The sequence below is a fragment of the Hoplias malabaricus genome, chromosome Y, assembly GCF_029633855.1.
Source record: "Hoplias malabaricus isolate fHopMal1 chromosome Y, fHopMal1.hap1, whole genome shotgun sequence".
NCBI classification, from domain to species: domain Eukaryota; kingdom Metazoa; phylum Chordata; class Actinopteri; order Characiformes; family Erythrinidae; genus Hoplias; species Hoplias malabaricus.
The window spans coordinates 68,933,027-68,993,974 of NC_089820.1; the positions used below are offsets into that span (position 1 = coordinate 68,933,027).

Here is a 60,948-nt window from a genome sequence, read left to right on the forward strand (position 1 = left end):
GTTTTGGAGGTGCACTGACCAAAACATTGTGACCATCAGAATCTGGCCCAAGTCAAAATGGCTCAGGTCCTTACACTTGCTAATTTTGCTTATTCCTACACATTAACAACAAGAACTGACTGTTAACTTGCTGCCTAATATATCCCACCCCTTTTGCCATTGGTGTCACTGCAATGAGATAATCAATGTTCTACTATTCTTCATCTGTCAGTGCTTTTAATTTTGTGGCTGATTGACTGATGTAAATGCTTTCACATTGTATCTGTGGATTAGTGTGTCCCTAAGATATATCCCAAGGCTCTGTATTAGTTTAACACAGCTCTGAGTATGACAGACATTAAAGTCTCCAATGAACAAGAGAATAAAATAATGTCAGTATTATAATGTGTCATCCCCACAACAGACTGAAAATAACACACACACACACACACACACACACACACACAGACAAAGGAACAAAGGCTGGCTCCTATTAAATGATCAAAGAAAACAAAGCTCAAAACCACAGTGGAGCTGCGGTGGAAAAACGAGACAGAGGAATACGCTCTGGAAGTGAACAAAAACACAGCCATTTTGTTTAGCACGGATACTCCAAAATAAAAGTATTACATGACTTCATGGCTTGGCAGATAATGAATAATGCTGGCAGTGAGAAGAAGAAGGTTTAAAATTTCAGAAAATGTCTTAGTTTTGACAGAAACAGCTGAATCATCATGGTCTTACAAATAGCAGGCTACACATCTCCATCAAGACACACACACACACACACACACACACATAGAGCTATTGTTCTTAGTTTTGTTAAAACATGTCTCAGTAAAGTGTGTGTGTGAAAAACTAATGTGTGTGTGAGTGTGTGAGAGTGAATTTGACTGCACTGCATTCACTCTGCTGATTGTGAGAAAAGAAACATGTTAATTATGTTAGTGACAGTCTAATAGCACACAGATGAAGGATTTGACACTCCGTGTTTGTGTGTGTGTGTGTGTGTGTGTGTGTGTGTGTAAACGGTATGTATATCTGCAGTGAAACATTAGGCCTATAAGACGTCAACAGATAAGTACCACAAAGCTTTGAGCCTCTCTGAAATGCACACCCTGTGTTATGGGTGTTATTTCAGTTATTTGAAGTGATTGCCTTGTTTTTGAGCTAAAATTACAGTGAATTCAAACATTATCACAATATCAGACGTCGTAACCTTAAGCTGTACCTCAACTTATGAAGCGTCAACCATTACCTTAAGCTATCAATCATTATTTTCCTTCCCTACTTTCACAGAAATTAACTTAAAAGGCTTATTCCAATGAAACAACATCTATGGTAACACCTTACAGTACGTCCAGACACTGATAAACCTAAATAAACATCAGTAAAGCTTTATCAAAAAATGCTCTGGTCGATTTCTCCCCAGAAAGGGTTACGACAACTAACACAAAACCTTGTTTGAATAAATTATCGGTGTTTATTAAAGGCCATTAAAGCCTTATGCAGGTGTTATGTAGACTTGTGAGTGCACACGCACAGTACAATGTTATGAATTTTAAAGTCTATCTGGAGACATTTGCCTGCTGAAGTTTGTAACACATTGTGTGATAACAGTGGCCTTATATGACTACTTCTTGTCTGCTGTATGAGATAAAGCTGCTGAAAAACAAACCCTGAGAGAATATTCTTGTGACATTCAAAGCTGTGGTGGATCACAAAGTGAGATTTCTGTGAGTTTCACAGTGGGGCATGGCACATTACGTGATGAAAGACCAGAGATGTTACCTCAGTATCAGCCAAATAGTAGGCAACGTCAGCAAAGTCATCACGACTATCGTAGAGTGTAGACAATCCATGAGTAAAATTAGTTTAGCTTTAGTTTACTAGCTATAATTACACAAGCATAATTGCAGTCTGCTCTGCTTTCTCACCTCTATCTTGGTGCGGTAGAGAATGAGGCGACGGAGTCGTGCCAGTCTGGAGATGTGTGTGAAGGCCTGAGGCTGCAGTCTGTCACAGGAGGAGAGGTCCAGTTCCTGGAGATGAGGACATGTCTCGCACACAACCTCCACACAAGCCTCGTTTAGGTAGTGACAGCATGATAGCTCCAAACACACCAGACTCGTTCCACAAGCCCGGATGAAGCTGAGTGAGAGGAAATACATACACATACACACACACACACACACACACACACACACACACACACACAAATGAAAATGAGGTGTCTAAGCTACATAAAACATTAATTAATTGTCCGTAACCACTTCTTCGGTTCACACACTCACACGTACGGACACTTTTGAGTCACCAGTCCACTCCCAACATGTGTTTTTGGACCATGGGAGGAAACGGGAGCACCCGGAGGAAACCGACACAGACACAAGAAGAACACACCAAACACCAAACGTGGTCAGCTCGGTGTTATGTGATTCCCAGCTCCAACATACGACTTACGAGGTAAATTGAACGCAGGGCGTCTTTACTACATGACATGACCAAATGTAAACAGGCTCTTTAAGCTCTGACCTGCAGAACCCAGCAGCAGTGATGGCTCCCCTGTTGCCAGTCCAGCTCATGCTAAGTCTCTGCAGAAGTGTGCATCGTGGCTGGAGGTGGGAGAGCGCAGCGTCGCTGAGACGGCTCCAGAACGGCTGCAGACTCAGTTGCACATACTGCAGCGGGTCACAACAATGCAGCTGCAGCAGCTTACTGCACTGAGCCAAACGACACAGGTCTGGAACGGCCAGGTGGCTCACTATCAGCTGGATCAACTACAGTAGGGAGGTTGGGGAAAGGGCAAAGGAGAGAGAGAGAATAGAATAGAAACATTATTGCTCACTTTTGTCTAAGGTTGCGCTGAATAATAATTATTAATAGAAAGATATACAGACGGGATATGGCTGATAAAGTCAGTTCTTCATGCAAAACGAAGCCTTCCATTCACAAATGCTTATAACAAGTGTTTAGAGAGTGTAGAGAAATCTATCAAGGCATGTGAAAGAACAATATTCCACAGCTGAGCGGATTGTGTTGTGTGTGGGTGTTCTTTAAAATAATTGTGCTATCAGTATATACAGCACGAGCGCACGCACACACACACACACACCACACACACACACACACACACACACACACTCTGAATGACAGTGGTTTGGCTGCTAGCATAACACATCACACAGGTATTTCTAAATTACTCTCCCACAAAATGACAGACTCTATCTCAAAATTACTATAAACAATCGCTGAAGCAGAGACTTTCTTGTCTCATGTCAAAAATATCTAGGCATTTCACATTTCTCTGGTAAAGCAAAGATGTTCATAAATAATGGACATGCTTCTCTGTCTCTCCAATGGATTCTCAGATGATTCCTTTGTACTAAAACTTCATTTTAATATGGCCTTCTGACGTGAAGTAACTGCTCACCTGAGCATAAACTGGTTCATTCTGGAACAAAGCTATTTGATTCTTCAAGTTGTACGGACCATAATTAATAATAAAAACAAATAATTAATTATCACTATCAAATTTAAATATTGTTAAATATTGTTTGGTATTTTGTGCTTGTAGAAAAGACTGATCACTCCTTTAATATACAGACAATCCGGTTTATAACAGTACATTCTGACTTTTGCAGCTCTAAGAAGGTTGTAGGTACCTCGTACGGTAGTTTATCAAAGTACCCATTGCCATGGCTTTGTTTGTGGTCGCTGGCATTCATTCTGCAGCAGAGTGCGCCGCTGCCGGTCTCAGTCAGGTCGTCTTCACCGTCACTCAGGTCGTTGATGTGGATTGTGGGCATGCTGTAGAGGGCAAGAATGGGTCTTTGTCGCATGCCCTTCAGGACCACAGCGTCCAGCTCTGTGTAGTACTCCAGTAAAGAGCTGTTCACCTCCACACGAAGCAGGTTGGTGGGGAAGCTCAGAGGACGAATGGAGGGGGAGAACTGACGGGCCTGAGGACTCAGAACTTTGGTGGGCTCACCAGACCATAACACTTCCCACCTACACACACAAATACAGACACGAAGACCTTTTATACAAAGTCGTGACATGGGGTCAAACACATCCTTTATGTGTTATGGAAATGGAAGTGTATGGACCAACAGAAATGGCGAGAATGTTTGGAAAATGGAGGTTTAGTTTAAGAAGTAATGATATTCAAGTGGGACAGCAGGTAGTGTCCGCAGTCACATAGCTCCAGGGTCCTAGAGGGTGTTAGTTTGAGTGTTCTCCCTGTGTCTGCGTGGGTTTCCTCCGGGTGACTGTCTGTGAGAAGTGTGGTGTGTTCTCCCTGTGTCTGCATGGGTTTCCTCCGGGTGACTGTCTGTGAGGAGTGTGGTGTGTTCTCCCTGTGTCTGTGTAGGTTTCCTCTGGGTGACTGTCTGTGAGGAGTGTGGTGTGTTCTCCCTGTGTCTGCGTGGGTGTCCTCCGGGTGACTGTCTGTGAGGAGTGTGGTGTGTTCTCCCTGTGTCTGCGTGGGTGTCCTCCGGGTGACTGTCTGTGAGGAGTGTGGTGTGTTCTCCCTGTGTTTGCATGGGTTTCCTAAGGGTGCTCTGGTTTCCTCCCACTCTCCAAAAACACACGCTGGAGGGTGATTGCCGATTCAAAAGTGTCCATAGGTTAGAATGTGTGAGTGTGTGTCGCCCTGTGAAGGATTGGCACCCCCTTCAGGCTGTGTTCATGCCTTGTGTCCAGTGATTCAGTTAGATTAATCAATTATACAAATTTTTGTTAGTTGCAGCTATGGTTAGGTATAAAAATTCATTACATACATTCATTCATTCATTGTCTGTAACCCTTATCCAGTTCAAGGTTGCAGTGGGTCTGGAGCCTACCCGGAATGGAGCCAGTCCTTCATAAGGCGATTATGCAACTACATATAAATGATTCTGTAAATCAAATGTATATTGAAAACAACAACAATGTGGAAATCCCCTTTGCCTCATGAATCTGAGAGGTCAGTTACCTGAATCTACCTAAGTTTAAGGGTTGGAAGGCATGTAAAGCCCAGATTTAAACAACAGTTACTCTAGGTTCATGTAGCGTAGATCTGAGACCTGTATCTTTTACCTGACATCAGTAGGTGGGTTCTGAGTGAAGGGGTTGAGGGAGCAGGCAAGGATCTGGACAATGGCTCCAGGGTGGTAGGTCTCAAGCACTTCCACAGCAGTAGGGAACACCTGCTCCTCAAAGGCCAGCTCCAGGAAGTCCCGGCTGTGGAAGGAAGGTGGGGTACGACGGAACGGCGTTCTGGCACTCACGCACTTGTCCCACCAGTGTCCGTACGTTCGAAAGACCGCTGTCTGTGTGAAGTCCCCAGAGCTCGGGTACACATTAGGGACCCCCGCCAGGTTCCACATGGTGTAGGACATGCTATTCTCACTGCCGTAGTGAGAACTGAAGTCCAAGACCTCCTTGGCATACTGTTCCACCTCCACAGACACCGGCACACTAGAACGGTGCCCCAAATCCACCAGAGCCCTTCGGCCACCAAGAGGCTCGCCTCTGGAACCACTCCTGCATCGCCGCCGCAGACAGATATAGTAAAACATGCTCAGAACAGTTAGCATAGGGAACATAGGGGACCGGGTCAGTTCCCGGGCAGCGCCCCCTACAGATTACACTGCTCAGGCTACAGGGCCAGCTGCATGCACTACCTGTGAGGTTAAAAAGAGAAAGAGAGAGAGCACTCAGACTTAGATCAGCAAAACACTGCAGATGCTCAGTGATTCAGTTGATGCAGTTTGCCAAAGTTAAATATATACACTATAAACAGTCTCTTGAAATACAATTTTAAAACTGTATTGCTGATACATCCCTCATTCTCTTCTAAGCTTCTCTCATTTTCGTTCCTCTGTTAATATGTTAATAAGAAAGTTTGGTCTGTGTTGCATTAATTCTGGGTGTATTTGCGAGTGGTGTTGAATGTAGGCAGAAACTCACAAATTCAAAAGCTCATGAGAAAAATCTGCCATCAACTGCAGTTCATTTTCAAAACATACAGCAAAAATCATGCGTGTGAATTTTCAACAAGCTGCCCACTTTTGGTTAAAAACTAGAAACTGACCTTCCACTAACTGAGCTGTATGTGATTCTTGGAGAAGGGCAACCGACCACTTAACAGTTAAAACAGATGTCCCTGTGCTGCTATGGGTCTTAGAAATGTAACTGACAAAACACAGAAAGGAAACTGAAGGAAGTTCCTGCTCATACAGGTTTTAATGTCTTTAAAACAGTCTTTTATTACTTTGAACTGTGTTACTGTATCTGGACTGACGTGTATATATCTGCATCAACAAAACAAAACAGAAACAAGCAAGAAAAACAGATCATTTAGGAGCAAAACATTTCTGTTATTTGTATAAACCCTTAAAATTACTCTTTATTTATTGATCTTATATGACATTTCTCAGGAATTGCTAAACGATAAGGTATATATACTGAAATGAGAACGTAAATAGTCTTGCTATGAGAAAAAGGAACTTGATTCTTTACAGTGGTTGTGATAAGAACCAGGTATTTCATCTGAAATGACAAATGACAAAGACATAATTCAGACAGCCACAGTGTCTTAAATCAACCACCTAAGTAACCAATCCTGCCAACTCGTGAGATGGGGGCTTTAAGCTGCAAGTGGTGCAGGGGTCGGTGGCAACAAAGCTAGAGACTAGTTGTATGTTCATAAGATCCATGTATAATCTAAGAAGGTGAAGGCATAGAGTAATATCAAAGTCACTTTTAAGGCATTAGTTTATTTATTTTTCTCTGAAATACCTTAAAAATATGTAACTCTGATGAAAGAGATGTTATAGGGGGTTTAATCAATGGCCAGAGGGATATTTTAAGTACCTCCTTACAAATAAAGCTGGTTCATTTAGCTTTAAAGCCTCATCTTTAAATGACAATAGTTCTAACATTACATTATATATTAAATGCAAATACAAACGCTGCTATAGCTTGTTAAGCAGATTAGAAAAGACAAGGATTAGACACAGAAGAGACACAGACGTTAGGAGTAAAATAAGGCGCAGAACAAAACGTTCGCATAAAATTAAAAGACTGCATACTGGCATTAATGAATACAGGAAGCGTAAAACGCTGAAATGTCAGTGTATGGATCAGTCGTTGACCTGCCTCTGTGTCTCTGAAGCGAACAGGCAGCAAACTATGATTAAAACAGGTTCTGACAACGGTTAGAGATACATTTACAGCTACTAACACAAACAAATAACAACTTACACAGTGTCAGAGGGCGAGTTTGTGTTAGAGAACTGTCCAGCGGCCATTGGAGAGGCTGTACGTGTGTGTATTTTTGTGTATGGGTGAGTTAGTGTCTGTGCGTGTTTACTCTGCACAGCAACATCCGGCAAAGCGGCCTCAAAGGATTATGGGTAATGCAGTTTTTACGCAAAACGTGTGACTACAACAAGAAACGGCCCTTAACCTGTACAATTTCTTTGTACTTTTTTATGCTTTAATAATATCAGGCCCGTGACATACTCGCCTTGGAGTTTTGAATGATTCAGAGATTTAGAAATAAAAAAAATAGACAAATTATGTCAATGTAGTTTTGGTATAGGAGTTATATGGAAGAATAATAAACGCTGGTATGTTTGGTCTGTCCATCGATTAAAGTAATTAACTAATTAATAACACCGTTATGTCGCAATTTTAATTGCAATTAATCACATTTTTCCTTTTTGTTAAGAGTAAAGCATTTAATAATATATACTAAAATGTAATACAAAACAATAAATGTGAAGAAAAGGAAGCATAGTATCATTTGATTTAAAAATGTAATCATGTTATATTTTTGGGAGGGAGATAAATAAATGAAAACATGTGCACGGTGTTATGCATGACAAACTGCATAAACACACATAAACATAAACACGCTCTTAAAACTTGTTTAAGAGTGGGCCAACATCATATTAAACCCTATGGATTAAGAATGGGACGTCACTCGAGTTCATATGAATGCGAAGGCAGATGAGCAAATACTTTTAGCAATATAGTGTATATAAACTAAGTTCAAATGAAATGTTGAGACTCTGTACTAAAACTGCGATGACATGCAAATCATCTAGAACCTATAGTTTAAGTGAAAATGGTACAAAGTCAACAATTAAATGTTCAAACTGAGAATGTTTTTTTATTATTTTTTTTTAAATGTATTTGCCTATTTTGAATTTGATGCGAGCAACACATTTCCAAAAAAGTTGTGACAGGAATATGTTCACTACTGTGTTGCAACACCTCTTCTTTTAACAACACCCTGTAAATGAAAGTGAAATGCTCTCCATTATAATCTTTTTTCTTTGTATAATGTGCGATAATGCAGTTGTATACCATGCAGAATGGAGACTGCGAGTGTGTGAGTGAATGTGTGAATGAATGTGTGTCGCCCTGTGAAGGACTGGCTCCCCCTTCAGAGAGTGTTCCCACTCCGGACCCACCTCCACCCTGAACCCGATAAGCGTTTACAGACAATGAATGAATGAACGCATGAATGAATATGCACTTCTGTTGAAACCTTATAAAAATAACTGATTTTAGACTGGAGTTTTTGAGAGTTTTGTGTCTGTTTGATTGTCTAGCTTGATTTATCGATATGGCTTTACTTATAGCTCTGTACAAGATACACCATAATATGATAAGTAACATTAAATATGAGGAGGCTTTTTTTGCCTAGTGTATTCAACATACTGGGGATGTTTGGTTTCAACAAACATTTAAACATGCACATAACCAGTCCAAATACCTCTTCAACTGGCCAAAAGCTTAATGTGTGGAGCGCCACAAGCCAGGATGGGTGATATCATTATTTGATGTGCTGAATAAAACATTTGTCCACTGGAATTAACTGACAATGTGATAATTGTGACATTTATTTTCCCATAAATGGCCGTTCCCACCTGACCAGGCTCTCCGTGGGTGCCTGTTCATCCCGGGCTCACTCTAGGCCACAGAGCTTTGAAGAGGCAAGGCAATTTTTTGGCTGGCATTTTCAGCGGTGAATGACTTGTCCAGACACTTTGTTTCTCTGATGAATTGAGGGCTCTTTGTCGTATAAAGAGCAGCTGGTCTCTCCAGGGCCAGAGTGACCGTCCAGGGGCCAAGCGCTCGTTAGCAAACAAACTGAGAAGAGAATGGAATAATTGTCTTTCAGTTTCTTTCAGTAAATTCATTTCTCTCTTTCACACCAACACACTCCAAAAATAAAAATAAAAATATTAAAATGCAGCTATTCTCACAACAATTTTATATTCATTATAATTAGTAATTTAGCCTATGGTCAGTGTATCCAATGCCAAGTGATGGGAGTAAAGCCTTCTAGTGTTAGAATTTGACTAGAATCACTATATTGGCCACTGTGCACACACACACACACACACACACACACACGAGAATTTGTTTTCTGCGTTTAACCCAATCCGTGCAGTGAAACACACATTTACACACAGGAACACTAGGGGGCAGTAAGCATACAGTGCTCCAGGGCACTTCAGTCATGACCTGCCAGCTCTGGGCATTGAACTGGCAACCTTCCAGTAACACGCCCAGTTCCCTAACCACCAGGCCATGGTTCCCCCAGCTGTGGAACAGGGAAACTGTGTTCTCTGGAGCGACTGACGATGTATCTAGTACCTTTGGGTTGAGTTCCTGAACTAATCATCCAACATCAGCAGCTGTCGCAGTTATATCCTCTTAGCAACATTCTTGTGTCTAGTCAAAAGAAAAGTAGAGAATGCAAAGGGTCAGTGAACTTTTAATTTATTTATTACATTTCAGAAAATTTGGCCACATTTATTATCTTCTTGAAGTTCCTGAGCTTAATCTCAGTTTAACCCATCAGCACACCGTGGAAAATAAAGAGAAATTTCATGAAGATCATACCTATCATTAATTAGATATAAAATGTCATTAATTATTATTCATAATTCATCAGGAGCTATCTCACTGATATTTGATTGTTTCACTTATCTTTCCATTGACTTGGTTTGGAAAAGTCGCCTAAAGAGCACGTTAAATATTTGGTGTTGATTACTGAAGTTCTTCGCCTTTTGTCTAAATGACAGAATCTGCAAATATAATTAGAGTGGCTGTGATAGCAGTGTGTGTGTGTATGTGTGTGTGTGTGTGTGTGTGTGTGTGTGTGTGTGTGTGTGTGTGTGTGTGTATGTGTGTGTGTGTCTTGTTTCTGTCCTCTGGCTCGACTCTTTCTCTAATTGGCTTCAGGAGCTCATAACCTTGATCTTTCCCCTAGATACATTTATCTTCTTCATAAAATTCATGCAAATGTTCCTCAGCTTGGCACTGAAATAAAACACATGCTAAAATCACATTATTTAATTCCATTGTGTTTCTGATTAGAGAGAGTAATTAATTACAGATTGGGAGGGGGTGGAGATACACAGAGGATTCACTGACCCTGAGGCTTTTTCACTGAACTCTTTACTTTTCAGTTTATTGTTGAATAAAAATCATAAGAAAATACTTTCATTCAGTCATTCATTATGTGTAACCCTTATCCTTATCCAGGTATCCAGGGTGGCGGTGGGTCCAGAGCCTACCTGGAATCATTGGGCGCAAGGCAGGAATACACCCTGGAGGGGGCGCCAGTCTTTCACAGGGCAACACACACACTCACACACTCACACCTACGGACACTTTTGAGTCACCAATAAACCTACCAATGTGTGGGGTTTTTGTTTTTGGACCGTGGGAGGAACCCGTAGCACCCGCAGGCAACCCACGCAGACACAGGGAGAACACACCACATTCCTCAGACAGTCACCCGGAGGAAACCCATGCAGACACAGGGAGAACACACCACACTCCTCAGACAGTCACCCGGAGGAAACCCATGCAGACACAGGGAGAACACACCACACTCCTCAGACAGTCACCCGGAGGAAACCCATGCAGACACAGGGAGAACACACCACACTCCACAGACAGTCACCCAGAGGAAACCCACGCAGACACAGGGAGAACACTCCACACTCCTCACAGACAGTCACAAAATACTTTCAATTATTAAATTCAAAACAAAATTCTGAAGTGTAGATCTGTATACTGCACCTGAATAATGTCAAATGAAATTCCTTGGACAATGAAAATTGTTTAGAATATAGCTATAAAAATAGTAATATCTTGATCAAAAGTGAGTAGACACCCTTAATAATGAATGAATTCAACAAAGAAATATTTTATAAACAGATGCTCTATATGTTTCACCTGAAAACCATATATAAAAAAATTAGTAAGTCACAATACCTTTGTCAGACATGAGCTAGAGGATTATAACATCTGGACCGTGGGGAGATGGAGGATGATTCTGGATCTAGAAATAAACATCCAACCTTAAACACAGAGGATGCAATCAAATAAGTCTCACATGCTTGTGATGTTCCACATTTTGAGACAGTAGGTATACTGACACCTATCGACCTGGAGGTTAAATGTGTTAAACCTGTTGTATTCATGCCTGCCCAATGTGGGAGACCTGCTCTATGGAGTATGAACTTGTTCATTGAGAGACTATGAAGCAGTTAGATTCTTCGTTGCATTGAGTCACGCTTTACAGAAAACAATGCAGAAATCATAAATCATTTTCTCCATGAATATTGCTTGCTACAGTTTCCTGGAAGAAATGACGGATTGCACCTTTAATGAAGAGGTAATCACATCATATTATTATTCTGTTTGAAGGATTGTGCTGCTGAACTCAAACAGGCGGCATTTCAGAGAGACAGATCGTCTCACGTCTCCACGGTGATAGATTTTCTCAGTGAGATGCTGATAGATTTAACTCTCACTCCACAATCAGCTCCCATTAACCTTCAGCTCATTCTCTTCTGAAAATATCACAGCAATTCAGCACAAGATAGATTTGCTCGGGTCAGACAGACAGACACACACACACACACACACACACACAAACTCTAAACATACACACACAGTCACTTCCATGCAACACACTTAAAAAAACACACACACACACATTTCAAATACTTCTCTTCTTTCTCTATCCTTTCTCTCCTCTACCTCTATTTTAATCCATCTCTCTATTGCACCCCTTCTTTTATTTATTGCATTGATTTCACTGTTTCCTTCTTTTTTATTCTTTTTTTCTCTCCTTTCTTCTTCTCATCATCATCGTCATCCTCATTCATTCATTCATTCATTGTCTGTAACCCATAACCAGTTCAGGGCTGCGGTGGGTCCGGAACGTACCCGGAATCACTAAAAGATTAGTGATTAGTGGGAACACACTCTGAAGGGCGACACACACTCACACTTATGGACACCTTTGAGTCGCCAATCCACCTACCAACGTGTGTTTTTTTCAATGGCAAATAGCTTCTGATTAAAGTGAACTGAAGTTCAAACACATAGAGAAAGTCCTAACAGCTGTGTAAAAGTGTCTGTAACAGCACATCAGTACATGACTCTTCTGTGTAAAGCCTTACTGTATTTTTATTGTATTTTAAACAACAAAGTATCCACCAGATTCATGTGGCTGTGTCTGGCTCTGAGTAGTTCATGATTGTGGTGTTTTTAACCCAAACCAACTGCCCCTCTTCCCCACCCTCCCACACACTCAGAGCACAGTGGGTTTGAGAGAAGTACCCGGGAGGGAGTGGTGGTGTTTGTGGAAACAAATGAATAATCAAGCCACAAATCCACTAAAGGAGGAAAAAGAGAGACAGATGGCAGAGTGCAGATACACACACACACACACACACACTCACACAAGGCCAAGGACGAGGTAGGCATTGTTTACCCTATCAGGGTTGAGCCTGAGCCCCAGCAGAGACAAGTTTTTTTTGCGCTTTTGTTTTCTGGATTTTTTTTTTAATTTCACTGAAACCAATGGAGTGTGACGCCAGCGTGTTTACACCTGGCATGAGTGTCTCAACCATGAAGCACTGAAAAGAATAGAAAAGAGGACTAAAAAACAGAGGGCGAGATGGAGGGAGAGAGGGATAGACGAAGAAGAAAAAACCCATCCAGGGGTGAATAATCCGGCCCTAATGCAACAGAGGTTAGAGAAGATTTGGCACTATCCCTGCTGTCTTGGGGAATTTGGGGAAGAGAGAGAGAGAGAGAGAGAGAGAGAGAGAGAGAGAGAGAGAGAGAGAGCAAAGGAGCGATAAAGAAAGAAAGAGTGAGAGCGGGAGCCGGAAAAATAAAGAAAGAAAAGTCCCTGTCGGCCTCGTAGGGATTGCTAATGATTGTTTTAAAAGCCCCACAATCACAGCATTAGGCCTTAAGCTGAGGAGATAGCATCCAGAGGTGAGCTGGACTCAGGGGACAGATAATAGCCCTTTGGGGAAAGAGCAATGGAAAGAAGGAATATCACACTCCTTCAGCCACACACTCCTTTCATCCTGCTCCTCAGAGCGTTACCTTCTCAAATCCAGACTCAGAACACAGCCAGAGGCATGAGACACAATATTACTATGTGTCTGCTCGTCCAGCATCGCTCCTGAAAGCGAGGATATTGGTTCTGAGGTTTCCTCTTTGTTGTAGTAACTCTCTGCTCTTCTGGGAAATCTTTATGTAGAAATTATTAATTACATTATGGAGGGGTCACAGTCTCTGCCAAGTGGACATAGGGCCAGTGAATGAGGCCAAAATTCATTCACACACACCAGTCATTTGTTTAGACTCAAACTTCTAACCAGAATTACTGCTTTAGGTTAATATTAGTCCTTCTCTCTCTGTCTCTCTCTCTCTCTCTCACACACACACTTCCTGTCTCTCTCGGTCTCTCGTGCACACATCTCTCTTTCACTATGTCTTCCTTCGCCAACTCATTCATTCATTCATTATCTATAACCGCTTATCCAATTCAGGGTCGCGGTGGGTCCAGAGCCTACCTGTGATCATTGGGCGCAAGGCGGGAATACACCCTGGAGGGGGCGCCAGTCCTTCACAGGGCAACACAGACACACACACATTCACGGACACTTTTGAGTCGCCAATCCACCTGCATCGTGTGTTTTTGGACTGTGGGAGGAAACCGGAGCACCCGGAGGAAACCCACGCGGACACAGGGAGAACACACCAACTCCTCACAGACAGTCACCCGGAGCGGGAATTGAACCCACAACCTCCAGGTCCCTGGAGCTGTGTGACTGCGACACTACCTGCTGCGCCACCGTGCCACCCTTCTTTGCCAACTCTTTCTTTCTATTTCTTTCTTTCAATATTTCTCTCTCTCTCTCTCTCTCTCTCTCTCTCTCTCTGTGTGTGTGTGTGTGTGTGTGTGTGTGTGTGTGTGTGTGTGTATTTTTCTGTTTGTGGTGATGAATAATGAGTGATTTAACATGTTATAGAGAAACATAAGCCAGAATATTAAGCCAGAAAAATAATGAATAAAAAAATAAAAAATAAAAAAAAGGTCAATATGAACAGACTTGGTCCCAGAAAGTTTTATCCATGGGTTAAATGTTGTCCCATTTATGGACACTCTACAGGGTCAGTGATGGGGCCAGAATACATTTAACATTGGGCCAACCTTACAACACAATATCTCTCTAAATCATACAAGCAGTTTTGAGACATGAGCCCACATTGGTCCCGTTCAGGCAGACGACCAGGGTCTCACTCACAGCCCATGACCCAAACCATTCAAAGCCTGTGTCCATCTTAAACCCAAAGAGTACTGGCTCGGGCACGGAAACAGATGTACTCTAAAATACTGTCCCAGTGTTATTATTACAGTTAATATTACAGTAAAACACACTGCTGATGTATGAGACATTGTTTAACAATTGTTTTTGAGAAAGACTTTTACGCTGTCTATTCCGAATGAATCTATTTTTATGGGTGGAGGTCACTGCGATTGGAGAGGGGATTTAATGCTGGACTCGTGCTACGTTTAAGAAATCTGAATCCACCAGTGTCTCTATAATCAACCACTTCACACCAAAGTTTTTGTGCTTAACTGATTCCAAAAACACAGTGTGTGTGTGTGTGTGTGTGTGTGTGTTGACTCTGTGTAATTTGTTTGCTCTAATTTGTTTTGGGGTGTCGAGGGAGATCCCTTTTTAATTTTCTTTCCCTCTGTTTACACTGTTAGCAGAGCGCTGTGTGTAAAATGAGAGAGAGAGAGAGAGAGAGAGAGAGAGAGAGAGAGAGTAAAAAGGTAAAAAGATTGAAATAAAGAAAAAAATGAAAGAAAGGAAGAGTTGGCAGAGGAAGGCATAGCAAAAGAGAGATGTGTGAATGACAGATCGGGAGACAGGAAGTGAGAGAGAGAGAGAGAGAGAGAGAGAGAGAGAGAGAGAGAGAGAGAGACGGACAGACAGAGAGATGAAAAGCAGTTTTAATGCAGATTGTTTCAGCTTTTTTTCAGCCCAAAGGCCTCCATCAGAACCTGCACCTGCTACACCCCCTCGAGGATTCTCTCTCTCTCATTATTTTTCTGTCTCTTCTTTCTTGCCCTCTCTGATTCTATCACGCCATTTCTCATTTTATTTTGTCTTTCAATTTATCCTCACCCAGTTTCCTAAGTGTTTCACCTTCATGCAGAATTCAGCTTTAGCTGTGTCTATTACAGAATAAACCAGAACTGTGCAGTCAGTGTTCTCCTATCAGAACACAGAAGCTCTGATATCACTGCAGACCAGCAGCAGAGCACCACTGAAGTGCTGCTTTTGTGTGTTCTGATGAGGTATCAGACTCATGAAGGGGGGTTTCTTAACCCCCTCCACAAGTTACATATGGCTCTTTTCCACTGTATGGTCCTCTACACGGCTCTACTCGCTTGGTACCTTGTTAGTTTTACCACCTTTAAGATGTAGAACACTTTTTACGTTGTTTCAAAGATCAGTATTAATTTAAACACACACACACATATTCAAATTGTCACAGCTAATGTAATTAATTCAGTCTTATCCAGAATATCTATTGCACACATAAATGACAGTAAATACATCTCAGAATTCTCAGTCATGAGAGGTTTCACACACACACACACATCCCAGCCATCCATCCATGTTCCAGGCCTAAAATGGACTGAAGATATGCCACAATTGTAATAAATAAAAATAGGAATTATCACATAATCACACAAACAATAAATAAGCACATAAATAAATAAATAAATAAATAAATAAATAAATAAATAAATAAATAAATAAATAAATAAATAAATAAGTATGTATGTACATAAAAAGAGAAACAAACAAATTTTTTCAATAGCTTTGAATTCAAGTAAATTTAACCCACAGACAGAGGTAAAATCAATGATTATAAAGCTTCTCAAACCACCTCTTGTCCAACTAAGGCAAACAGTACACACACACACACACACACACACACACACACACACACACACACACACACACACACACACACACACACACACACACACACAGGGTTAAGGCTGGAAATCATGGAGATCTGACACTGCAGAGAGAAATTGGACTGACTTTAAAGGTGCACTAGGCGATATTACCAGCGCAGCATAGACTGCTGCTTTTCAAACAGGTTTTCTCAGGCACAGAATGCACTATTTTTAACTATGTTCTTCATATTTTAAAGTTAATTTGTTCTAATTAGAAAACAAATAAAACCAACTAGTGCAAAAACAAGTGGCCTGCGCTATGGCAAGTCCAGCTGAAATGATAAGAAAGGTCACAGTGGCCTCTGGTGGTGGAGATTAAGCACTGCGACTCTATAATAGAGTACAGGTAGTGAAAGGTTAAACATGTTTACATGATGGAATTTAAAGCTCAAATATAATAAATGTCAATGTAAAGCCTGTCATTGTTAAAGGAACAGTCGGTTCTCCCCTGATTATTTTGTACATCCTGAAACAGAGACTCTAGTAGTAAAGCTATTTTGAACATGTTGGTGGCTCATACCATGACCTGGTTCATTCAGGGATTGTAAAGCAATTTGATTCTTCATCAGATGTGAGTGTAACTTTCTTAAACACTGTTTGCTACTTTCTGGGAGTTAAAATGACTGCTCCTTTAACATGTGATAAATGCAACAATGTCATTGTCGTATTATCATCCGTTATTTTGGATGAAGCCCGGCTTCACACAAACTGTTTGTTATTAGAATAGAGCCTGGGTCACCAATCTTATCCACAAAGGGCCAGTGTGATTCTACTTGTTTAATCAAGCTGTCCCCTCTCTAAACGGCCAAACAGCGTGTGCTTCTTTTTGGTTTTTGGTTCTTTTGGTGACCCCTGTAATAGAGTATAATACTTTTTAAAGGGACACTGTCAATGTCCATGAGAAAGCTACAGATACACCAATCAACCATAACATTATAAATCCCTCTTTGTTTCTACACTCACTGTCCATTCTCTCAGCTCCACTGACCACGCAGAAGCACAATGTTGTTCAATTATTACAGAGTGAAGTCCACTTGTTGCTCTGCAAACTATATTTGCCCCCTTTCCCCCTGTTCTTCAGCGCTCAGGACCCCCACAGAGCAGGTGTGATGTGGTGGTGGATCATTCTCAGCGCTGCAGTGACCCTGACGTGGTGGTGTTGTGCTGGTGTGAGTGGATCAGACACAGCAGTGCTGCTGGAGTTTTTAAACACTTCAGTGCCACTGCTGGACTGAGAACAGCCCACCGACCAAAAACATGATGTCACTGATGAAGGACTAGAGGACGGCTGACACACACTGTGCAGCGACAGATGAGCTACTGTCTCTGACTTTACATCTACAAGGTGGACCCACGAGGGAGGAGTGTCTCACAGAGTGGACAGAGAGTGGACACAGGGTTTAAAAACTCCTGCAGCACTGCTGTGTCTGATCCACTCTACACCAGCACAACACACACTAACACACCACCACCACGTCAGTGTCACTGCAGCACTGAGAATGACCCACCACCACATCACACCTGCTCTGTGGGGGTCCTGAGTACTGAGGAACAGGGGGAAAAGGGGGTAATAAAGTATGCAGAGCAACAGATGGACTTAAGCCTGTAACTGCAGAACTACAAAGTGCTTCTGTGTGGTCAGTGGAGCTGAGAGAATGAACAGTGAGTGTAGAAACAAGTAGGTGGTCATAATGTTATGGCCGATCGGTGTAAATCAATGACACCACCTGACAAAATGCTACCAGTGTGTCAGCTTTATAATCAAATTCGAAGGGACAGAATAATCTCCTGATTATTATCCTGCATTTCAGAAGAAATATTAAATGAGCAGGTTTTCACAAACTTTAAATCATACAGTGTATAGTGTACAGTCTGAAACAATGCCAGAGCTTTAATAAAATTCCTCTTAGACACACACACACACACACACACACACACACACACACACACACAGTCACACAGGTTTAAAACTGAGGGCTCCTCAGTACAAGTCCATAAGGTCATTATATCCCATAATGCGCTGAATCAGTCCAAGTGCTGCTACAAAAGCCAAGTTTTTCCATCAGAAATATGCACAAGTCTAAAACGTAATCTCATTACATGTCCAACCTATTCTTCAAGCCTTTTCTCTGTGTCAGAGGTGTCCAGCTCAATGTCTGAGTCGGAGAGCGAACGTCCAGAGCGGTCGCTGTCCGGCGAGTGTGTGTGTGAGCTGCTGTTTTCCACTGTGTCTGTGTGTGAGATCAGACTGAGGTCCTGAAGGTTCGTAGGAGTCTCAAAGCTGCTCTCACTCTCTCTGTCTCCGTCTGAAAAGAGATCGTCTGCATCCACAAACCACTCGGGCCAGAACCTCCTCCGGATCCGCTCGCAGTACATTGCCAGGTTTATCAGCTCACCTAAGCACAGGGTACACACAGTGGGAACCAGTGAGGATTTTTTATTTTGTGGACACATGCTCTCAACATTTCTATTGAAATGAAATGATGTCTGTAGCCCTTATCCAGTTCAGAGTCACGATCGGTCCGGTGCCTACCCAGAATCACCCGACACAGGGAGAACATACCACACTCCTCACAGACAGTCACCCGGTGGAAACCCACGCAGACACAGGGAGAACACACCACACTCCTCACAGACAGTCACCCGGAGGAAACCCACGCAGACACAGGGAGAACACACCACACTCCTCACAGACAGTCACCCGGAGGAAACCCACGCAGACACAGGGAGAACACACCACACTCCTCACAGACAGTCACCCGGAGGAAACCCACGCAGACACAGGGAGAACACACCACACTCCTCACAGACAGTCACCCGGAGGAAACCCACGCAGACACAGGGAGAACACACCACACTCCTCAGAGACAGTCACCCGGAGGAAACCCATGCAGACACCGGGAGAACACACCATACTCCTCACAGACAGTCACCCGGAGGAAACCCATGCAGACACAGGGAGAACACACCACACTCCTCACAGACAGTCACCCGGAGGAAACCCATGCAGACACAGGGAGAACACACCACACTCCTCACAGACAGTCACCCGGAGGAAACCCATGCAGACACAGGGAGAACATACCACACTCCTCACAGACAGTCACCCGGAGGAAACCCATGCAGACACAGGGAGAACACACCACACTCCTCACAGACAGTCACCCGGAGGAAACCCATGTAGACACAGGGAGAACACACCACACTCCTCACAGGCAGTCACCCGGTGGAAACCCACGCTGACACATGGAGAACACACCACACTCCTCACAGACAGTCACCCGGTGGAAACCCATGCAGAAACAGGGAGAACACACCACACTCCTCACAGACAGTCACCCAGAGGAAACCCACGCAGACACAGGGAGAACACACCACACTCCTCACAGACAGTCACCCGGAGGAAACCCACGCAGACACAGGGAGAACACACCACACTCCTCACAGACAGTCACCCGGAGCGGGACTCGAACCCACAACCTCCAGGACCCTGGAGCTGTGACAGAGACACTACCTGCTGCTCCACTGTGACGCCCTGTGCTCTGTGTTGTTACCTTTAATCAGCTGTTCTGGTTTGGAGCCAGGAAGTGTCCACATGGCCTGTGCTAGGTGTCCAAACACTGTAGCATCCACACTGGTTACTTTAGAGCCCATGATGTATTTCTTATCACCTAAAAAAAACAACACACACACACACACATACAAAGAGATTCAAGCTATTCAAGCTAGAACAAGCAAGAGTGTCACTTCATTTTAAAGGCTGTCTATATGTCACATAAACCTGCACTAAATAATGCATTCAAAATGTATATGTATCATTGCATACTTAAAATAACTATATATATATATATATATTATTTATGAATAGCTTCTGACAGTATTTGTAGATAAAGAGTCCTTTTAAACTGTCAGTTCTTCAAGATACTACTGGGATCATATGGAAAGTGTTCAAGATGGATGGAAGTATATTAAATGAATGTGAAATTTATATGAGATTGTATTGATCCTGGAAGAAATTGCAGATAAAGTCTCAGAAATAACTCAAGGATGATGCTAAACCAAGACAGTAAAAACAAAAATCACTTAAATATCACATTTTACAATTGTTTTCTTTTATCTATGTGTTTATATGAAACAAAAGCATCATTATATGATTCAGTCCGTCCTCTATTTGGAGTTTGACTGGCCATGAGGGCAATGCTGTGGAGAAAGGTGTTCAGAACTTGTGTGCTGCCAAAATAGTGATCTTTTTAAATTGTGATGCCCTCCTCACCCAGGAGCGTGGCGAGTGTGCGCATATCTCGCTCCATCAGTGTGTAAAGCTCATCCCTGGAGAAGCGTCCGATTCCATGGCAGAACATCTCCCTCTTGACCAGACCTCCATTCACTTGCCCAAGAGTCCACTTCAGCACCTCACTCAGGGGACCAGGCACGTCCAGGAACTTCTGGGTCTGCTCTGCATTGTCCACCCACTGGCAGTACCCTATTGTCCTGGTAAATATAGAAATACACACATAAATACCATACACCATTAATGTCCAGAGGCTAATTGGAACATATAGGCATGGATACGCTTTAAATAACATATTGGTCAATAGTCATAGCTGTCCATTACATATTTAATATAGAAATATAAAAAAAATCACACTTTTTACAGCAATGGCAGGGACATGTTTCTGTTACAAAGTTATTGATATTTCCCTAATGTGACTGGACAGTTCCTCTCTGGTGCAAGTTCTGGCATCCTCCGTATGGTAATCAGGGTGATAGAGGAGTGCTGTTGCCTTTGGTTATTGCTCCTCACACACAGTCACCAGGAGTAGGGCTTGACCCTACAACTCCAGGACCCTGAAGCTCTGTCACAGTGACACTACCTGCAGTGCCACAGTGCTGCCCAAAGCTTACAGGAGGGTCCCTACTATGGGCTATGCAGGGCAGACCCTACTTAGCTTCAAAGTTCAACCAAGAACAGGGAGAATATTAAATATTTAAGGTTAATATCAGCATATTTCTTTAAATTTACAGTTTCAAATGTATTCTTTCTTTCTTCAAATATTTGTATAATTTCTGCTATAGCCACACACACACACACACACACACACACACACACACACACACACACACACACACAGAGGGCAACAGGCCTGGACACAGAGCTTCCTGACTATAAATAATTAGATCAATATTCGTAAGTGAGTCCAACCCTAGAGATTTCCGGCAGAGGAGAGAGGGAGAGATAGAAAGAGAAAGAAGAGAATACATGAATGAGGCTAGAGTGAAAAAAATGGCCAAATGTATGGGGAGGCATTCTCTGACAACATCTCTTCTGAAATGAAGGGTATTAATCAAGAGTTTGTTCCTCTTTGCTGCAGTAACAGTCTTGACTCTTCTGGGCAGACACTAGGAACATTACTGTAAGGAGCTGATCACGAGTAAATAAACTCGTAAGATGATCCGGAATTGTCTTAGAAATATTGGATGGAACTCCATTATTCCAGAAAGCACAATTCCATGGCTCCAAATCCCAGTGTTGGGGGGATTTTTATATATTATTTATATTATAATAATTATAAAAGTTTTAACAATGTCACACCAAACTCCTCATGGAGCGGGACTCAAACCCACAACCCCAGGACCCTGGAGCTGTGAGACACTGCAGCGCCACTGTGCCGCACCCCGATATAGATATTACTCCAGACCGTGTGTATTCCCTTTATGAGATTACATGACTCATAAAAATGCTGATTCCTTTAGTTTTCCCACTAGTCATTGACTCACCAGTATAAATGCTCCTCCACCATTTTGGTGATGGCACGAGCTACAGCCTGCTCTGGACCACTCAGGCTTTTATTGAGACTCACTCCCAGCTTCTCCTCCAGAAAATCGATGATGAACTCAGTCCCGGACACACACTCATGATTATACTCAATCCAAGGCATCTTCCCCTGAGGTGAGAGGCTTCCATCAAAGTAATTCTGCAGGAGAGAGAGAAAGAGAGAGAGAGAGAGAGAGAGAGAGAGAGAGAGAGAGAGAGAGAGAGAGAGAGAGAGAAAGAGAGAAAGAGAGAAAGAGAGAGAGAGAGAGAGAGAGAGAGAGAGAGAGAAAGAGAAAGAGAGAAAGAGAGAGAGAGAGAGAGAGAGAGAGAGGGAGAGAAAGAGAGAGAGAGAGAGAGAGAGAGAGAGAGAGAGAGAGAGAGAAGAGAGAGAGAGAGAGAGAGAGAGAGAAGATAAACAGATTTTAACTCACAGATTGTCCTAGCTGTACACACCTGGACAAAGGGTGTTATTATAAGGTTATACCTTAACAAAAAAACTTTATTAAACTAAAGGTCCACTGTAACGACCTGATTTGATGTGTACCGTATTTCACGTTTGAGAAAACTCCACACAGAAGTATAGATTATTATCTGAATTATGTATAAATACACATTCATATCAGAGTATTACAACCACCTCCTTGTTTCTACACTCACTCTCAATTCTCTCAGCTCCACTGTCCATGCAGGAGATCTTTATAGTTAAACAATTACAGACTTTAGTCGATCTTTTGCTCTGCATACTTTGTTTGCCCCCTTTCACCCTCTCTTTCAGGGCTCAGGACCCCCACAGAGCAGATATGATGTTGGTGGTGGATCATTGCTGCAGTGACACTGATGTGGTGGTCGAGATAGAAGCGTTCAAACTGCAGGCGAATGGTTGAAGGATGGGTGGAGATAAAGGTGGGGATTAACTGTGTATTCACAGAGCCGCACTGAATGAACGTGAAGTCATTTTAAGGCATCAGGAGATACCTAAATGTGTAAGTTTGATTAATAGAGGTGGGTTTTAGGAGCTTAATCCATGACCAGGCTGGGCAAGTATTTAAAATAATAAAATGTGTTACCTTAATTAATTAATTACCTAGTTAATTCATTATAAATGCTAATATGTTGATAAAATGAAACACTTAAAACAACCCAGTATTTTTTTTAATTAAAACAACAGACATTTATATCTGTACCTGATAGGGCAAGTCCACCATGCGAAGATATGTTTCCATCTTTAGACAAAAAGGAGACAGGCTGGGAACACCGTTCTTGGGTCGAGAGAATTGGTGCAGGATGATGGCATCTTTAGAGTCTAACTGCTGCTCTTTCCTATAAAAACACAGAGAGAGAGAGAGAGAGAGAGAGAGAGAGAGAGAGAGAGAGAGAGAGAGAGAGAGAGAGAGAGAGAGAGAGAGAGAAAGAGAGAGAGAGAGACTGGTTTGAAGCGAGTTAAAGCAATGTTTTAATGTTGTCAACATTATCAAGGCCAAAGAAAAGCCTAGAGGGGTAGTAAGCCATTCAGCCGTGGGCTGTTGAGCTGTAAACTGTGTTCTATACTTCTGTGAGAATTTATCATCCATCACAGTAAACCATCCAGTAAATCTACATCAGCTGATTAACCAGAATCAGCACCTAACCTCATTTATTCATTCGTTCATTTTTTGTCACCAGTTCATTCTGTTCAGGGGCACAACGGATCTGGAACCCACCCAGAATCACTTGACACAAAGCAAGAACACCCTGGATGGGGCACCAATCCATCCCCAAGCATCACACACTCCGTCATTAATCCATCACCGTGAATTGCTGGATGAGAAGGTGTCCACAAAGATTTGGACAAGCTAAACCACAGATTCAGTGACTAATTCATTATACTGGATTGTGTGTGTGGGCTGAATAAGAAAAGTGTGTGTGTGTGTGTGTGTTTGCTGAAGAAATCTGGGGGATTTGCCCTATAGCAGATTGTGTGTGTGTGTGTGTGATGGCACTGTGCTAAAATTAGCTGCTAGTGTGGTGCAACCCTGCTTTACTCCTCCACGGAAGTGGGGATCGGATGTCTTTGACTTTGATACTGTGTTCCATTCCTTCTGAAAAATCTAAGCTTTCCTATGGACATATAAATACTGTGTTAGCATCTGTACACCTCCATCAGCAACTTAAAGTATGTGAATTCACTCATCGCAAAGGTATCTATAAATTTTAAATCTATGACCCCTCCACATATAAACCATATTGAAATAAAGAACAGAATGTAATATTAATGGAGGCCGGGTCACACAAGAGTGTGGTGAATCACTGTCTGTGAGGAACTGTGTTCTCCCTGTGTCTACATGGGTTTTCTCCCAGAAAACAAAACAGCCCGTGTGATGAACTAAAACTGGAGAAACAAGGTGCACATGTGAATGAAGCCAGTTTAATGTGGTTTTCAGTAAAAGCAGAGGAATGTAATGGATGGAAAGAGTTCTGAATGTGGCTGGGATCTGATTATCTCAGATAGTGGAGTGCAGTAGGACACCATTAATATTTAATCATCTCAGCTCTGACATTTACTGGTGTGTCTGGAGCCTACCCAGAATCATTGGGCACAAGGCAGGAACATCCCCTGGAGGGGGCGCCAGTCCTTCACAGGGGTTAGGCTAACCCTACCAACATGTGTTTTTTCGACCGTGGGTGGAAACCGGAGCACCTGGAGGAAACCCACGCAGACACAGGGAGAACACACCACACTCCTCACAGTCACCCACCCAGAGGAAACCCATGCGGACACAGGGAGAACACACCACACTCCTCACAGACAGTCACCCGGAGGAAGCCCACACAGACACAGGGAGAACACACCACACTCCTCACAGACAGTCACCCGGAGGAAACCCACGCAGACACAGAGAGAACACACCACACTCCTCACAGACAGTCACCCGGAGGAAGCCCACACAGACACAGGGAGAACACACCACACTCCTCACAGACAGTCACCCGGAGCGAGACCTTTGGAGCAAGACTGTTGTTGTTGTTGTTGTTGTCTATATGCTGTTGCTATGCTGATGTGGGGCTAAATCTGTCCTCGAGATAACACCAGTCTCACGTGAAGGGCCAATAAAGGGCGTCGCGTGAGTGCGCGCCTGGTTATGCGTGAGAACATTTGTGCGTGTGCGCGCGCGGTGAAGAACATCACGTTCCTTGCGCCAAACCTCCGTGCATAATCTGGCACGTGCTTCATGTCACTGTTTTTCTTTTACCGCATTTCCACCAAAACGCTATTAAATAAATGTGTTGTGTACACTTTTCTGTCTCGCGAGGTTCTGAGCGCGAGAAGAACAGACGTAAACAAGCTGGGCTCGTTTCTGTTTCCTCAGCAGGAAGATATTGGAGAAGGGGCTCGAGCCCACAGCTCCTGCTCACACGTGACCCGAGAAACGTGACTTCCTCCAATCATGAGGCTCATATTTATAGAAATATGAGCAATTCCCTTCGGCACGAGCCCAACAAACACCCCCACCACACACAAACACACACACACACACGGATGGGGGGGGGGGGGGGGGTACAAATGGTAAAGCTGCAGCACGTTCACACTAATGCAAACCTATATAATCCTGTAAAATCCTAGATAACTCTACAATCCAGTGTACGCTACGTCTATGTAAACACTAACCCCATATATGACCCCATAGCATCCACTGAAGAGCTTCCTCATGCAGTATTATGACAGTACCAGTGAACTCAGCAGCTAAATACTACCCAGACACAACTACAACTACATGCAATAATAAAATAAAAACCAGTACCAACCAATGAAACACAAAATATTACTACTCCGCACAGCCCCATACAAAGACAATTGAATACAAAGCAGTACGACTCATACAACCCAATTCAATCCAGTACCACCCCATACAGACCAATGCAGACCATTACCAACCCATACAGACCAATGCAGACTATTACTATCTCATACAGATCATTACAAACCAGTACCACCTCATACAACCGAAAACAGACCAATACAAACCAGTACCACCTCATACAACCGAAAACAGACCAATACAAACCAGTACCACCTCATACAACCCCAAACAGACCAATACAAACCAGTACCACCTCATACAACCCCAAACAGACCAATACAAACCAGTACCACCTCATACAACCGAAAACAGACCAATACAAACCAGTACCACCCCATACAGACCAATACATTACCATCCCATACAGACCAATGCAGGCCATTACCCTCCCATACAGACCAGTAATAGCCCATACCATCCACAACAAATCAATGCAGTGCAACACACGCCACCCACCATCTGCAGTCCTCCTCCTCCTCCTCCTCAGCATCTCCTCTACCGTACCTGATTGAGAGCAGTTCATAGAGCAGGTACGCGGCGGCGGCCAGCAGCGCTCCCCCTGTGAGATACAAGGTTTTCCTCCACCAGGACTCGGACATAGCGGCGCCGTACTCGTGCAGGCGGAAGGCCAGCACGCAGCTGGACACGGAGTGGTAGTCGTCTGCTTGCAGCCCAAGAGGAACCGGAACGCTGCGGTTCCGACCCAGATCCACCACCAGTGCGCGTGAAGCGATTCCCGCGCGCCACTGCATCCTGATCCTGCCCGTGCGCCCCGCTGCATCCACTTTCAGAGCGAGCGCACCTGCCGCCGCCGCATCAAGGTGAGCCGCCGCGCGCGCACAGCATCCTCTGTTTAGTCTCCTACACATGCATCTGTGGAGGTGACGTCACAAGGCGGAGTCCGGGCTCTTTCTCTGCGCATGCCTAGTAGCGACCAGCAGCTGAGTCCAAGCATCACTCAAATCCCGAGCCTCGTCAGTTTCCAAGTTAAAAGTCCTTGTATTTCTAGTGTCGATGAGTGGCTTTAACTTTATGTTTGTTCATTCAACAAGGATAGGACACATTAATCGACATCATCATTTTAATTATTTTATAATGTGAATGTATTAGAATTAAATGTTCATCTGCATTCCCTGGATATTTTGATACTATTATTAAAAAACAGTACTTCATAAACAAGCAAAAAAACACATTTTTTATATATTTATAATTTCATTATTTTCAAATAGAACAACATTCATTTTATTTCTGTTATTCACAAAATACAAACAGTTTATTGACAGGTTTTCATACAGAACACAAGGAGCATCCTTAATCTACTTTAACATGTCCGTATTGTCATCAACAGTGTGTGTGTGTGTGTAATAGAGAGAGACATCCATAAATCAGATGATCTTTTGAAACATTAAAAGTGATATTTTGTCTAAAACAAGCACAATGGACCTAATTACCTTATGACCAGAAATGTTTATAAGGAAAATATGCTTAATTCAAGGCTCATACAATTATTTTTAGCCAAGCGATATATTATGTCTATTATTTAGATCACAGTATGTCATTTAAAACCGTGACCCTGAAATGGATTAAGTGGCAAAGATGATGATGATGATGATGTCATGCAACATAAAAAACGTAATCACAATTCGAATTAGGAGTTTTACAAATTGTGGTGCTGCTACATTGAGCTCATAAAAAAGGAAATGAACGTCAGACACCAAAATGTGGTCAGGGAAAATATTAAATTATTTATTTTGAAATTTTTTTCAGTAATTACAAAGCAGACCATTCAGACCCAGCAGCCTGCACAGTTTCCTCCACTTTTTCTATCTAGTCCTTTCCCCTCTCATCCTTTTCTCGCTCTGGCTGTGGATCTTCTGTTTGCTTGACAGCATGAAGTGCGTAGTTCACGCTGGTGCTCTGTTGCCAGCTCCAAACTCCAAATAAAGGGTTATACAACATTCCACGGATACACTGCACACTGAAACCACCTGAGAGAGGGGAGAGAGAGATGCACAGAGTTGTAATCATTGTAAATCAGCTCATGCATTAGAAACAGCATTATTTATGTTGTATACATTAAAGCTATGTAACTTCAGTGCAGATCTCGCTACTGGAAAAGTCTATCTGCCTCCCACATGTGGAAGAACATTTTGAAATGTAGGTTGTCCTTTAGTCCTTTCACCAAATTCATGAATTTGATGGATTCAATTTCTTTTTAAGACGTGTGTGTTTGTGTGTGTGAGGTTAATATGTATAGATGTGTGTGTGTGATCTGAAAAACTCTAATTTCATTTCATGCTACTGACTCCTGAAGGTGATTTGTTGTTATTTTTTATTTTCAGTTTTAACTAAAAATAAAAGATGTAAGAACCATGCATAACGCAACATGTAGACAATAACTACCTGTTCCCATCAACTCACAATTCTGGCCCTCATTAATAAACATAATGCTGAATAGAGTAATACAGTGTTTGTGTGTTGAACTGACTGGACTCCAGCTGAGTCTCCAGCTCCACAGGGCTGATAAACTTCTCCCAGTCATGAGTTCCGCTGGGAACAATCCGGAGAACCTGCTCGGCCAGGATGATGCCCAGAAAATATGACATCTGCGTCCGGTTAATTGTGGTAATGAAGAGAGAACCTCCAGGCTGCAGAAAACACAAAACAAACACATAATACCTGTTTACTAAATAAATGAATTCACTGTGTAATATAGATTTTATTGTGGGGCAGGGCTTATTACTTCCATGAGTCAATCATTTATTCACAGGGCAAACTTTGATTAGATCCTCATCATATAAAATCAAATGAGACAAAGATGTGTGAGAATGAGCCAAAACTAATTATTAATGAATATAAAAACAGAAATGGATGGTTAAATATGGAAATATTCCATTTGGAATACACTAACGTGACATTAAAGTTCAAAGAGGTGCACTTTGTAGTTCACTGAAGTCCAGCTGTTGTTTTTTATCATTTATTTGGACCCTTTCAAGGGTCAGGACCTCCACAGATCCACCAACAGATGGATTACAGTCTGTTATAGGACTGAACAGTAATTCAAAGTAATATCACTACATAATCACAGTTTAAAATGTTTCAATTTCAGTATATACATTACTTACAGCATCCGCCATTTATTACAGGGCACTGCTGTCAATTCATTGCACTTACTTTTAAATTGAGTCTAAAAATATTCAAATTAACAAAGCCAGGAAGTATATGTTAACTGGTGATGTCATGTTTCTTGTTTGTTCTTAGTTGTTTTTATTAATGTTGTATCAACCATTCATTCGTTCATTGTCTGTAAACCTTATCCAGTTCAGGGCAGCGGTGGGTCCAGAGTCTACCTGGAATCACTGGGCGCAAGGCAGGAACACACACTGGAGGGGGCGCCCGTCTATCACAGGGCAACACACACTCCAACACTCACACCTATGGACACTTGTGAGTCTCCAATCCACCTACCGTGTGTTTTTGGAGCGTGGGAGGAAACCGGGGCACCCGGAGGAAACCCACGCAGACACAGGGAGAACACACCACACTCCTCACAGACAGTGACCCGGAGGAAACCCACACGGACACAGGGAGAACACACCACACTCCTCACAGACTGTCACCCGGAGGAAACCCACACAGACACAGGGAGAACACACCACACTCCTCACAGACAGTCACCCGGAGGAAACCCACGCGGACACAGGGAGAACACACCACACCCCTCACAGACAGTCAAAGTCGAGCGGGACTCGAACCCACAACCCTCAGGTCCCTGGAGCTGTGACAAAGACACCACCTGCTTGTCTAGCTCTAGTCTGTCATTTCAGAGCTACATTTTACAACTAAATGTATCCATATAGTAATGAAGTTGATCAAATAGATGAGCCGCTCCTTTTAATATTTAATCTGATCTATGTATTCATTTTTAAAATATTGCAACTGTAATATAACTGCAACGGCAATATTCTGTCCATATTGTGCAGCTGCGTCATTAAAAACCCATCAGGATCCAAATGAGCAGATGTTTGAGAGTATATACAGAAAATGTGTGTCTCCTTCTATAACTGGCTGTAGCAGCATTACATACAGCTGTAGTAGGATTACGGGAGATTTACACTGAGACTTCCACCACAGAGCAGCCTTTCACACACTGACCCACACACACACTGACCCACAAGATTACACTCAGTATAAACTCACACTTCACATTAACCAATATCTACAGCGTTACATAAGCTGTGCTTCATGAGAAAAATCAACAAACAATGTAATGTGGCCATATCCAAATTTATGCTTATGACTATAAACAATATAAATGAATGATGTACAAATAATCATGGTTTTTCTACACAGGGGTGGGGTGGGGATAGGTTTCCTCTCACCCATGCTGCGCTCCTCAGGGAAAACACATGGTGAAAGTGAGCTAATGCTGTTGGTAGATGAGTGGCAATGTCACATAACGCTGTAAAACCAAATAAATACCTAAAAACCCCAAAGTGATATGATTAAATAACTCATTACTAAAAGTGAGGCTATTAAACACTGGGAGCTGAAAACCAGAGCTGTCTGTTCTAACAGGACTGAGCAGTTTGTGTTCTCCTCCAAGCATTTTGAGCTTCAAAGACACTGTATTAGCAACATTTTGAAGATATGTTAAAAAAAACTATGGGGCGGCACGGTGGCGCAGCAGGTAGTGTCGCAGTCACACAGCTCCAGGGACCTGGAGGTTGTGGGTTCGATTCCCGCTCCGGGTGACTGTCTGTGAGGAGTTGGTGTGTTCTCCCCGTGTCCGCGTGGGTTTCCTCCGGGTGCTCCGGTTTCCTCCCACAGTCCAAAAACACACGTTGCAGGTGGATTGGCGACTCGAAAGTGTCCGTAGGTGTGAGTGTGTGTGTCTGTGTTGCCCTGTGAAGGACTGGCGTCCCCTCCAGGGTGTATTCCCGCCTTGCGCCCAATGATTCCAGGTAGGCTCTGGACCCCCCGCGACCCTAAATTGGATAAAGCGGTTACAGATAATGGATGGATGGATGGATATATATGACTATACTTTACATACAATTAATTTTTACTTGATTGGGACTACTCACTCTCTCTCTCTCTCTCTCTCTCTCTCACACACACACACACATACCTGTAATATATGGTGACAGCACTCTATGAAAGTGTTAAGATCAGCTAGGTGTTCCAACACTTCTGATGCGATTACAGCATGGAAGCGCTTTTCCTCTTCCTCAGCAAGCTCTTCCAGACTCACGGCTTTGTATCGCACAAGCTGACGCAACGCTGGGTCACGTGACCCATGCAGCTCCGCAATTCGCACACTGTCTTCCACTGGGTCAATTCCAAGAACCTCCGCTCCTAGTCGGGCCAGTGGCTACAGGATAAAAAAGTATACTTTTATATATATAAAAAAGTACACATGAAATAATATTTATGGTGATAATACTGTAGTGTAAACTAGGGATGGACACTGATAAATATGGTTAAAAAACTATAGTTAATTGTTAACACAATCCAGTGAGACCTCAGTCAGGATTCCCCCGCCACAGCCAACGTCTAGGATCCTGAGCCCAGTAAGTGGTCGTCCCATCTGCCTCACACTCAGCGTATTCAACAAGTTGTCCCTAAAGAGGTCAAATGTCACAGTCTGTTACATTACATCTTGTCCTTGTGTCACCTGGCTGCCTCAGGACCACTGAGAATATTTCCGTATTTACTCATATATATAAAAAAGTTATAAATATTATATATAGTGCAACATAAAAGGTAATGTATTCTTTTTTAAATACATTTAAATGTGTGTGAGAGAGTGCATGTGCTGACCGTATGAAGGGCACTCTGAGGTCATTCATAGCATGGAGAGCCCCTAATTGTCCATGTTCATCCCACCATTTTCCAGCAAGAGCCTGGAACTTCCTCACCTCCGTAGGGTCCACAGTGCTATGGGACACCAGCCGTGCATCTGGGACAAGTAGTCTGCAGTAGAAGGTGGAGGATTTAAAGAGGACAAAAATGTAAATGCCACTGTAAATCATGACTAGATATTCTTTCATATAACTGATAGAAAGACAAATGTTGAGTGAACAAACCAAAACTGGACCACCACAGAGCAGCTATGATTTGGTTGGTGATTCATAATCAGCACAGCATTGACACTGACGTAGTGATGGCTTGTTCGTGTGTGTGTTGGTCTACCAATCAAAAATATCCAGCCAACAGCGCCCTCTCGGCAGTGTTCATTGACCAATAATAAAAAACTAGAGGACGATCAACACACACTGTGCAGCGACGGATGACTACCTCTGACTTTACATCTACAAAATGGACCAACGAGGGAGGAATCTCACAGATTTGACAGTGAATGGACACAGTGTTTATCAATTTAAAATATATGAACAATATCGCCCATTGTTTTTTTACTGGCATATTTACATAAACAGGGACCTCAGCAGTATTTTAGCAGTTCTCTCTGATCTGATTTTTCTGATGGTTATTTATTTATTCACATATTTCAGCATTCATTATATTCCAATTCTAATGTCTGAATTGCATTATTATGCTATCATTATATAAGAGACACAAAATGGTTATAAAATAACAATAAGGGACAGCATGGTGGCACTGCAGGTGGTGTCTTGGGGTTTTGAATTTGGTGTTTCCTCCCACAGTCCATAGGTGTGAGTGAATGTGTGAGTGTGTGTCGCCCTGCGAAGGGTGTGTTTCCGCCTTGCGTTCAGTGATTCCGGGTAGGCTCCGGACACACCGTCGCCCTGAACTGGATAAGGGTCACAGACAATGAATGAATAATATTATTTAGCTCAATTATTTCTGGGACATAATCACAAAAATGACTTATCATGACAGGCTTAACTACAGCAGAACTGCTGTGTCTGATCCACTCATACCAACACAACACACACTTGCATGTTGCACGGCCTGAACATGTCTGATAAGTGCTGATAATTAGCTGCAACTGAATTAATACCTTCTTGATTGTGGCCACTGGACTAAAAAAGGGTGCACTTAAGTGGAGATGAAAAAATGGGATAAAGTAAGGGAGTGTGGAATATCAGAATGTGCATCTTATCCAAGCAGTGAATGTGCACTCTCTTTTTCTACAATCCATCTGTTTCTCAGACTTTGTAAACCCGTTTTGAAACATTGCAATTTTATTTCATAAAAAAAACAAACAAACAAAAAAAAAAACACGTAAGAGTAGCTACCATAGGTTTATCTCATATTTTCAATGTTTTCATACAGTATAATTATGAAAATATATATTGAAGATAGTCATGACACCTCTGGTTATTGTTATTTACAATTTTTAAAAATGTCTCTATATACTTATTTAATCTATTATAAATGTTCTGCTTATACATGTATGTATTTGACCGATAGTTGTTTGCTGATTTATTTTTGCTTGTGTATTCACAATGACTGTCGTTATAACATTAATTTATCTTTCTGTTCTCAATCCCGTGAACCTAAATTAATCTCAGTAATTACGTATTTAAGAGGTAAGTCACTAGTGTTTAAAACGAAACAAAATAAAAAAGCCTTAGAGATAATATTCTGAAGAATAAATAAATCTGTTAGATGTGAATCTCACCGCGGCTGTAAAAGTCTGTGAAGGCCCCGTGACCTGGACAACACGAGGAGGCGAGAAGCGAGGTGTCTGAATAACCTGGGATGCATAATTGCATATTATTTACTCTAAAATTAAACACATATATCCAGAGCTAAACCGTATTACTCTTCCATCTGCCTCCCCAATGTGACCGCTTGGTGTCACATTGTTTATGCGTCGTGTAGAAAATCACGTCTGCAAGAACCGTTCCACCAAAACGTACGTGCACACTTGCTTGTCCAATATTTTATTTATTTATTTGACGATAAACAGGGAGTTTGTTGGGCCTTTGCTGCAATAACTTTCTCTTCTGAGTGTTCAATGTTCTCTTCAGTAGATTAAACACTGCTGTGTAGAGTTGATGGCATTCAGCCACAGAAGTATTAGAGATTAGTTCTGGATCCTTAATCATCTCAAAAGAAACAGTTCTGTAGCCCATGTTTATAATTAATCATGGTGATCTGATGTGATTACAATGTTATTCACAAGTTCAGTTATCTATGTACACAAACATGGAACAAAATTAATAAAATATTTTAGGGGTATGTTCATTATTTCTAATAATAATCATACTGCAAAAATAATGTTAATGTTTTATATTGAGTATTCAAAGAGTCATCTGAATATCAAGCTCTTAATTTATCACTGAAGATATTCAAGAGCCCACTTTGTGTAAATCAAGCATTTTCATTTGTTAACATGTCTGTGTTGTGTTTATACACAAGATGATAGAGCATGAGTGAGTCAGCCACTTTGAAATTGCAAAATCTTACAAACAGACTCAGAGACCCAGTTTCATACATCACACTCCTAAGAAACCCATCCTGTCAACTCAGAGGTAAGTGGAGAGGCAGGGAAAAACTAGTTGCATATTCATATATCCACACATTCTGAAAGTATGTGAAGACCAATAACCTCCAAATATGTGTTTCTGATTAAGTTTTTAATCAATTAACAATTGCCAGAAACTGTAGCTTTGTCACTATCTCATTAACACTCAATGTTTATTGTTCCCTTCTGATTTCATGCCAACTTTCTGACAACATAAGTAAACATATTTCTAGAACATTCATTTTATATTTATTCATATTTCCATTGGTGCTGCTCAATGTCTTTACATTTATTACTATCTTCACTGATATTTTTTGCAAAAATAGCTGTCAGTGACTCAATGAGGCAACCGATTTTTAAATACTTAATGCTTTCTAAACATACACTCCATGCTCCTGGAGTATTCAGGAAATGTTTAAGTCTTTCTGTGTGTCACTAAATGGAAATACATGCTTTGATCCATTGTCTATTTTGGCAGCTCCCTTTAAGAGGATACGTTAATTGGGAAATCCTGCATCAGTGCATCCATTAGAAAAGAAAACCCCAGGCTGGAGAGAACGATTGTTTTTGATTTATTGGGACAATTTACATTAAACGTGAATTTCTTCCCTCTTACAGAGGGCTGTTAAAATGTTAAACAAGATTCTAGTGACTACCTAATGATGAGTCCTGCATAATACAAGGTAAAGACAAAAAACCTAGAATTCAAAACGTCCTGTATTGCAGACATTAAAAAATATCACATATTTACACTGTATGAGGGTTTTGTGGGTGTTTGTTATTTGTTTTATTTATTTTTTAAGTGTAGAAATGGATGAGTTGAGAGTTCACCTACAACTTTGCCTCCATAATGAGACAAGCCCGTTAAACTCATGGAATTTTAAAATAAGTGCACGAGTCAGGAACGGTGTTCCTCAGCGCCTACGGCGGCTGGGGGAATTCGACCTGGGAACAAAAACAAGGACAACATCAGTGTAATTCTCATATATGTATATATACATATACACAGACAAAAACACACAAAATTTAACCCAGAGATTAGGGCACAATCACACCTGACAGTCGCGGTAGAAATAAGTGTCCACTGTATAGAAATTTCATTAAAGCTTTTCAACATGTGAAAAATAGCCCCCTCTACAGGGAGCTGTTTTTGAACATTCTGATATTAGCAGCATGTTAAATCTCCACATTGAGGATACTTTTCAGTAAGATGCAAAGACTTAAGAACATTTAAGTTACAAAAAACAGCAGTTGTAATATATTTATAGCTAGTTAAAGAGACAGACGTTATCAGAGACAAACACAAGGCTTAACATATCATAAAAAGAGAGCGAAAGAAATGGATACTACCTTGATCGTGACTTAGACTTGTGTTTGCGGCTTGCCTTCTTACCAGACTTGTGAGATTTTTCCGTTGATCTTGATCGACTACGCTTAGATTTTTTAGACTTTTTGCCCTTGCTAATCTCAGGGGAGGGGGAGCTGCTGGAGTCTGAGTCAGAGCGTTTTCGGCTGCTTTTAGTGGAGGATTTTTTGCTGGACCTGCTGCTGCTCTCCTGTCGTGAGTTTTTCTCACTGTGACAGTCTGTTCGTTCACTCTCACGTCTTTTCAGCTTAGACCTGGCCTCGTTCTCCCTGACTGAGCTGCCTTCTCTGTCTCTATCCTTTTCTCTTCCCTTCTGTTTTTCCTTCCTCTTGTCTAGCTCCTTGTCTCTCTTCTTTTTGCTCTCCTTCTCTCTGCTCTGGCTCCTGTCTTTTCTCCTCTCTCTCTCTCTCCCCCGGCTGGTCGTCCTATGTGTCCTGCGGCTGTGACTGCGGCTCCGCCTGCGTCGCCTGTCTCGGCTGGAGCTGCGACTCGCAGCTCTTGCCTTCTCTCGCGACCTGCTTCTGCGCCCCCTGCTGGTGCGGCGCTGATGAGAGCGGCTCCTGCTACGTTTCCTGTGGTGGGCAGAGCTTCTGTCCCGGCTTCCCCGCCTCCTCTCCCGGTTTCCACGCTCTGATTGGCTGTGCCTGCGGTCACCCCGGGACATGGAGCGGCTGCGTCTCCTCTTTCTTTGCGGAGACGAGGAGGAAGAGCGAGAAGAGGAGCGAGAGGAAGACGATGAAGAAGAGGAAGACGACTGGCTGGAGGAGGAAGAGGAGCTGGAACGAGAGGAGTGACTCCGCCGTTCGTTCGGTGAGCCATTAGTATCCGGTTGCTCCTTCCCTGACACTGACCTCTTTGCCTCACTGACTTCTGCCTCACTACGTGACCGGCGCCTTTCTGCAACTGCTTCAGCCTCCCTCTCTCTATCCCTAATTTCCTGTTTGTGTTTGGGCTCTGACTGTTCATCTTCATAAATTTCCCTCTCCCTTTCCCTGCTGCCTCCACTCGGTGCTTCTGTGAGAGACAAAAAAAAGCATTTATTCACTTTTGGATAAACTAAAATACACAAAACACACTGAAACTGAAGTTTTAACATTTTGCCTGTAAGATTTAGTTGATCTTTGCAAAGGCCCACAGTCTGTTGATATCTGTTTTCCAGCTCAACTAAAATCTCCACATCCAGAGTACACTATAAATAATATCAGATTTAGTTTGAACAATCAGTCAAATCTAAACATTTGTCGACACTTGTGTTTTGATACCTGTGTTAATGTGGGTCTCCAGAGCTTGTCTTTCCAGAGCCTGTCTCTCCTGCTGCTGTATCTCTCGTTCTTTCCGGCGGAATGCATCCTGCTTCTGTCGGATTCTGTACCGGAGCTCCTCCTCATCTGTGTCTGACGACTCTGAGCCTTTAGCGCTGCGTTCATCCTCGCTGTCCGAACCGTACGCTCCCAAACCACCTGAAGCGACAAAACCCACGCTTACAGCAAACACGTCCTAGTAACACTTTACAGCACTAACTTTCCTGATCTCACCAACTTATACATACATACATTCTCCCTCTTAATACCACCTCCAGGTACTGAAGCATGCTTTAATGATGTAGTCCCATTACCTCCTAAGTTACTGTCATGCTGTGGACCCTACAATTTTGTGTTTTCCCTTCTCTAACGTACCAGATTCAACTAACTAAGCTAATTCACAAGCTGCAGCTCAGATGGCTGGGTAAACAACAATAACCAAGCAGCAAAATAGTTGATTTCATTAATAATTATGAAGACTTAACTACTATAGCAGCACTTAACACTTTTGATATAGAAGAATCACTCATTTATGTGGTGTTCTGGTTTAAATAACTGGCCTTTAAGTTTTTTATTTATTTATTTATTTTAAGAAAATTACAGCATTTTAAATAGCTAGGTTTCAATTCCTAGGTTTAAGTAAATAAATAAATAAATAATAATTATTAAAAAAAACATCACTGATCATTATGTAACCACAAATCATTCATAGTAATAAAGTCTATTTTTATTTCTCAGCCAATATCTAGAAACTAAGACACTTATAAATGGCCTAACACTAATTTTCTGGTCCTGTCTTCTTCGCCATTATGTCTCTTGTGATTTTAGAGTAGGGGAAACACAAATGTGCAAAGTTTGGGGTTCCCAGGCCAAATACAAGGCAGTCAGCTGCAGACAGCTAAGCATCTGCTTTAAAAGCCCACCACAAAATATATAAATGAAATGCATTGTACAAAACTAGCTAAGCCCAGAAAAATAATGGCACCCTAATATTTTAACCTCACGCAATTTTAACCCCTCCCCCTCCCAATCCCTGTTGGCATGAGAAATGGAGCACTTACCGAGGCCAGTGAGAGAAGCCAGTGCACTGGACTGTGCCAGCTGTTTTGCAGGAGCTTTGATTCACATCAACAACAGGAACAACATGTTAAAACACATACAGCCAGCATTTTCTCAAAGAGTCTCTAGAGAAGGAGGATGGTACAGAAATGCACTATTAACAAGTGCTGCCTTTGGCAAGAACATGAGGAAAAACAAAACAAAAAAAATAAAAACAAATGGAGAGAAGAAGAGGGTTAACAAACAAAGTTTGTCCCATACACACACGCACCAAGCAATAGTGTGTCAACAGTGGAGGAGAGAGAGAGAACCACTTTGTACTAATGCAGTCTCTCTGAAACAGGAGTCCCGCTGGTAAAGCAGTGAGATTTCTGCTCCGAGATAAACATCATCGCAGTTTTTATTGGGTGTCTTTTCAGACCTGTCTGAAGGCTCTTGGAAGAAACAAAGGCACAAAAACTCCCCACTCTCTCTCTGCAGTTTCTTTTTCCTCCCCTTTGCACTAGCAGTGAAGGTCTAAAGATTTCATACAGTTTTTTTTTTTCATTTTGTTTTACAAAGCTTGCTTTAAAAAATACCATTCATATCAATTAGTCTCACATATAGTCATTCAGTGCATGAACAAGACAACAGTGAGGAGGAAGCAGCTTTTCTTCAGTTTCATGGACAGAAGACAAGATTGGCACACCTTTGGTGGCTTTGCGATGGGTCTCTTTGGCCACCTGCAGGATCTCTTCATTCGTCACTTCCAGGAGGACTTCGGTCAGAAGAGTTTTGGTCAGCACCATCTGTTTCGGTTGAGAGATGAGGAGAGTAAACTTCTTTAATGAACATTACAGGAAAAAAAGTTAATATAAAATTAATTTATATTTAGTAAATGTGTGTAGTGTGTGTTTGTATGAGGGAAAAAATCTCTCTCTTCTAACCAACTGGAACTCTCTCTCCTCTTCCGTCATCTCTGGTTCACTCTGTTCCTCTCGAGCAGGAGAAGAGTTTCTGCTACTGTTATCTGGTCGTCTCCCCAAAACGTTATCATCTCCGGCCTCTACTTCGTCACCATCATCATCCTCATCGTCGCTGTCCTGGAAACACACGTGTACAGAAGGTCAGAAAAGCCCATAAATATTTGGAAGAAGCCTCCATTTTTCCCTTGTAGGCATTAAACAAAGCAGAATTTTTCAGTTAGCTGGATGATTTAAGCCAAAAGTGAAGACTGTCCCATAGGAAATGTACCTTACCTCTTATCCCATCGGATAGGCTTCAGTTTAGGCTTAAGTTACCTGCCTAACTGAAAAAATCTGCTTTGCAAAGTATATTCCCTACAATGAGAGGTGTTGCACATTAAAGAAGCAGTAAAATTGTTTAAAAAATATCAGATAAACAAATGAAAGTGAATTCACTATTTCAGCATGAATTCATTTGCTGAGTAGAGTACAGCAGCTTCCATTTGTTTATATTGGATCATGTTATTCCATTTTAAACGACAAAAACACAAAGCCTATAACAGAAACCGACTGGAAAAGAAAATCCCTGACAGTATAAAAGTGAAATCTGAGTGGCTCATTGTATGTATGGATCAGCTGGGACCTCAGGGATCCTTCTCCTGAGTGCTGAGTATGTGTTTTTTGGTGATGCTTACAAATTTGCTCTTGCGTGGCACCCGAGGGCCCTCTCCCTCTTCCTCTACCATATCATTATCCTTGTCCTCACTGGCCATTTTGGCACGCTCCTTCTCCAGCCGCTCCTTCTCCAACTTCTTCTGCTTCTCTCTGTCCATCTTCTCCAGGCCTTCTCTTATCCAGGCAGGTAATGTTCTCCGTTTAACAGCATCTAAACAAGAAAAAAAAAAAAGCTTTATTATCATCAGTCTGATGATGATTATTACCACTACTACTCCTAAAGGTTCTCTACCCATCCTACTCTTACTACTAATAACAACAACAAAAAGGTACTGAAACAACTAGGTGAAATGAAACATTACAATTATTGTTATAACACCAACAACAACAGACTCAAAAGCAAAATATAATTCAGAATCTGAAAAAGGGAAATCTTTTTTTTTTTTTTAAATCAAACATAGGGTACACATTCCTACCCAAAGTGGGTGTGTCTGGTTTGATGCCGAGCTGAGTGGGAGATCTAGGGCGATCAGGTCTGAAGCCTGGGAGTCTGTCCCGTCGGTTCTGAGGCCCATCTGGCCAGAATGGAGGGGGGAACCCAGATCCAGGGGGACCATACCCTCCAGAAGCTGCAGCTGCTCCATGCTACACAAAAACAGAGCCGTGTTGTTCACATAATATTTAAATAATGTTCTATTATTTAAAAAGCATTTCATTACAAGGTCTTCATTAGTAGAAAATAATCTGGTTTTACATTTATTTGCCTGGACCCAACAATCCAAATTCACATTAAGTTGTTAGTGATATAATTGTGAAGTCTAGAAATTATGAACAATTTTGCATTCAACTTCAAAATGTCAATGACTGTGAAAAATAATAATTAAATTACTGTGAACTTTAAACATGACCCAGATGTTTTGTATGGTACCTGATAATCAAACTGATTCACCCCCATGGGAGCCATGGGGTAGTGTTCAGGCTGAGTATTGAAGGCATGGCTGTTCTGAGGGAAAACAGCATGATGTGGTTCTGCAGGAAACTCCACACTGTCCTGGCTGTTACTGTCTTCGGATGGTGTCACCACATCCATGGGCCCTGGCCCTGGGGGGATCCAGGTCTGTTCCGTAGGAGGAGGTGGGGGCTGACCATGCATTGCCCAATCTGAGAGGGAAAAAAAAGCAAAGCTTTATTATGACACACAGCTTTATAAATAAACAAGAATGTACCAGACTTAATTTGCCTGTTGATATTGCTTATAAAATGTCACATGTCTATATTCTATCCAACAAGAGCTCAAGTACTGCCTCTCATTTTCAATACAATAATACATTTAATAAAAAAACCCTATTTTATGTTCCCTCATACTTCTTAATGTATTGTTTTTGTGTGCTTATGTTTTATTATTATTCTTAAAATTCCAGTTTGGTTTGTAATGATGTCAGAAATGAAGGGTTTTTGCTCACTCAGACAGCACTGACTATAGGCTGATTAAAATAAATTTAAGATGTAGTATCTCATTCATCTCTGGTTTTAGGATTATTTCCTTTTAAGTTGTGCAAAATGTGTTAAATGGGCCTTTAATTCCCAAAGTGCTTTAGATTTATCCCTCAATACATGACTAATGAGCATGGCACCTAACCCCCAAATGCTCCCCAGTTGTATGTTCACTGGTATGAATGGGTTAAAAGCAGAGGTTAAGTTTAATTGCACACTTGTACAAAGACAATAAAGTATGTAAAGCATGACATCCGCTTCATTATATTTATTTGGATATTTGAACTACACAGGACAAATCCTGCAATCGTTTACTCATACCTGGCTGCCACATCCTTCCAAAGTTAGTGTCAGGATTTGGAAAGTTGGTGTGGTTGTTGTGAGAGTCCAAACCAGGGATGTCCTGTCCATTTTGCTGCTGATCACCTGCTCCACCACCACTCGATTCTTTCTGAGCAATCCAGGCTTGAGCTAGAGCAGCCCAGTCTACCTGACCTGTAATAAAAAAGAAAACTGAATACAAACACACACTCACATAAACTGAGATTAACAGTGTATTGAAACCATAACATTTCAAATAAATAGACTGGTAATGTGCTATTCCAAAGGGTAAATGTGGTATAAACACATTTTAATATTTCTAAAACGTTGAAATAGTTATTCACAAATATACTCAACCAGTAAAAGCTCAATGCCAAGCATAACCTAGAGAAATTGCCTTCTCACACTCTTGGAGTGCTAGGTGTCCAAAAGTTTAAATGCACATATACCTGGATCTTGCTGATGTTGAAATGACTGCATCCACTGCTGCTGGTTCAATGGCCACTGTGGCCAAGGCTGTCCGCCCTGGTCCCACATTGTGTTTCTATTATTCCTGGTGCCTGTCCCAAATTAAAAAAACACACATATTATACATCATTTTTTCAATATTCATTCATTAGCTACTAAATTATGTCCTTGACTGAAGGATAGACTGTTTCTAGTAAGTTCATATAAAGCTTGGTACTTCTCAAGGAAACAAAATACCAAATAAAAGTTGGACTAATTCAACGTTATTTAAGAAAAAAGCTTTTTATAACAAAATATATTACCAAATTTCTTTATTTACCAAATGAGTGAGATACGGAGAAAAAGCTATTAAATCAATCCCTGAGCTCACAGAGGGAGAAAATATTTTTTCTAAGGTATTTCTTATAAAGCCATTCTTACTGGGATTAGGCCAGCCACCTTAAAAGGACCATTAAATCTAGTCCCGGCGCCCATTGGATGTAATGTAAGCCATTTAAGGTGGAACGTAAAATTCGAAAAACCAGAACACTTGTGCTTCAGTACTGCACTGTTAATCTCGGTTTTAGCAGCTGCTGAACGGGCAGAGATGAGGTTTACAGCGTTAGTGATTAGTTTGCTTGGTACATCAGCTATCCAGCCTGTTTTTATTTCGATCAGACGTTTATTTTTTCATGCAATTTTAATTCTGATTATTTATTTCTGCGCAGCTGCAAAACTAACGTCATTCAAACAACCCTACAGCTTTATGAAACCGCAGCCCACATTGGAACGCACCGTTACTCTTTAATAAACTCTTTTAAATCAGAATAAACGCATTATTTAGTGTTTACTTGTATTTTTATGTGTTTTATTGTGGATTATATCTGTTGTGCTTTCACTCACCTCTCAGTCCTGTACTCAAAATGGCGTCCAGGCACCCTCCCCTGTGCTGGAGCAGTACGCTGCGATTACAAAATAAAAGTTTTAATAATAAATAATGTATTGGGTTTTAGTTAATGTTCGTTTTTAGTATATGTTAGGGATGTTATATATAATATTTTAAATATAGGATAATACAACTTTACATTTCAACATTCATCATTAAAACACACAGCAAAAAACAAACAAACACAAACACTAACACACTAAATAACCAACTAACACACACACGTATATATTTATTTATTTATTTTTGTAAATTATTATTATTATTATTATTATTATTATTTTACCCAATATTCATTCATTCATTCATTCATTCATTCATTGTCTGTAACCGTTTACCCAATTCAGGGTTGCGGTTTTTTACCCAATATGGGTCACTAAATTTATAGTGCCATCAGCACAGTAACTCTGTTATTCTCACTGTGAGCACACGGTGGTGCAACAGTACAAGAAACTCTAGCTACGTTTTATTACTGGGCCAAACTGTATCAGTGATTACTGGCTTGGCTATTATATTATGGATAATTGAGAAATTTAGTTAATGTAGTCATCCTTTAATAATGAAATAATGAGAAACCTAGTCACCAAATGCTGCTTGTTAACACAGCAGTGTTGCTTGAGTATTAAAAGTGCCCAGTCACTGACGACTCTGTTAGAAACACCTACTTCATTGGTCCACCTTGTGAATTAAAGTTGGTGACAGTAGCTCGTATGTTTCTGCACATTTTGTGTTGGTCATCTGCTAGTCCTTCAGTATTTTGTTTTGCTTGAATGGGGGATAATGTAACTCAGTGCCTCTGAGGAACCTGCAGAATGTTAAAATGCTCTGCTGCCACTGAGGCAGATTCTAAAGGGGTACATGTTGCAGCCTTGATTTCTTATTGCTGCCACTGAAAAATCTGCAGATTGATGTATAATACTGCTACTCAACTTTGCCTAAGCCTCTGCCTTAGAGGAGGCAGAGCATTATTGTATAACATTCTGTAGGTCCTACAGAGGCAACAATCATAATAGAAATGTGCAGTAAAGATCTTCTTCAGAATCTGCATCAGAAGCATAACATTCAGAAGATAACATTCTGCAGCTTCCTCAGAGGCAGTTACATTATCTGCCAATCTAGTAATGAAAAATACTGAGATTAAAAAAAAAAAAAAAAAACTTTCACCAAATTCTACAATGAAAAAAGAAAAATATTTCTTCTAGAGACACAATTATTTCTTCCAGAGACATTTACAGCAGTCAGCAGGAAAACCACATTTATCCAAGCCTTCTGTCTGTTAACCAATTACATCCATTCTGAAAAGTGAAAAGTGGAAAAAATTCCAATTACCTCTATTCAATTCAGAGAAAAATTTTGCAGTTCTAACCTGATATTGATAGATGACTAAAAATGTCTGACCTTAAAAAGGGTCAGAAACAAAGACAGTTATTTTCTTTTGGATTGTGAGAGACAGCTCAGTGTGAAACTCCCTTCCAGTGTTTCACCTCGAAGCTGGGGACAAAAATGGAATTCAGATGAAAAGTTCAACTTGGTGGTAATTGGACACTGAGAAAACATCACCTGTAACTGCCGTGGTGTTATTCTCAGCTGATCTCCTGCAAGAGGTAAGGGAAAGATGCAAAAATAGCCACCACGAGCTGCTCAAACATTGGTGAAATGAGCAGAAACAGCAGAATACAGCTGTATTTTCAGAGGGAGAGGGAGGGGTGTGGGGTGTTGAGATGGGAACAGGTCCTGGTCATAAACACGTTTCTGGGAACAGTGTATTGTTGAAGTAATTGCTCTTTCAGCTGCAGGTTTGAGCTGCGATCACTGTGACCCTCAGCTTTGAGATCACACTCACCACCAGCTCAGTGCTCTCCTCTCCTTTACCTCTCACACCTTTAATATTATATCCCACTGTGTCATTGAAATATAAATGTTTGATAACTGATCTGTCCCCTGCCTTTATGCTCTTTAATTATTTCAATCTCTATATCTTCATCTCACCTTCTTCACCTCTCTCTCTCTCTCTCTCTCTCTCTCTCTCTCTCTCTCTCTCTCTCTCTCTCTCTCTTTCTCTCTCTCTTTCTCTTTCTGTAATGACCTGCCAGGAGTGACAGCTATTTTAGACCACGAACAAGAAACACGTCTCCAAAAAATGACATAAAGGAAAGAAGGATGGATTCAAAGGAAAACAGTGAAGAAGTTCTGACATTAAACTTAACACTCCAGCAGCTGTTAACTCTCCATTTAACAGAATTTACCAGATTTATAGAAAACATTTCAGGATTTGCCTAGAGCTCTGAATCAAACCCTTTAGCAGCACACAGGAAGCACTGAAATAAAATATTATCTAGTAGGTCCCTAAAAAGTAACAGTAAAAACATTTGCTTTGGTTTGGTGTCCATGAGACCTACTGAAAAAATAAGACCACAGGCTTTTGGCTTCGATGTAAACTACACTATACGTCCAAAGGTTTGTGAACACTCACATAACTCCCACAATTCACTCCTTGTATGGAGCCTAGGGACATATTTGTGGTTTTATCTAGCGATTTATACATAGCATTTCTTCTGTTGAGACCAAATATCACACTGTACACTACATTTATTCCCCTTCCAATGGCTGTGGGGGCGCTAGTCCTTCGCAGAGTGATACACACTCACACATTCACTCACACTCACACATTTACTCACACCTACAGACACTTTTGAGTCTCCAATCCACCTACCAACATGTGTTTTTGGAGTGTGGGAGGAGACCGGAGCACCTGTAGGAAACCCATGCAGACACAGGGAGAACACACCACACTCCTCACAGACAGTCCCCCAGAGGAAACCCATGCAGACACAGGGAGAACACACCACAGTCCTCACAGACAGTCACCTGGAGGAAACCCACACAGACACAGGGAGAACACACCACACTCCTCACAGACAGTCACCCAGAGGAAACCCACACAGACACAGGGAGAACAAACCACACTCCTCACAGACAGTCACCCGGAGGAAATCCACACAGACACAGGGAGAACACACCACACTCCTCACAGACAGTCACCCGGAGGAAACCCACGCAGACACAGGGAGAACACACCACACTCCTCGCAGAGAGTCACCCGGAGGAAATCCACACAGACACAGGGAGAACACAACACAGTCCTCACAGAAAGTCAACCGGAGCAGGACCCTGGAGCTGTGACAGAGACACTACCTGCTGCTCTGCTGTGACGGCCTTTGATACTTTATATTAAATTTAATAATTCATTATTAAAAGCATCAACGGGACAAAGGGACAATGAGATTTATGGCAATTAATCTCAGAAAATTATATAATTCATTAGTTAATTACTGTTTTTAATCAGTCATCAGCCCTAGTACCTGAAAGTTACTGTACTGTACAGTAAAAGTATAAAAGAGGAGGGCTCAGTGCATTGGTCAAACAATACTTTAAACAGAATACAGGGTAAAATGTATTAGAGGGAAGGGAGTCTTAGCAGAACTGATGTTATCCTGTGACACGCAGAGAGATGGAACAAGCCTTTCAAATACCATCTGAGCATTATTCAGAAAGAAGGAAGTAGCTACAAGTAATTTTAGACGTTCAATAAAGATACGCTATATACTACTTTAGCATATGTTCTGTACTGTAGGTAAAGCAGCACATGCAGACAGAGATATGATGTCTGCCCTGACCTCAAAAATTAATACTGGTGTATTTTCTGAAATGGGATTCATGGCGAGAGCATGGCTGAATCTATTTGGATGAAGGTGGGTTCACTCTCATAAAGAATAAATAACTGACACTGTGAATTGTTTATGCTGTGGCTGGCTTTCTGCGTCATCTGACAGCAGTGTTTGATTTGGAGTTGATTGTTTGATTTTGAAAAGCAAGTCTCAAAAAATATTGTGAATGTAGTTTGAGGTGTGGGTTGAGGTTACTGTTGCTGTCGCACAGCTCCAGGCTCCTTAGATTGGGGGTTTAATCCCCAGCTGGTTTCACTTCCTGTGAGGCGTTTGGTATGTACTCCATGTGTCTGTGTGGGTTTCCTCCGGGTTCTCCAGTCTCCTCCCACAGTCCAAAAACAAATGTTGGTGCATGGATTAGTAAATTGTTACTTTTGTGGATGTGTGTGTGTGACTGAGTGGGGAGGTTATGCTCAATGATGATGTCCAGGGTGTATTCATTCCTACCTTGGGAGCTCTTTGGAAATCTATGCAATGCTAAAGAGAAAGAAACATTTACACAGGTCTTGACCTAAAATAACCGCAGTAAAAAAATGAGATGAGATGACCATGAAGTGGCAGCAAATAGATGCAAAGAAAATATAAATCTATTTATTTAGATGAGGCATTTTCATCAGCGAATGAGCATCAGTCACAGGAAATGATATCAGCATATTCAGCTTTATTACTTTTACATTGTATTCAGTAAAAATCCTGAAAACAACCCATTTTGAAACCTGTTCTTTTCTCAGGATCCCCGTTTGGACATTAACGTATCCACAAGGTGAGCTGAATAATTTCCAGGTTCTGTCTTCTCATTTGCTTTTGTTTTCCTAGTGGCTGCTGAGTTCAATGGAGAGAGAACACACTCTTTTATTAAAAGCTTTTATAACTTTCTAGCCTTCACAAATCCATGACTGAATCAAGAGTGATATCCATCCACTTCACATTCTGTTCCTTTCTCCCAGATGACTCCCAGTCCACACCCAGACCCCTCCCACATGAATCCCAGGCAGCTCTTTATTAATTCATAAATCAGATCATCAGGACAGAGCCCCGGCCTGGGACTTTAAAGATGTCCTTCAATTTTGATCAAGTTCATTACCAGGGCATCTCTCACCCTCTCATTTCTAAAGTGCAGTATTGACTCTTCTTAGTTGTAGTTTAAAGTCATTTAAAAAAAAAGTCAGATGTGCAATTACTGGTCAAGTGTGTCTTCCTCATTTAACCCATTCATGGCGGTGAACACACACACACACACACACACTAATGCACTAGGGGCAGTGAACATACACCAAAATCAGCAGGCAGCCATTTTGGGAAGCAGTCGGGGGTTCAGTGCTTTACTTAAGGACACTTTAACCATGGATTGAAGAGGAGGACAGTGCTGTTCCTTCACTAACACTAACACTGCCCCCTGTTCCCCTGCTGGTCGTGGGGATCGAACAAGTGACCTTCCTGTTGTGAATTAACCTCATTAAAAATCTGTATAACTTTATAAGCTTTATGACAGCACTGACTCAAGAGCAACTTCCATCCAAGTCACATTCCCTTCCTCTCTTCCAGACACCTGCCAGATGTCTTCCAGACAACTCTATGGTGACTCCCACATGACCTGATCCTCTAGGCGTTCTCCTGAGCCCTGCTTACAGCATTACTGCAGAGAGAAATAGAGGTGAAGACAAACAGTTCACCTCTCTCTGGGTTGAACTGAGAGCTTGAACCCAGGGTTCAGTTGCTCAGGGAAAATTTAAACAGAGGACTGGACTCTAAAGTATGTTCCACTTTCCACAGCTCTTACAGCTTTCTCAACTCCATCAGAAAATCAGCTCTGCGCCCAGGCCTCAAGCCTCTCGGGCTTCGATAATCTCCTTTAGAAGAAAAGCTTTTGTTTCATAAATTCTACATCTCTTTCCCTTTCATTTCTACAGAGTAGTAGCTTTAAATCCTTGTGGGTCATATACATTTGTATTCTATAAATGTATATGAACTATTTCTTCCTGGTTAAATATTATTATTACCTTTTGACCAATGGGATGCTCTGGGGCCTAAATCAGCCCATCGTCTACAGCCAGCTAGAGCGGGTAAGTCCCCCATTGTTGGGTTGTGTTCTCTGGAGTGCTAGAGCTCCACCCAGTACCTTTGGGATGAGTTGGAGCGGTGTTTGTGATCCACAGCTAACTTTTCTACATCAGTATTTGACCTCTGAAGCCCTCATGGCTGAATATCATATTCAAACCCTCCAGGTCCCTGCAGCTGTGACAGAGACACAACCTGCTGCACCACCGTACCACTGTGTCCATCCTTTTAAATTGTTGGATCAATCCTGTTTTACTCTTTATTCATTCAGATCATTATTAGGCCCTTTGTGAACTGAGGTAAACACAGCAACTCATGGACATTCATTGGACTGAGACTCTGGACTGAGACTGAAAATCAGAGGCAAAGATTTTTGACCCCAGGAGAAAACACTCGTTCTTGGAAAGTGTGTTTGTCATTGTGTGATTGATTACAGCACACTTTAGAAATACTTGCCTGTGTTCTCTGATCACAAAACCCTGATGGGATCTCCATTCTTTCAGCAATTGGTCAAAGTGTGAATGAATTGAGCCATGGTCTGGTCCACAGAGCGAGATGACTCAATTATAAATATCAGTTTACATCATAATAACCCGAAAAGGAGGACTTAGAAACCACATTCTCAGTGCAGGGGATGTTCAAGGACAGTTCTATAATATAAATACAGAGTAATATAACCTCAGCATTAAAAGGTTAATAGGCTCTGGGTCTAATCTAGTCCTAGTTTGTTAGCATAACTACGTTATAGATGACATTTAGGGTTCTTTGATGAGAGCTTTGCTCCGAGTTAAGTTGGAGCTGAGATCTCTAAAAAGTGTCATCCATTCATTTTTGTATTAATGCCATATTTAAATATATATATCATATAGTGTGTCCACTAATTTCATGCTTCATTATCTTTCACTTACGGTTTCATAACTGCTCAATGTTGTGAATGCTGACTTAATGGGTTTCTAAATTACACTTTCTTCACCACTTGGAGTTCAATAAAAACCCACATGCTCAAAATAACCCAAATGATAAATTATTTAAATTTATATATGAGACGTACTACATTCATCAAGTAGAATCAATTAGAACTCATTCATAAGAGATCATGTTTTGTGGTGAAACGTAAAAATGAAACAGCTAATCTCCAATATTTGTTGTTTATAGAATAAAAAGTGGTACCAACATGAAAATTTTGGGTTGCTACAATCACCAATAATAACCTCTTTCTGGAACAATTTGCTTTTTCATCTGGATTAAAAATGCTGATAGAAAAGCCACGTTCAAACAGTGAAATAAATCAGAGTAGAATTAGAGTTTTGTGTGTGCGACCAGATCTCTCATCACAGTAGAAATGATGCACAAAGCTTTCTGTACTATTGGAAGGTCTGTGTTTTTATTTTCTGAGTGAGTGCAAGAGTTAAATTAGTAAGCGCTTATACCTGTTTTGTTAAATCTGAATAATAATAATGTTCTGCTTTGTTACACCACATTCATTACATATCAGATACATGCACAACACCAGTGACACTTAATTTACAACGAAACATAGATGAAACAGCAGAAATGTTTCTCAGGCCACTGCAGAAAGGGTTAAACACTTAATTGAGATAAATACATATATCAACAAACAATGTTCTATTTATTATTTTTTACACAGCTGAAATTCATTTATTCTAATTCCTAAGCAAAGACATTTTCAACGGTATGTGTAGGGAACATTAGGGATCTTGAAAGGGGGACTTTTATTTTTGTAATGTGCTGCCAAATGACTATGGGATATGCATTGCATATACAGTTATCCCTCTGTATCCACAGGGAATCGTTTCCAGGACCCCCTTCAGATACCGAAATATACAGATGCTCAAGTCCCACACATGCTCCTGTAAAGTGTAAATCATCTGTAGATTACTTAAAATCCCTAATACCATGGAGATGCTACGGAAATGGTGCGCACAACACAAAGAGTGAAAAAATGTGCGAAATTGCGGGAGGCAGCCAGGATTCCAAATTATTTTTGTGGGCCACAAATTCAAGTTTTTTTATTCCCCTTTTTGTATTTTTTTTAAATGACATTGAATCTGTGGTTGTGGAACCAGCAGACAGTAGACAGTAGGATCAACTCTACCATCGCTGGTATGTTTGCCTGCCTGGGTGAGGAACTGAACAACAATATCTCCACAAATTAGTTAAAATAACCAGTATAAATATTTGTAACATTTCTGCCAAGACAACTTTTCTTCTTTTATGAACTTTAACTGAGATCATGTGAGATCCTGGGACTGTTTCACAAAATCCACACAAGCTCTCTGTTGTGTACCCAGTGAAATATTAAGAAACTTAATAAGAAACTTAAAAAAAAAGAAGTAAACTTTATACAGAAGGATGGCAAAAGAAAATCCAGTGGATTACAACTTTTTCAAGCCTAGATTTAGGCTTAGGTTAAGGTTTAGGTTTAGGTTTAGTCTTATGTGTGTGTGAGTTAATGTTAGATTTAAGGTCATGGTTATTTTGCCTATTTAGACCATTGTTGCACTGGTTTAAGTGACTTTATTCAGAAACGTATTAGTCAAACCATCTCCAAATGGAATAGCACACTTTCCCACTGGATAAATCTTAAAGCACTTAAAAAACAAAAAAAGCAAATAAAGCAAAAAAAAAAAAAAAAGAAAAAAATACAAAAAAAAAAAAAAAAAAAAAACAGAAACAAACAAACAAACAAACAAAAAAGGTCTAAAACAAAAGTTTAGTAACAGGAAATAATCTCATATTCTTATAACAATCTCAGAAAAATAATTATTTTTATGGACTATCAAAAGATATTTTACTTCACAAGATGTAATTTTTTTAAGTAAAAAAAAAATCAAAAGTTATTTGTCTTCATAACAAAGGAAAGGCAGTCTGTAGCCAGCAAAATTAAATCATAATGAAAAAAAATACAACAAAATAAAATAATAAAGCAGCTTATCTGTAAATACAGTGGCTCAATGAACATGTTTTAATCAGGCACATAATTAGCATGTCTTTATAATTTTCCTCTAATGAAACCTGTCATAAATAAATAAGGCACAAAAAACACCAGTCATGCACAGTGTCATCTGCATTCAAATAAATACACATTGTCACTGGGGCAAAACCTCCAAACCTCAGCTTTCCGTGGGAGGTTATAGTAAAAGATTTTATTCCAAGTTAATTCTTTTGGGACATTTTTTATTGATCTATTTCTCATAACATTTCAAAACAATGTAACTGCTGATTTCAATTTGATACATCAAAAATTGAGAGGTTTTGTGTCCTACAGAGACAACATGCAGTAAGTGACAAATTTGAATGCAATTTACATTTTACAACCACACACACACACACACACACACACAAACACAAACACACAAAAAAAGCTACAAAAAGTGCAAACATATGTTCAAATGTTTATGGAGGGGCTTCCAGACCTTGCTCTAGTGCATTACATCTCGAATATATCGTTGCTGTCCAATTAAAAACCTGTATCTCCCAAAATAGCAAGGGAGAATCCATCTTAACTTTCAATGGGAGTCTATGTAAAACGATTTCATTACAAGTAATTTTGGAGCATTTCTATTGGCCCATTCATTATGACAGCTGCTGTGTTCAAATGATGTAGTAAATTAAAAATTCACAAAAATGGACATGCGTGTTTTTAATTGGACAGCGGTTATATGTAGGGTTTTATCCAGGTTTACTGCAATAATTAAAGAGGAATAAACTATATTTAAAATTTCTCACAAATATTACATTACAAAGAGGAGTTATACCAAATTTTTAAATATTCTTCCAAATTTAAGAACAGATCTAATCACAGACATTCAGAGTCAGGTGTAAAGCTAAATGCTGCATTCCAGTGGCACTCTGTGGTGTCAGAACTGCTTTCAGTAACTAGACATTTGAAGCAATTTATACCTTTAAAAGATCTTTTTTTTCAGAGGGTTCTTACAGAAACTCAGAAGAACTGTCAAAATCAACTGTTTCCGATTACTGCTTATGTCTGTGAGCCATGATTCTTATACCATCCAAATCATTGTAGATCATTCTGACTTGATTTACAACTACATTCATGAACATAGAAATCTGTAATAATAGTGTGATTTCCCCTCAAGTTGCTTTGTGATGGAATGTCTTGGGAAGATTGTGAAAATTGTGTAAGTGCATTTATTTTTTTATAATAACCACAATATAATCTTTTAAAAATCCCAAATAAAATGAAATAAAAAGAAGGACATGTTTTTTGGGGGAAAAGACAGTAGCATCATGATTCAGTCTTGGGATTATTTCAGTTTAATCTCCAGGTTTATTCGTGTCCTATTCTTCCAGAAATAAGTCAGACATTAGTGCAGTTAGTGGAGGGTGGGGTCTCGGCTTTACTGCGCACCTCTTTGATGTCATTAAGCGGTGAGTCGCTGTTGCTTATCTGGCACTTGAACACCTGCTTGTAGGCCTTCCGAAAGTTCTCAGACAGGAAGGCATAAATGATGGGATTGACGGAGGAATTGCTGTAGGCGAGGCAGTGGGCCACCACCCGAAAAATAAACGAGGCTTGGTTTAAAGGGAAAGAACCGAACTCCACCCAGAGATGAACCACATGGTGAGGGAGCCAGGAGAGACAGAACACCACCACCACCACCAATACTGTCTGAGCTGTCTGTGGGAAAACATGGTGGGACACAGTTAGAGAAATGCACTGTACGCACACCTTATCACAAATCATTCTGATATGAATGGTATTTATTGTGAGTTTGTTCCTCTATCTTGCAGTAACTGCTTCATCATGGCTGAAAAGGCTTTAGACGATATGTTGGAACAGTATTTTGTGGATTTGATGGCAGCCACGAGAGCATTAGTTAGATGAGTTCTTGATTTTATGATTAGTTCTGGATCCAGAAGACACTTGGTGGAGCTTCTTCACTTTAGAGAAAAGAATTGTCAAATGCAAGGGGAATATATTTCTCTCACACACACACTTGCAGACAGTTTGCATGGTGAATTAGGCTCATGTGCAATTGCATCCAATTCTATTGGCAACACCTTATTATAAGGATTATAACAAGTCTGTATATAGGTGCAGCTTAAATTAACCGATCAACTCATGGTCTAGTGTCATGGTTATAGTGTTTGTTGTGCTGTTGTAATCAATGCGGAATATGAATTGGTCTTGTCCCAATTCATATATACCCCTTTATACCCATAATTCTTTGTAGTAAGACAAGACCATATATAAACTAATATAATCTAATACATACTCTAAGCATTTTTCCTGAGCTTATAGTCACTAAGTTCAATGCCAAGCATGGGCTAAAGAGATAAAAAGATCTCCATTTTGAGCTGTGGACCAGTAGAACTATGTTCGCTGGACTGATGGAGCACCTTGGGATTTAGAGTGCCATAACTAATCATCCAACATCAGTAACTGACTTCACTAATGTGCCTGTGAAGTCTGAACACCATTAAACCTTCACAGAAATGTTCACAGCAATATAACATCTGTTGTAAAGCCTTCCCAGAAGGTTAGATACTGTTACTGCAGCAAAGAGGAGCAAACTCTTGATTAATACCCTTCATTTGTAGAACAGATGTTTAAGAGAGCTGAAAAAATGGGTGATGGACTACAATTGGAAATGTGTAAATTGGATTTCAGCTGCTTTAACAGGTCGTAAGAGTGAGTGATAACGAGCGTGAGGACTCTGTGTTTGTCTTGGAGGTTTTAACTGGATTGATTTAGTTCAAATGACATGAGGCTGAGCTGAGCTGAACTATGCTCAAGGCAAAGAGACTGTTCTCTGTGTGATTAATGAGGGACTGGGGTAAGTGTGGTGAAGTGGATGAGAAAAAAATAGAAGAGTACACAATAAAAAACGGAACTCCACTGAGAACAAACCTGTTCAAATCAGCTGTGAACATCAGCTCATGACTGGCTTCAACTACACACAGCCACACAACTCCACTACACACAGCTAAACTACAGACCACTCAACTACACACAGCCACACAACTCAACTACACACAGCTAAACTACAGACCACTCAACTACACACAGCCACACAACTCAGCTGCACACAGCTAAACTACAGACCACTCAACTACACACAGCCACACAACTCAGCTGCACACAGCTAAACTACAGACCACTCAACTACACACAGCTAAACTACACACCACTCAACTACACACAGCTACACAACTCAACTACACACAGCTAAACTACACACCACTCAACTACACACAGCCACAAAACTCAACTACACACAACTCAAATACACAACTCAACTACACACTGCCACACAACACAACTACACACAGCCACATAACTCAACTATACACAACTCAACTACACACAGCCACATAACTCAACTATACACAACTCAACTACACACTGCCACACCACTCAACTACACACAACTACACACAGCCACACAACTCAACTACACCAAACTCAACTAAACACAACTATGGCATAATGTGAATGATTGTCTGCCAGTGAAGTAATACTTTTTCTCTAGGAACAGATTTAATAGTCATAGTAATCACTCAGAAATCTAATTATGATAAATATATTGACTATATTTAAGATGATTTCACTTAATAAGAGAGAGAGAAAACTCAAGCATGGTTTCAGTTATGATAATAGAAGGATAAAAAGGCAGGAGTTTAAGATCTCTCTCTCTCTCTCTCTCTCAGCATTCAATAATGCTTAATAATAATAATAATAATAATAATAATAATAAGCACTTATCAGGAGTTTGTTCATTTTTACTACACTAAGAGTCTACTCTTCTATGAAGTCTTTAAGGCTTTACAATAGGAATATTGCTGCAAGGATTTTTTGGCATTCAGCCACAAAAATTAGTGAGGTCAGGTGCTGATGTTGGATAATTAGATCTTTATAAGAAACATCACTCCAGCTGCAGTCCAAAAAGTATTTGTAGGAGCTCTGTCACTCAAGCCAAGTCAACACAGTTCCTCTGTGTTAGAGGGATTTGGGGATTTGTGTGTGTGTGTGTGTGTGTGTGTATGTGTGTGTGTGTGTGTGTGTGTGTGTGTGTGCATGTGTGTGTGTGTGTGTGTGTGTGTCTTTCAGAACATTAACGCTTAGGTAAGTGTTTTTGCTGCAGGATTTTGTTTGACACATTATAAATTCCACAGAAGCTCAGCAACTATTGTTTACACATTCTTACAAACACATCCTTCTGAAACCTTGTAAGTTATTTGGCTCTTTTGTGCATTTTTATGTATTCCTTATATATTAATTAAAATCCCTTCTTTTTTCATTGAGATTTTACACAGAGCTAAACTGCTGATGGAGCTGATAAACACAGCCAAAATCAAGTGTCCAATCATCTCTAGCTGAATTGTTATTAAAATAAATCCTGGAACATGCTCCCAATAATGGGTTAAATCTAATTGTACTAATCCCAAGCAAACTGTGCCCAGGTTAATTGTTGAATCACTTGTGATTTAATCAAATGCCAAGCCAAAAACGGCTTGTGTTGGCAATAAAAGTGTTAAATCATATCTTAAAATGGAATTCTGCCCAGAAAATTAGACACAGTTTCAGTGAAAAGTGTTGAATAATATCTTACTGAAGTCATTATTTTAAAAATGGCCTTCAGTGATAACTAAGTACCTACTAAAATGTCAAACAGTTCTGATGAATGTATTGGATGGAGCTCCATCACTTCAGAGAACACAGTTCCACTGAACCACAACCATATACTGGTGGGCTTTATCCACCTCTAGTCAATGCTTTGTATTCAGCATGGTGTAATTACACTTTTAAAACTAAAGGTGCTACAAAGTGTTCTTTTATATCTGTTGGTTCCATGAAGAACCATGTTTGTTTAAGAGATGTGTGAGCATGAAGAACAATTTTTATATGATTTAAAAGAAATACATTGCTTGATGTAAAGGTTCTTTACCAATATAAAATTTGTTGACAAATCTGGTTCATTATGGAATCAAAAGTGGTTCTTCTGTGGCATCGCTCAAGAACCCTTTGTAGCACCTGTATTTTTAAAAGTGTGTGAGGTCATGGGCAGTTATTCCAGACCATTGCATACATTTTTTTTCTCCCTGTGTCCACAATGCAAGCAGTTTGAAGCAGCTGAATTCCATGTCTGTCAGTATCAACTCTCCTGCTATTCCCAGTATTTCCCTTTCTCCCCTTATTTTACACTTCTCTTCTGCTGTCTTCCTGTTTAACTTTCTCCATAAATCTCCTGTATTTTAAATCTTCCTAAAAATGTTTTTATATTCTCCCCTGGTAAAGCAGGTGGCAATATGTAGAAAATTAGCTGTAATAAATCAGTTTGTAAATTCTATGTAGCAGGTTAGCAGCATGAGTAAATGTGGGATTTGTGAAAATACACATTAATTAAATACACATTAACACAGTGTTTACAACGGTCCTGTTTCTGCAGAGTTACATGCAGCTGTACATGAGCCTAAGGTCAGCATTCCCAATGAGGCTCGGTGGAAATGTGATCTCTGGAGCAATGGAGGGCTGTAACTTTGAGATGATGCTGATGTTGAGAGGACCCAGAACTAATAATGTAACATCAGTAACAGTATCAGCCCCACTAAATATTATGTGGCTCAGTGCAATCAAATCACCAGAGCCATGTTCCAACACCTAGTGTAAAGTCTTCCCCAGTGAACAAAATAAGTGTTTGGGAATAAAAATCTTTATTAATGCTGTGCATTGCATAAAACAATGTTGGCTGATATATTGGACAGTGTGTCCACAGATGTCTGCCATATTTGCAGATTTCAGACAGCTTGCAGTGCTATAATACCCATAAACAAAGAGCATTTCTCTTTGAATAATTAAAAGATGAATCACATTTGACATGATTGTTGGGTTGGAGACATACCTTCCTTTTAGAAGCCTCAGATTTTTTTGACATGTTTTTGAGCTTTTTGCGCAAATGATTTAAGACCTGCAAAACAGGGAAAGATATCACAGTTTAAGCTTGAAACAGCCTGTATAATGTGATAATTCTGCATTGACACACACACACACACACACACATACATACATTCACGCACACACAGAGGCCACTATTTTTAGAAACCCCTGCAAACCACACATTACATGATACACACACATACCCACAAGTATATGTCGGAACTGGTACGTTTTACAATAATTAAGGCAAATTTGCTTAAGCAGTGTGTGGACACCTATTATTTTCCTTTTTTTTGTGCACTGCATTTGAGCCACCATTTGGAAATGTGTACACACTGTCCCTCTTTCATCAAAGGTCACCAGATCTGATTGTAAATTGAGAGCATGCAATTTTCTCCGTCCAATTTGATATTCATCAGCTTCATTGTTGGTGTATCTTTGTGAGCTGACATCAGTCTGGGACGAGTGCAAGTAAATTTGAATGAAACAGTTAGAAATGCGAAAAAGTTTGATTTGAATTAAGTTAAAAATATCAACATAATGGCAATCCAATATTCATATTTATAGGTACACTGGAATAAAAATAATCACATAATCGCATGACAAAATCAAATCATACTACCACTGAAAATCAGTAAGCAGACAGTGCAGTCTTTGCTCAGTGTCAAACTCTGTCTACAAGCACAAACATTGGCTCATGAGCCTCTGAATTCTATTGTTTTATTGGGCTACAACCCAGTCTTCTTCATGTGCTTAGTGAAGATGGTATGCAAAATTGTTCATTCAAACTGAGCTTGAGTTCATGCACAAAACTAATACATCAGCTGTGTCATGTTAAAATGTTTTCATGGGCACTGAGGCAGTGTCATATAGGTGATTTCAGGTGCATGTGAGATGCATGTAAATGTAACTATATCATATTAAAGACTGATTTTATGTGAAACATGCAAGGTACATATCCATCTGTGTGGCACTCACCCTGGCATAACAGAAGGAGATGAGCAGCAGCGGCAGTACGTATCCAAACACGAAGGTACACACCACGTACGCCTTTCTGTGATGCGCCTGTGGCCAGTACTCCCAGCAGTAGGTGGCATTGTCCTCGCGCTCAATGATGCGCTGGTGGTAGGCAACGGGTGAGGCCATAGCGAGGGACAGCAGCCAAATAAGGAGGACTGCCAGAACAGCGTTCCGGGCCACACGGACAGATGAGGAGCTCCTGGCTCGCACGATAGCCACGTAACGGTCCACAGACATGGCAGAGAGGGTAAAGATGCTGACGAGCATGGACACAGTGAAGAAGTAGTGTACAAACTTGCAGGCAAACCCACCCAGGACCCAGGTGGGCAGCACATACACAGTGGCTTGGAAGGGCACACAGAACAGCAAGTAGGACAGGTCTGCCACGCTCAAGTTCAGGATGAAGATGTTGGTGGTGCTCCGGGCTCGGCCCGGGCGGGTCCGGGCTAGGACTGTGATCACCACCGCGTTCCCCAGCACACCCAGCATGAAGATCAGTGCAAACACCAACAGCGTTGCCACATTCTCAGCGCCCATCTCCAGAGACAGCTGAGCATCTGGTGCATTAGACTCATTTACAGAAGAGTTCATCATTACCAGGGATTAGTTCTCAACAATAAGACTCAATCTATGGTCTGATCTATGAATGTGTGAAGAACGTACTTTCATAAAACTGCACTAAGTGCCAGCAATGTGTTTGAAATGAACACTGGGTTTACTGATGCTGTTTGTAACCCCGCCCTAACTGTGTGTAGCCCCGCCCTTTAATTGCACAAAGCCCCGCCCTCAAGCCATCAAGCTTCTGCCTCATTTACAGCAATGGAGTCCATTGTGGTAAAAGCTAACTGCACACTGCTGGACCACTAGCTGTTGACAGCCACACCTTCTAACCACATGTAGGCTGCCCTCTAATGCACACAGCTTTTATTATTAATTCCATAAAGTCCTGTCAGTTAACAGCACGCAGTCTCACCCACTAAATGCTCCCCACTCTCCTCCAAGACACCATTAAATAACGGTGTACAAGTTCAAGACAAACCTCTGAAAACAAAGTGCTTCAAATTCACTTTTAATTTGCTAAGGCTGCAGCTTGTTAAGCAAAAACGTACACAGTATCAGTACATAGCCCTGCCACTAACTTCTCATAATTCCTCGTCAAAATTAGCACTCAGAGGGACATATTTATTTGATTAACTAATGCTGCAATTATCTGTGTGGGCCCCACCCTCTAACTGAACTGAAACCCTCTCACTAACTGTTTGTTGCAGAAGCCACTGAATAATGGAAACAACTGAGCCATCAACAGGTAAAACACAAAGGAAAATGAAGGCTAAATAACTGATAATAAATAATAATAATAAAAAGAAAATATTTCCAACAGAAATATATAAACGAGTGTGTTTCCTCTGGTTTAAATTAAGATATTTAAGCACAGACTGGAGGTTCTGTCTAGTTTCTGTGTCTGTGTTAAAGGAAGTCTCTCGGAAACATGTCTGTAAACCTGTTCCATAAAGAGGCCACGCTAAGCTGCTCAAGCATTTGTAAATGGAGCAGAACATCTACTCAGCTGCTGGTCTAGTAAACCTTAATGTATATGAATAAGGAAAATAAGCTCCACTCAGGACACCCCTTCACTCAGGACAAAATGAGTAAATGTGTCTTTCCAAAATAGCCATCCTTAAAGTACAGTGGTAGCAGCTCAATAGCTACAACTACTGAGGATGTAGTACTAGGAAAAGTAGCTGAAACAGCTGCCATCATGGAGATGTAAAAATGTGAAAGCAGAATGTGATTAAATGTTATTCCAAATAAAATGGAACTGAGTTAAAATATGTTCCTTTACTCATTAATAACAATAAAACATTTACAAATCCTCAGAGTTTGTTAACTGTTAATTTAGTGGTGTATGCATACTCGGGTCAGTTGTAAATAGTCACTACCCACCTCTATAGCCCACAAACTGCACCTTTAATCTCGTGCACCAGTTTCAGAAAGAGCAAGGGAGCAGAAAGCGTCCGGTTTACGCGTAAAAAAATAAATAAAACCGTTCACAACCTCGTGCTGCTCATTTCATCCTCCTGCTGGACGCACGCGCTCCTTTTGTGACTTTCAGTCACGAGCATACTCCCGCTTGTGTGTTTGTGTGGTGTGGAACGGTCCTCGCGCGTCCGTGGTGATCCAGGGTCTCTGTGTGCGCGCGTCC

General features: G+C 41.0%; 5 protein-coding genes across 6 annotated transcripts in view; all 5 read right to left on the minus strand.

The window, feature by feature from the left end:
* The window catches only part of LOC136679134 (F-box/LRR-repeat protein 4-like), a 13,120-nt gene extending 5,791 nt beyond the window's left edge, over positions 1–7,329 (minus strand). Inside the window, exons 1-5 of the mRNA XM_066657442.1 lie at positions 7,228–7,329; positions 5,059–5,645; positions 3,645–3,990; positions 2,515–2,759; positions 1,917–2,130 (exon numbers count right to left, since the gene is read on the minus strand). Coding sequence (XP_066513539.1) covers positions 1,917–2,130; positions 2,515–2,759; positions 3,645–3,990; positions 5,059–5,567 — 1,314 coding nt within the window. The 5' untranslated portion in view covers positions 5,568–5,645; positions 7,228–7,329. The remainder of the gene's footprint in view (positions 1–1,916; positions 2,131–2,514; positions 2,760–3,644; positions 3,991–5,058; positions 5,646–7,227) is intronic.
* A 10,936-nt stretch (positions 7,330–18,265) lies between these two features.
* Positions 18,266–26,847, minus strand: LOC136679572 (failed axon connections homolog). Of its 2 annotated transcripts, none has more exons than XM_066658181.1 (6): positions 26,462–26,847; positions 23,351–23,486; positions 22,130–22,326; positions 20,625–20,842; positions 19,906–20,022; positions 18,266–18,747 (listed from the first exon to the last, which is right to left on the minus strand). In XM_066658181.1, the coding sequence occupies exons 1-6, from the start codon at positions 26,755–26,757 to the stop codon at positions 18,461–18,463; spliced, it is 1,251 nt and encodes a 416-aa protein (XP_066514278.1). In that variant the 5' UTR covers positions 26,758–26,847; the 3' UTR covers positions 18,266–18,460. The 2 variants fall into 2 exon arrangements, with proteins under 2 accessions (XP_066514278.1, XP_066514279.1); XM_066658182.1 differs by having other exon boundaries at positions 18,267–18,747; positions 26,510–26,847.
* A 577-nt stretch (positions 26,848–27,424) lies between these two features.
* LOC136679689 (ubiquinone biosynthesis O-methyltransferase, mitochondrial-like) lies at positions 27,425–33,799 on the minus strand. Its single transcript, XM_066658348.1, has 6 exons — positions 33,615–33,799; positions 31,829–31,981; positions 31,530–31,629; positions 31,137–31,379; positions 28,494–28,653; positions 27,425–27,993 (listed from the first exon to the last, which is right to left on the minus strand). The coding sequence occupies exons 1-6, from the start codon at positions 33,698–33,700 to the stop codon at positions 27,833–27,835; spliced, it is 903 nt and encodes a 300-aa protein (XP_066514445.1). The 5' UTR covers positions 33,701–33,799; the 3' UTR covers positions 27,425–27,832.
* A 1,051-nt stretch (positions 33,800–34,850) lies between these two features.
* On the minus strand, positions 34,851–42,997 carry LOC136679175 (arginine/serine-rich protein PNISR-like). Its single transcript, XM_066657545.1, has 12 exons — positions 42,974–42,997; positions 42,073–42,183; positions 41,624–41,797; positions 40,737–40,969; positions 40,285–40,453; positions 39,829–40,019; positions 39,116–39,271; positions 38,878–38,977; positions 38,192–38,245; positions 37,092–37,289; positions 35,814–36,843; positions 34,851–35,408 (listed from the first exon to the last, which is right to left on the minus strand). The coding sequence occupies exons 2-12, from the start codon at positions 42,158–42,160 to the stop codon at positions 35,378–35,380; spliced, it is 2,424 nt and encodes an 807-aa protein (XP_066513642.1). The 5' UTR covers positions 42,161–42,183; positions 42,974–42,997; the 3' UTR covers positions 34,851–35,377.
* A 10,147-nt stretch (positions 42,998–53,144) lies between these two features.
* On the minus strand, positions 53,145–59,336 carry LOC136678510 (galanin receptor type 1-like). Its single transcript, XM_066656557.1, has 3 exons — positions 58,704–59,336; positions 57,691–57,756; positions 53,145–53,465 (listed from the first exon to the last, which is right to left on the minus strand). The coding sequence occupies exons 1-3, from the start codon at positions 59,334–59,336 to the stop codon at positions 53,145–53,147; spliced, it is 1,020 nt and encodes a 339-aa protein (XP_066512654.1).
* Positions 59,337–60,948: the final 1,612 nt, after the last annotated feature.

Excerpts from the sequence above, each read along its gene's own strand:
- LOC136679689 (XM_066658348.1), bottom strand. The coding sequence starts at position 33,700 with ATGCATCCCAGGTTATTCAGACACCTCGCTTCTCGCCTCCTCGTGTTG. Across the intron at positions 31,630-31,828 it reads CTCAGAGTGCCCTTCATACG|GGACAACTTGTTGAATACGC; the intron begins GTCAGCACATGC and ends TGACCTCTTTAG. Across the intron at positions 28,654-31,136 it reads GCTGTCACCATATATTACAG|CCTGGAGGTTCTCTCTTCAT; the intron begins GTATGTGTGTGT and ends TGTTTTCTGCAG.
- LOC136679572 (XM_066658181.1), bottom strand. The coding sequence starts at position 26,757 with ATGCAGTGGCGCGCGGGAATCGCTTCACGCGCACTGGTGGTGGATCTG. Across the intron at positions 22,327-23,350 it reads TGGTGGACTTGCCCTATCAG|AATTACTTTGATGGAAGCCT; the intron begins GTACAGATATAA and ends TCTCTCCTGCAG. Across the intron at positions 20,023-20,624 it reads CACACTCGCCACGCTCCTGG|GTGATAAGAAATACATCATG; the intron begins GTGAGGAGGGCA and ends TGTTTTTTTTAG.
- LOC136679175 (XM_066657545.1), bottom strand. The coding sequence starts at position 42,160 with ATGTGGGACCAGGGCGGACAGCCTTGGCCACAGTGGCCATTGAACCAG. Across the intron at positions 40,020-40,284 it reads ACCAGACACACCCACTTTGG|ATGCTGTTAAACGGAGAACA; the intron begins GTAGGAATGTGT and ends TTTCTTGTTTAG. Across the intron at positions 35,409-35,813 it reads AAGTCTAAGTCACGATCAAG|GTCGAATTCCCCCAGCCGCC; the intron begins GTAGTATCCATT and ends TTTTGTTCCCAG.
- LOC136678510 (XM_066656557.1), bottom strand. The coding sequence starts at position 59,336 with ATGAACTCTTCTGTAAATGAGTCTAATGCACCAGATGCTCAGCTGTCT. Across the intron at positions 57,757-58,703 it reads TCTCCTTCTGTTATGCCAGG|GTCTTAAATCATTTGCGCAA; the intron begins GTGAGTGCCACA and ends CCTGTTTTGCAG. Across the intron at positions 53,466-57,690 it reads CTGAGGCTTCTAAAAGGAAG|ACAGCTCAGACAGTATTGGT; the intron begins GTATGTCTCCAA and ends GTTTTCCCACAG.